The sequence below is a fragment of the Natrix helvetica genome, assembly GCF_964273705.1.
Source record: "Natrix helvetica genome assembly, chromosome: Z".
Taxonomy (NCBI): domain Eukaryota; kingdom Metazoa; phylum Chordata; class Lepidosauria; order Squamata; family Natricidae; genus Natrix; species Natrix helvetica.
In genome coordinates, this window is record NC_138554.1 from 15,587,689 (window position 1) to 15,653,774 (window position 66,086).

The 66,086-nt window shown below is 41.1% G+C and overlaps 3 protein-coding genes across 4 annotated transcripts in view; all 3 read left to right on the plus strand.

The window, feature by feature from the left end:
* LOC309381725 (vomeronasal type-2 receptor 26-like) overlaps positions 1-8,013 on the plus strand; it is a gene marked incomplete at both ends in the record, with an annotated part of 10,470 nt that extends 2,457 nt beyond the window's left edge. The window contains 4 exons of the mRNA XM_081933010.1: positions 3,149-4,006; positions 4,414-4,641; positions 5,506-5,632; positions 7,112-8,013. Of these exons, the coding sequence (XP_081789136.1) occupies positions 3,149-4,006; positions 4,414-4,641; positions 5,506-5,632; positions 7,112-8,013 (2,115 nt within the window). The remainder of the gene's footprint in view (positions 1-3,148; positions 4,007-4,413; positions 4,642-5,505; positions 5,633-7,111) is intronic.
* An 8,664-nt stretch (positions 8,014-16,677) lies between these two features.
* On the plus strand, positions 16,678-44,359 carry LOC309401088 (immunoglobulin superfamily member 1-like). 2 transcript variants are annotated; one of them, XM_081970038.1, is made up of 5 exons: positions 16,678-16,856; positions 28,951-29,265; positions 37,444-37,728; positions 39,217-39,313; positions 44,008-44,359. In XM_081970038.1, exons 1-5 carry the CDS (start codon positions 16,826-16,828, stop codon positions 44,039-44,041), a joined length of 762 nt encoding a protein of 253 aa, XP_081826164.1. In that variant the 5' UTR covers positions 16,678-16,825; the 3' UTR covers positions 44,042-44,359. The 2 variants fall into 2 exon arrangements, with proteins under 2 accessions (XP_081826164.1, XP_081826165.1); XM_081970039.1 differs by lacking the exon at positions 39,217-39,313.
* A 9,011-nt stretch (positions 44,360-53,370) lies between these two features.
* Positions 53,371-59,654, plus strand: LOC309401086 (leukotriene B4 receptor 2-like). Its single transcript, XM_081970036.1, has 2 exons — positions 53,371-53,539; positions 57,715-59,654. Coding segments are annotated over exons 1-2 (1,140 nt in total). The 5' UTR covers positions 53,371-53,537; the 3' UTR covers positions 58,853-59,654.
* Positions 59,655-66,086: the final 6,432 nt, after the last annotated feature.

Below are 66,086 nucleotides of genomic sequence, written 5' to 3' on the forward strand. Positions count from 1 at the left end.
AATAGTCATTCAGCTTTGTTTGTTGTGTATGATAACTGAAGCAAAATTATTCTATGCACAAAGGTGAAAAGATTCAACTTTACCCACAATGGAAACATTATTCATGAGGATGATAGACTTTGATTAGATGGCCAAATTGACTTATTTGATCAAAGAAAATATCTATATTTACTGCTGAGTGGAAACCCTCATAAACATTTTGTAGGAAACAGAAAATGAATTTATGATTTATGTTTTTGATGATGAGACACGTTTGATTATATAAAGAAGAGAACTATGTTGTAACCATAGAATAAGAGGTACATTTTGTGTATAATTGCTGAAAAGAAAATAGGAAGTTACTTCTTTGCATCTTTTTTTTTGTTCAAATTTTTCTGCTATTTTTAGCTTTCTCTTTGATTTTTTTTCTTTCTCTTTATCTGAGTTTACATTAGTTTTTTTAAAAAAACTAATAAAATTATATATCAGCTTTAGAATAGAATAGAATAGAATAGAATAGAATAGAATAGAATAGAATAGAATAGAATAGAATAGAATAGAATAGAATAACAGAGTTGGAAGGGACCTTGGAAGTCTTTTAGTCCAACTCCCTGCCTAGGGAGGAAACCCTATACCGTTTCAGACAAATGGCTATCCAACATCTTCTTAAAAACTTCCAGTGTTGGGGCATTCACAACTTCTGGAGGCAAGCTGTTCCACTGATTAATTGTTCTAACCATCAGGAAATTTCTCCTGAGTTCTAAGTTGCTTCTCTCCTTGATTAGTTTCCATCTGTTGCTCTTTGTCCTGCCTTCAGGTGCTTTGGAGAATAGTTTGACTCCTTCTTCTTTGTGGCAACCCCTGAGATATTGGAACACTGCCATCATGTCTCCCCTAGTCGTTCTTTCTATTAAACTAGACATACCCAGTTCCTGCAACCGTTCTTCATATACTTTAGCCACCAGTCCCCTAATCATCTTTTTTGCTCTTCTCTGTGCTCTTACTAGAGTCTCTACATTGTTTTTACATCGTGGGGACCAAAACTGAATGCAGTATTCCAAGTGTGGCCTTACCAAGGCATTATAAAGTGATATTAACACTTCACGTGATCTTGATTCTATCCCTCTGTTGATGCAGCCTAGAACTGTGTTGGCTTCTTTGTCAGCTGCTGCACACTGCTGGCTCATATTTAAATGGTTGTCCACTAGGACTCCAATATCCCCCTCACTGTTACTACTATTGAGCAAGGTACCACATATACTGTACCTGTGCATTTTGTTTTTCTTGCCTATATTTAGAACTTTACTTTTTTCACCATTGAATTCCATTTTATTAGATAGTGCCCAATGATCAAGTTTGTCAAGATCCTTCTGTATCTTAAGCCTATCTTCTGGAATGTTGGCTATTCCTGCCAGCTTGATATCATCTGCAAATTGATGATTTCCCCATTTATCTCCTCATCCAAATCATCAATGAAGATATTGAAGAGTACTGGGCCTAAAACAGAGCCTTGGGGTACTCCACTGCATACCTCCCTCCATGTAGATGCAATTCCATTGAGGACTCCACATTGAGTGCGTTTGGTCAGCCAGTTACGAATCCATTTGGTGATGATGCTGTCTAACACACATTTTTCTACTTTATCTACTAGTCGGTTATGGTCTACTTTATCAAATGCCTTACTGAAGTCCAAGTAAATTATATCAATGGCATTCCTCTGGTCCAATAATTTTATCACTTTGTTAAAGAATGCAGTACAAGAAGATCTGTTTTTGACAAATTCATGTTGGCTTTTACTGTTTATTACTTTGTTTACTTCCAGGTGTTCGCTGATTCATTGCTTTATAGTATATTTAATAAGTAGTAGTACAGGATAACATTTTATAAATTGCACTATAGCCACTTAAAGAACTTTTCAGTTCAGAAAACTTTCAGTATGCCATCCATTTCTTGAATCTTTAAATGCCAAGAAAAACTTTAATATATGAAAAAATGTGTACGTTAAAAACTGTATTTTATAGGAACAGGAGATTACTCCAGCTAGTATGTGTATTCACACAAATACACATGAATATACAAACACACAAATATGGAAAGTTTTTTTAAAGTATACTTCTCCAAATTCTGTGTCATGACCATCTTTTAAGGATTACATTTCAATTCGCCAAACGCATGGAGCACAAATCAGTAATCAAGTTGTTGTTTTTGCTACTCTTCCTAGTCCAAAAGCAGTGCAAAAAGGGTGATGATGAAGAACAATGAGAGAAATGATACTGTTAGAAATGATAAGACATAAAACATTGGCCCAAAACAGAGAAGAATTTCCATCAAATAACTCATTAATGTATAGAGTAGAACAATTGTCTTTGGACTTATTTTTATCTGATGTTAAATATTCCATTAAACTGTTTCATTATGAAATTGTAGAGCAACATATTGATACAAAAAACACTTGGTCTTGGATATTTGTGTTTATACATAACACCTGGTTATAATTGACTCTATTCTCGGCATCTATTGAAATGGACTGAGAGGGAGCGAGGGATGCAGACAGAAGATGGATAGATAGATGATAGATAGATGATAGATGATAGATAGATAGATAGATAGATAGATAGATAGATAGATAGATAGATATATGATAGATAGATGATATATAGACAGACAGACAGACAGACAGACAGACAGACAGACAGACAGACAGACAGACAGACAGATAGATAGATAGATAGATGGATAGATTCAGTAGACAGACAGACAGAGATCATAGATAGATGATAGATGATGTTCATCCATCGTATTCAAAGAGGACCCAGTCATCTAACAGATTGTGGGCTGTTCATGATGTGTCCACAGGTGGCCGGTAAGACATATATAGGCATGAAACATCCTGTCACATGTCAGGCAGACATGTGTGGACACCATTGTTGCAACTTCTGCAGCTCTGGCTTTGCAGAGTGCCCACTTCTGGGATTACAGATAGATGATATGAATAGGTGATATACTGTAGATAGGCAGACAGATAGATGGAGGATAGATAGTTCGATAGATGATAGATAATAAATTTGTAGTAGAGAGAGATGAAACAGACAGACAGAGATACCATGCAGGATTTTGTCATCTTTCCATTTCATTCCTCTTTGAAACATATGGTTCTTTTCCCCCCTAGCTCTCTTATGGTTCATTTCAACCAACAGTAAATTATGACTCTCACTTCTCTTCCTTTTACCGCATGGTTCCAAATGAAGCCCTTCAACTTTGGGGGATAGTCCAGTTACTTCTGCATTTCAAGTGGAAATGGATTGGCCTTGTCCTTATTGATGACCAAAGCGGAGAAAATTTCTTGGAGGTTTTGCAACCCATACTTTCTCAGCAGGGAATATGTACAGACTTCATAAAAAGAATTCCAAAAACCCACCCAATGTGCAGTAAAGAAGAAATTCTTGAAAAAATTCCTAGACACATCTCAGTTTTCCAAAATAGCAGAGCCAATGCAGTTGTTGTTTATGGAGAAACGGTAACCTTGTTCTGGCTAGCAAACATTTTATGGTGGAATGACATTGGGATGAGCATGCTAACTTCAGAACATAAGTTCAACGTTTCTTCGGGAAAGGTCTGGATTTCAACAGCCCAGATTGATTTTGTATCCAACAAGTTTCAAACAGATTTCGATATACAGATATTCCATGGTACCCTTTCCTTTTCAATCCACTCACAGAAAGTTTTAGCCTTTGAAGAATTTCTTCAGAAAGTAAAGCCTTCTTTGGAAAATGGAAACAGTTTCATCAATAAGTTTTGGGAAAATGCTTTCAGTTGTTCAATTTCAAACTCAACGGCAACAGATGCTTGTACTGGGGAAGAGATGCTGCAGAATCTTCCCACAACTTTCTTTGAAATGAGCATGACTGGTCACAGCTACAGCATCTACAATGCAGTTTATGCCATGGCACATGCCTTAGATATGATGTACTCATCCAACCGCAGATCTAAGGCAATATCAATATCTCAAGACATTGAACCCTGGCAGGTAACAATTCCTTCCTAACCTTACTGCTATGAACCACAGGGTTTATTAGAGAAATGTAAAAAAATATGATTAACAATCCTTTTTTTTTGTATTAAATTGTATGATATGCAGAAGATGAAGATTGACATAAAAATAACATATTGAAATAATGAATAATTAAAAAATGAAGGATTATAAGTTGAATATGGAAATAATGAAAGATCTTAATTTAAATGCCATATTTTTCAGAGTAAAACATCTCCCCTCAAAAAAAGAGGCTGAAAATTTGGGTGTGTCTTATACCCCAAACATAGATTTTGGGAAACTTTTTTTCAGCCCTAATGTGATGCAAACGAGCACAGGGTTTATTACAGAAATGTGAAAATGTTTCCTGTGTACTTTTTACAATGGTTTATTTTTCCCACAAGCTCCATTCGTTTCTTCAAAAAATCTCTTTCAACAATAGTGTTGGAGATCAAGTGACCTTGAATGAACAGGGAGAAGTTATGGATGGATTTGATCTCGTCAACTTGGTCACTTTTCCAAATGGCTCCTATGCCAAAGTGAAAGTGGGAAGACTGAATGCTAAAACCCCTTTAGAGAAAGAATTTGTGGTGACTGACAAAGGAATCCAATGGCATGGAGATTTCAAACAGGTAGCAAAAAAATAATTGTGCTGAAATAAGGGCTTGGTGGTTTGCTTGCTATCTAGCAGCTTGTTTGTTTGTTTGTTGGTTAGTTAGTTAGTTAGTTAGTCAGTTAGTTAGTTAGTTAGTTAGTTTATTATATTTGTTCATTTAATTTATATTCTGCCCAACTCATGATACATCTGAACAGGATGGATAGCTTGTTTACTTGCTTGTTAGCTTCCAGCTTATTCATTTATTTAATTATTTATAATTAAATAAATATAAAATATATTTATTTATGTATTTGTTTATTTGTTGTATTTGTTTATTTAATTTATATTCTGCCCATCTCGCTACCCATCTGAAATAGGTGGTAGCAGATTTCATATTAACAAACAAGCAAAAACATTTTTCAAATCACTCTTAAGAAATTTGAAGCAGGTGGCCACTGGAATATTTTAGGTAGCAAATTATTAGTACTGAGTGTATTTTTGGAGAGGCAGATAAATAATGAACTAAGAATTTGGGTACAAAACCTTGCAAATTCTTAGAGCCACGAGCATCCAAATTTATGTGAAAAGCTGAGCAGTTGACAGATGAAAACTGAAATAGAAAGTAGAGTACAGTAGAATGGAGTGGGGTGGAGTGGAATAGACTAGAATAAACTAGACTAGACTAGACTAGACTAGACTAGACTAGACTAGACTAGAATAGAATAGAATAGAATAGAATAGAATAGAATAGAATTCTTTAATAGCCATGTGTGGTTGGACACACAAGAAATTTGTGTCCGGTGTATAAGCTCTTTGTGTACATACAAGCAACAATTGATGCATCATGATCATAGTCATCCTAAAAATGCATTATCTCCATCCTAATGTTTTTGGACAGGTACCTCCTACTTCTCTTTGCAATGATCCATGCCAGCCTGGCTTTCACAAGGTCAAGAAGGAGTCTGAGGCCTTCTGCTGCTATGATTGTCTCCAATGTGAAGAAGAGAAGATTTCCTATCTGATGGGTACGTCTGCCCCATTTTTAAGCATATCAGAAATGAGAGTTAATGAAGTTTTATTCCAGTCATTGCTCGACTTCCTCTTCCTCATTCCATTCATGAAGACACAGAAAAATCACTCACTTTCAATTTTTTATAAATCACTTTAGAATCATCAGCAAAAGAAAAAGCATGATAATGAATTAAAGATAAAAATATTTGAGAAATAGATGATTAAATAAGTAGTTTTTTAGAGCTGCCTTGAGGGGGAGGGATATAAAACGTTGATTGTAGGAGATGACCAGGGTTGACGTGAAGTATACAAGGTACCTGAGTGTTAAATACGAACGAAAGGCTCCCTGACGTCATCTGCCCGGACACAACACTGAGGCTAATGCATCATTAGTCTCAGATACCTTGTGACCACCTTGAATTCTGTTGCTTCTTGCAGCCTACCTATTTGCTTTGCCTATTAATAGTTCAGATACTTGTAGAGAGCTTAAGTTTGTAATAAACACACACACACACAGACAGACATCTGGATACCCATGCTTCGTGATGAAAATATGTTACCGGGCAATGCAGGAGAAATCCAGTTCACTCCAATTCAATCTGTTGGGTCAGTAGTAGTTGGTGATTGAAACACATAAGGGAATATTGCTCCCACTGCTTTGAGTCTGGAAGCAGTTCCATAGGTGGAAGACATAGACATTTTGGTGAGGTACCAATATTTTAGTACTGTAAGCAGCCCAGACCACTCCTTAGTGAAGCAGTGGAACATCTGCGAATTTGAACTGAGGTAACGGAACGTGAGGCAACTGGCAGTTGGAGCAGTTATTTGCAGGTGGGGAGGGAGAATAGAACTCTTTAGCATCAGAATGTGTTAATTACCATATAAGGATTATTAATGATCTGGTGGCCATTTAAAAAAAATCTTTTCTTAGTGAGCACCTAGAAGCCAAGAGGAACATAAGTGCCAAATTTCAAGTTTGTGGGCTTTCAAGTTCTGGAGATTTTGCGATGAATGAGTGGTATTTGGCTTTTATATAGAGAGAGATAATTACATGAGCCGTGGTGGCATAGTAGTTAGAAGCCAGTATTGCAGGATACATCTACTGACTACAAGGTCTCTGCAATTTGCAGTTTGACTCTCACCAGGCTCAAGTCTGACTCAATTTCCATCCTTCCGAGGTTGGTAAGATGAGGACCTAGATTATTGGGGGCAATATGCTGACTTTGTAAACCACTTAGAGAGGGCTGTACAGCACTGTGAAGTGTTGTATAAGTGCTATTGCTATATTCATTTGAATTGCCTGAATTTCCTGATTTCCTCGGCCTTGACATTGATCATGTGACAGACAGAAGAGACCTTCTTTAAATCACCACCTTTTGACTCTTTCTTTAAGGCAGAAAGCATCTTCTTTCCCAGGATCTGATAGAACCACTTATCAAGGCTCTTGACCGCAAAGATTCTCGACTAAGACTCTTCACCTCTTTCTTTTTCAGATATGGATGACTGTATCAGTTGCCCAGAAGATCACTATGTGAAAGATGGTGAAAATGTGTGTGTTCCTAAAGTTATACATTTTCTCTCCTATAAAGAACCTTTTGGGATCACCTTGACTTCATTTACTATCTCCCTCTCATTGACTGCGTCTTTTGTGCTAGGAGTTTTTATAAAGCACCAGCACACGCCCATCGTCAAAGCCAACAACCAGAGTCTCAGCTACAGCCTGCTTGTATCCCTCATCCTCTCCTTCCTTTGTGCATTCTTCTTCTTTGACCGTCCCATACAAATGACTTGTCTTCTTCGACAAACATCCTTTGGCATCATCTTCTCAGTGGCAATTTCATGCATACTAGCAAAAACCATCATGGTGATCCTGGCTTTTTTGGCCATCCAGCCGCATTCCAAGATGAGTAAGTGGATGGGGAGAAAACTGCCAGTTTTTATTGTCTTCTCCTGTTCTCTTGTTCAAGCAGGCATTTTGGCCACCTGGCTGGGATCCTCACCACCATTCCCAGATGTTGACATGCGCACTTTAGAGGAAGAGATAGTGCTGGAATGTAATGAAGGCTCAACTGAAATGTTCTATTGTGTTCTAGGATATATGGGCTTCCTTTCCATTGTATCTTTCTTTGTGGCCTTTTTAGCCAAAAATTTACCCGATAGTTTTAATGAAGCCAAGTTCATCACATTCAGCATGTTGGTCTTCTGCAGTGTCTGGCTGTCCTTTGTTCCAACCTACATGAGCACCAAAGGAAAATACATGGTGATTGTGGAGGTCTTCTCTATCTTGGCCTCCAGCACTGGCTTGCTAAGTTGTATCTTTTTTCCCAAATGCTATGTCATTTTACTAAGACCTGATCTAAATCGCAGGGAGCAACTAATAAAGAAAAAGAAATAAATGGTGTTGTATAAGAGAATTAGAATTTCTTCCTTTAGCTCAGAGGTGTCAAACTCAAGGCCCGGAGGCCGGATCTAACATGTGGGGTGCTTAGAACAGGCTATGGGGTTATCCTGGAAACAGTGAAGGACTGGCCCACAGTTCCTCTGCTTGCAGCCCTCCTGAGCTCCATCTTTGCTGGCAGAAGGTTGCAGGAGGCCATCACAGCCACAAATGGAGCTCACAAGGGCTTTGGGTGACACTCCCAAGCTCTGTTTTCACTGGGAGAGGGTTGCAGGAGGCCATCACAACCAAAAACAGAGCTCAGGACCCTGCTTTCGCTGGCAGAGAGCATAGACCACCACAGGCGCCCCGACACAAGTGACTTTGAGCTGACCATGCTCCCCCCTGCCCTCCCCAGGTCAAAGACCACCCTAATGTGGTCCTCAATGAAATCGGGTTCGATACTCCTGCTTTTGGTGAAGACTGAACATCTTGGGGTGGATCCACAAAATAACCTTTTTCTCGTGTTTCTCACTCATGTTCAGTTTCCAAAATCTAAAGCCTGGGAAATTAGTTACTAGAGGTATGTAACGCAGAATCTGAATGCAAAGGAGCATATTTGGATAGAATTGCAGTAAGTTAAAGGAATGTTATGAAATTTGTATCAAATTGTATTTTTGGGTCACCCTACATTCAATAAAAAGGTGTGCATCAGGGAACGTTGTATGCAAAATCAATAGCAATTCTTTTTTTATGTTTATTTATGATGCATATTTTACTTTCTGTATCTTTAAGATATGCCTTTTAATATCCTCCTTGTCGCTTTTTATTTGTGAGTCCATTTATGAAGAATAAATCTATTCAGTTTTGTTAAAATACTGACCCATTTTTTCTTCCATTCTTCAAACAGAAAGTTAAGGGTAGGAAGTTGAAATCAGAGAGCAAAGAAAAAAGGACAAAATCAATTAAGAGATTGTAGGTGAGGCGTCTCCTTCACCCTAACTTTTTCTGCACCTTATGCCACTCTTACCTTCCCCAATAAACGTGTAAACCATAGAACTTAAATGTCTATGGAGATTCTCAGTCATCCAGGTCATTACAGAGAGCTGAAGAAGATTCTTGGATGAGAAAGTAAAAAGTCTTCAAAGAAAAAACAGAAAGTCCAGTTGCCTCTTCGAAAAATCATGGAACTTAAAATTGCAATCCAGAAGGAACCTACAATTTCTGTGTTACTGAAACGCCCATCTCATAGTCATTGATTACAGATGGTTTTCAATTTATGACATTTCATTTAGTGACCGTTCAAAGTTACAACAGCACTGAAAAAAAAGTGTCTTATGATCATTTTCACACTTATGACCAATGCTGCCACTCCATGATTAAGGGATCAAAATTCAAGCACTTGGCTGAATTTCTATTCATATTTAGTAACCTATTAGTAACCTTTGACTATCACTATGTGTTGTATCTTATGACTCCTTGTGTGTCCAATCCCACTTGGCCAATAAAGAATTCTATTCTATTCTATTTATGATGGTTGCAGTGTCCTGTGGTCACCTGCTCCCCTTTTGCGACCTTCTGACCTGCAAAGTCAAAGGGGAAGCCAGATTCACTTAACAACCGTGTTACTAATTTAACAACTGCAGTGATTCACTTAAAAACTATACCAAGAAAAGTTGTAAAATGGGACAAACTCAAATCAATAAGTTTCTCACTTAGCAGTATAAATTTTGGGCTCAATTGTGGTCGTAGGTTGAGGACACCTTTAATGGGAAACTTGTGCCTGTTTTTCTGACATTAATCTTTCTATCCCCTTCTCTCCCTCTGCTTGTCTCAGAGAAGGCTGTCCTTTCTCCGTCCCCTTCTCTTTCCCCATTGCCCTTTTTTTTCCTTTCCCTTCCCCCCCCCCAAAAAAAAACCTCCTCTTTTTATATCCTCTCCTTTCTCCCCCCTGCTCCTCCTTTACCCTTCGGCACAGATCCACTGGCTCCTCTCTCCAAGGCTGCACCAGTGGTGAAATCTAATTTTATGATAGTCATAAATGTGAATCAGTTGCCAAGCCTCTGAATGTAAAGCATATGACCCTGGGGATGCTGCAACTGTCATTAGTGTGAAAAATGATCATAGGTCCTTTTTTTTCAGTGCCTTTGTGACTTTGAACAGTCATTAACTATTGTAAGTCGAGGACTATCTGTACTTTATCACTTTGTTCCTTTTTTTGTCATCAAGTTTTGGACACCTTGCTAGGCGACTGGTGCTATATCCTAAAAGGGATGCAATCTGTGAAAAGCAGTTATCTAGTCCAACCCCTGCTCAAGCAGGAAACTCTATAACATTTCAGGAAAATAGTTGCTCAATCTGCTCTTTAAAACTCCAGTGTTTGGGCACCCACAATGTCTGGAGGCAAGTCATTTTACTGATTAATTGTTCTCACTATCAGAAAATTTATCCTTAGTTCTAGGTTTTTTTTTAAAGTCTGTCTTCTACTTTTTGAGGTCCACATTTATTCTGCAATGCCTAGCTTTGCAATACTTTAATTATAACACCTGAGTGGCATTCATCAGTCCTGGCTAGATTTTCATGCTTCATTTGATATCGTGTGAATCAGTAAAAAGATCCAAGCAAAATTAGTAAATTAGTAAAATAGGCTTAGGACAGGGGTGTCCAAACTTGGGAACTTTAAGACTTGTGGACTTCAACTCCCAGAAATTCTGGGAGTTGAAGTCCACAAGTCTTAAAGTTCCCAAGTTTGGACACCCCTGGCTTAGGAGGTAGACTAGAAATGCTAGAAGCAAGAGGTTGTGATGAGATACTAGTTGATACCACAAGGTGTCAGTGTTGGACTAGAAATGTACACAGAGATACACTATTTCAGTAATGAATAGTCAAACATTCCTCAGCCCATTCACTAACTTTGCTAGTAATACCACGCAGCGTCAATGTTGGACTAGAAACGTACACAGAGATACAGTATTTCTGTAGTGCATGGTCAATCATTCCTCCACCCATTCACTAACTGCTCATTCAGCCATGTCAAGATTGCTAACATGGAATCAACATCCCAAGAAATAGTTATCCTATAGGGTCAAATTATATCTAAGACACCATATCCATTTCTAGTCTTCACAGTAGGTGAAGAATGTTGAAGAACTGGAAAGAATGCAAAAAGCCAAGAGTTTGGCCTCTCAATTCTATGAATGTCAGTTAAAAGAACTTGGTAGGTTTAGCTTAAAAAAAGAAAAGACAAAGAGGAGACATGATAGCAGTCTTCCAATACAGGAATAAGACAAGCATCAATGAGTGGAAACTTTGCAGTGACAGATCGAAACTTGAACTAAGGAGGAATTACCTCAATACTTCAATACAGAATAGAGTTGGAAGGGACCTTGGAGGTCTTCTAGTCCAACCCAATGCTCAAGTAGGAGACCCTGTACCATTTCAGACAAGTGGGTCCTCCAGTCTCTTCTGAAAAGATTCCAATGATGAAGTATCCACAACTTCTGAAAGCAAACTGTTCCACTGGTTAATTGTTCTCACTGTTCGGAATTTTCTCCTTAATTCTAGGTTGCTTCTCTCCTTCATTAGTTTACATCCATTGTTTCTCATCTTGCCTTTGTCTTGTCTTGCTTTGGAAAATAAGTAGTGGCAGCCCCTTAAATATTGGAACAGTGCTATTGTGTCACCCCTAGTCCTTCTTTTCTGTAAACTACACATACATAATTCCTGCAACCCTTCTTCATATGTTTTAGTCTCCGGGCCCTTAATCATCTTAGTTGGTCTTCTCTGCACTCTTTTCAAAATCTCAACACATTGTTTATAATGTGGGGTTCATAGTTCACTCTGGTAACTATGAAGTAATGAAACAACTTCATTCCAAAACTCAAAGAAATTCCATTACTAGAAGTTTTAAAGCAAACATTGGACAACCATTTATTTCAGATGGTATGAGGGACCAGAAGACTTCCAAGGCATTTTCCAATTCTATGATTCTACTATCTTTGTTTAAAGAAACATGCTATTGCAAGAATTTAGTGGAAGGCTGGGAAATAAATGCAGGGACATGATGGCTCAGTGGCTAAGACGCTGAGCTTGTTGATCAGAAAGTTCGGCAGTTCAGCGGTTCGACTCCTTAGTACCGCATAACGGAGTGAGCTCCTGTTACTTGTCCCAGCTTCTGCCAACCTAGCAGTTTGAGAGCATGCAAAACTGCTAGTAGAAAAAATGGGGACCACCTTTGATGGGAAGGTAACAGGGTTCCATGCGCCTTTGGCGTTTAGTCATGCCAGCCACATGACCATGGAGACGTCTTCAGACAGTGCTGGCTTTTTGGCTTTGAAACGGAGATGAGCACTGGAACAACTAGCACATATGCGCAAGGGGAATCTTTACCTTTACCTAATAAATCCAAACTTTTTCAGGTTAGATCAAATAGAATCATCTCAATCTTCCCACTCTACAGGAAAAAGCGGGCAATTAAAAAAAATGGTTTGGAAGAAGGAAAGAAGAGAACTTGGAGGAAAGAGCCACAAAAAAGATGCTGAAGCAGAAGTTGAAAATAATTTGTCTTTATCATGTCTCCTAAATCTCAAAGCATAACCTTGGAAGTTCTAAAAAAGTTGAAAGCAAGTCAAGATATTGCTGAATCAATATTTCTAACCCTGGGAATTCAATAAATATAGGTCAAGAAGTTCAGGTATAACTCTCGATCAAGACTGTATGATGTATTATGTCTCTCATTATTTAAGTTAAAGAACTAAAATCTCGGAGATATTAATATTTATGTTAACTGGCTACAGTTTCTTGTTCTCTGCCCAGACTTGTATAACACTTCTTTGTATCTATTTTGGAAGCTCAAGATTGTTGCATTCCCAGAAAACATATTCCGATCTGCAAATTTACTTCTGCTTTAAACAATTCAATGGAAAATTATTTTAACAGATTGCATCTAATTTTAGCAGCATTATACAAGTTGCAGTTAGATATGTGGGTGAGATATGCAGTGTCTTGGTTACTGCATCATAATTATTTTGCATTTGTTTTTTTTCTCATATTGTGGAGAAATATTTTATCATATTTTCTTTTTGTCTTTTCTCCTTGCTAGCCCTGTTGGAAGAAATATCCATCTGGTTCAATTTCAAGTGGGGAGAAAGACACTGGAAACATGGAGGCTAAAGATGGTTTAATGGTGGACAGGACCACATGGGTTTGAAGTTCTGGGAAGCTGACCACATGGAGTGAAGAATGAGAGGTTTTTATACCCTCTCTTGGGCTTTGAATTTGAGCTTCCTGTGCATGAATGTGTATTCTATTGGCAGCTGTCAGACTCCCATGGGGCTATGCAGGAGTCATAGCTGAGGTTGTTTGAGGTAAATTTGGTTGAACCTTGCTTGGTGATGCAATGTCCCCAGGTAATTTAGCAATGCAGTGAGCTCTGCTGATAGATAATCCTATAGTGCCCTGGAGGGCCATGTCTTAATCCCATCACACTAGAGCTGAAAGTCCAATTGTCTTGTAGATTGGCTGGCCCAGTCCTGCTCATTGAGCACCAGATATCTACTGAGGGCAGGGAGCTGCTTTTTGCCTTTAAAAACATGTTTCTCCTTTTCTCATCCATGCCTTTAAAAAAAAAAATATTTCCTAGAATATTCCATTCTTCTAGGAGAGGGGTTGGTGCTAACTTTCTACAGCCAACAGATTTATTTATTTAAGGAACCAATGATCTTAGTTAGTTCAGCTTATTGTCATTGCACATGGTACAATGAAATTAAATGCCGTCTTTTATTTTTATCGTACATTATAACGATAAAAATAAAAACATACATCCTTTACATTCTATATACCATATTTTTCGGAGTATAAGACACACTGGAGTATAAGACGCACCAAGCTTTTGAAGAGGCAATTTAAAAAAAAAAAAAAAAAAACAATTTGCACTTTGCAAACTTCCCCACAACGACCCATTTTTCACGAAAATGGGCCCATTTTTTTTTTCAAAAAAAGAAAAGGGCATGAATAGCCCTCAGGAGGCTTGTAGAGTGTTCGGGGAGGACAAGCAAAAAATGGCCCATTTTTCACAAAAACAGGCTTGTTTTTTGTAAAAAAAAAAAAAAGGCATTAGGAAGCTTATAGAGTACTCCTGGGGGGGGGGAGGGCAAAATTGAGCACAAAACGGCCCATTTTTTGCTCATTTCTCCTCTCCCCAGCCCTCAGGAGCGCTGATAAAGCCTTCTTTTTTTTTTAAATAGTAATTTTTTATTGTTTTTTCTCTTTTCAACATATGTTACAATCGTTGTGTCAACCTTTTGTACATTGTCATATCGTCTTATCTATACATGTTTTTCTCTTTTCACTATATATTACAGTCATTATGTTAACATTTGTACCTTGTTATATCATCTTATCTATACATGTTTATAATATTCCGCTTCTATATTTACATACTTTTATACACAGTTCTATACATATTTATATATATTGTTTTTGGCTTAATTATTTTTCTTGTTTTCTAACCATTCATACCAATTATTCCAGATTTCATAATATTCCGATTCCTCTTTATCTTTTAATTTTAGGGTTAATTTGTCCATCTCTGCGCAGTCCAGTGTTTTTTTAATCATTAATTCATCCAGAGGAGTAGTAGTTTTTTACAGTATTGAGCGAAAGCAGTTCTAGCTATAGTTAGAAGATGTGTTAGTAAATATTGATATTTTTTTTTTCTGTATTTCCCTTTAATTATTCCCAGCAAGAAGGTTTCGGGTTTATATTTTATTTGTTCTCTCGTGGTTTCTTGCACCCATTTTCAATTTTTTCCCCAATATTTTTGTGATTCTGGGCAAGACCACCACATATGATAGAAGGTCCCTTGTTCTTTTTTACATTTCCAACAGGTCGGTTTCAAATTTGGGTATATTTTAGCCAATCTCGTTGGTGATAGGTGCCAACGATAAAACATTTTGTATATATTTTCTTTCAATGTTGCTCATCGTGTTAATTTAAACTAACATAAACTATAAATTAACACGAGAAAGCCTTCTACAGGTGCTACATGACCATTTTGGTGAAGGGGCAGTCTTTCATGAGGCAAAAAAATGTTGTATTCAGTGTAGAAGACACACCCAGATTTTCAGCCTCTTTTTGGAGGGGAAAAAGGTCTGTCTTATACTCTGAAAAATACGGTAATTGAAATTGAAAACCCAATATTGCACTATACCGTAGAATTCAATATGGTTACTGCCCTGTGATAGAAGCTGTTTTTCAGCCTATTTGTCTTTGTTTTTATTATCCTGCACTGTCTGCCAGGTGGTAATAGTTCAAAAAAAAAGGATGCCCAGGATGAGATGGATCTTTAAGAACATTTTGAACTTTCTTAAGGCAATGGGAGTTATAAAGCTCTTCCAAAGAATGGAGATCCTCTGGGCAATGACATTGACCCTCTGGAGTGCTGCGCAATTGTCAAACCACACATTGCGCAATTGGCAAACCACTCACAGATACAGTAAGTTAAAATACTCTCGATCATACAGCGGTAGAAGGTCAAAAGCAGTTTTTCATCCAGTTTCTGTTTCCTGAGAAGTCTCAGGTAGTATAATCTCTGCTGGGCCCTTTTGACCAATGCTGCAATCATCTACTTTTTCCAAAGAATCAGTGGTAGGAATGGATTGCTTTAAAACAATACAAATAAAAAATCAATCAATCAAATATACAGGAACAAAAGAACGATGGCTCAAACACACTTATAGACCCTTATAAACCGAAAAAATAAGCTTGTCAATGCATGCAGTCTTGTTTGCTGGCCGCACATGAGTTTTCCAACACTTCCTATTTCTTTTTGTGACTTGTGAAAAAACTCACAGCCACTGTTCTGTTGAATTTTCCTGATAGGGCTGATGAAACAGCTGATGATAGGGCTGATGAACAGCTGATGAAAATACCTAGGGGATATGATTCCTACAGCAAACTACAGGGTAGTTCATGGAGCTAATAATACACGGGCAAACAATTGATACAAACTGAAGGTAAACCACTTCAAACTCGATTGCAGAAAATAAGGTTTCAGCAACAGAGTGGTCAGCGCCTAGAATGCTCTACCCAACTCCGATGTTGCAGCCTCTAACCCTCACAGCTTCAACCTTAAACTGTCTACTATGGATCTCATCCCATTCTTAAGAGGTCCATAAAGGGGGCATGCATAAACGCAACAGTGTGCCTACCATCCCTGTCTTACTGTCCCCATCTATCTGTATTTACTTCCTTTGTTCATGTTCATATTCATACCTATACTTGTTTTCTTGTGCAAGTTTGATAAATAAGTAAATAAGTAAACGTCCAGGACTCTTCAGCCCACCTCGACTACCCATCACAGTGTTCTTTAGGGTGGAACTTGGTCTAACATTTGTTGTTCCGAGCTGCTCTAAAGCAGCATCTATTATATCAAACAGAAATATCATTCTTCTGCAACTTCTTCCTGTTAGTTGAGGACGGATAAGGATATTTAATAATGATAAGCATAAAAATGGATTTTTGATTAGATAAGCAATGCAAAATGCCAGATGAGATCTCTGATTTGAGCTTTCTGTTTCTTGAAACAATTTCCCATGAATCCGTGACTAAGTTTCTGTCTGGCCTTTTTTACACAGAAAGATTGTGCAACTGTCAGCTTCCCTTGATTACACTGTGGACTTCCCATAGAAGGCATTTAGACAATCTGCTCCAAAGGAGAAGGTTCATTTTAGAAGTCAAGATACTAAAGCATAGCTTTTGAAGAACAGTAATTTCTGAGAGATCTTCATTTCCAAATAAAAAATTTGGAAGAAGATTTATCTCACTCAACATGGATGCCTTTGGCCTGGTCCCTATGCTAAGTGAGTTGCCTTTCCTCAAAACTCTTCTTCTTTGCATTATTATTATTATTATTATTATTATTATTATTATTATTATTATTATTATTATTATTATTATTAATTTCTGATCTCACACCATTGTTATTAAATTGAAAACTTTGTCTTGCTAATCATTTAAAATTGCAGAGAATGATGCATCTTGGGTACCAGACTGGTATTCACTTACTTTCCCTACCGGATCGCAAATGTGAGGATGTGTGTATGCAAATGGGACCTTCCATGCATGCACTTTGATTACATGTGCGGCTTGCACGCATGTGCAAGGCTTGAAAATGTGGCTAAATAGGACAGCTTAGAGCTGGGGTGGGTGCGTAGGCCCACCCGTTATTTCCTCTACGGATTCAGGTGAATTAGTCCAAACTGGCTGAATACCTTCTCTGTTGGGTTCCCTTTAATGAGCAAAAGAAATTTAAAAGTCCTCTGCGATTTAGCTTTGAAGATTGCAAAGGTGAATTTTCTTTAGATTAAATATTGATCAACATTGGGATTTCAAGGCACCTTGCTAACAGCAGAAAGCAGATTAGTTTCTCTTTCATACCAGGGATAATGTGAAATATGTAACATGTGACATTGTATATGGTGTATCTTTAAATAAATATAATGCAGCTTCATAGGAAGGCTGTAATTCTAGGCACATTGGTCAGAGAAGAAGATGTGTTGAATTCAGCTACTGCTTTGCAGCAATGTTGATATGCATTTTCTATTATCATTTGAATTATGTATTGTCCACCACCACCATCATTGGGAAGGCTGGGTTGTTCTTAACCAATGGGCTTTTGAGCAATCCAGCCAAAAGTTTTTGTTGAAGTTGTTCCATTTATAGGATAATTAACAAACCCTCTAGTTTTCTTCCCTCCTCGTCTCTTTTTAACATATGGTGACAATTGTTATAATTGAAGTGAATCTGTACATTCCTTGGATGTATATCTAGTTTTCTTAATTACTTGCAGTACATTAATATTACTTTTTTTAAAAAAATAAACAGTTACATCACTAAGAACATATTTCTAAGTAGACGTATAAAGAACTGCTGTGAAATTCTGGTAATCTTTAATGAAAATATTTCTTACATATTTCTTATTCTTTTGCAGCTTTGCTTCATATTGTGCTCCAAGTATCCTCATCTGCAGGTAACATTTCAATTTTCCTTCCTTCCTCCCTTCCTTCCTTCCTTCCTCCCTCCCTCCCTCCCTCCCTCCCTCCCTCCCTCCCCTCATTCTATTCATCCATTGAATATACCAAAAGTGAAGGATGAATAGCTCATCCAAGAAGCTTCTTCAGTTCTGACTAGATGGGAGGGAATAGAAAGATTTATACTCCTTGCAGTCATCTGGTCATTAGTATTGCTTTTGGGAGGTATTCAGGGCACTTGGGGGTTTGTCTTTGCCCTCAGGGTCTCCTTAATTGTGAAAATGATTATGCAAACTTTTCTGAAACTGCTGAAAGGACTGTGTTGTAACTGTAGAACTTTCAGCAGTTCCAGAAAGGTTCCATACCTGTTGTGGCCCAGCAGGAGCCGTTGGAGCTGCCACCAGACTGAGAGCAAGGGTCCCTATGAGTCGGCTCTGGAGGATGTGGAGGACCCTGGGCAGGGTTCTGACTCTGAGCAGGGATCGGAGAGTCTGGTCGGCCACCAGGAGGCGCCTGAGGCATGGAGCAGCAGTGAGAGCCAAAGGAAGGGGACTCCTGATGCCATGCCTTGGAGCAGTGGGGAGGAGTCACGGGACAGTGACTCAGACATCAGCAGGGAGTTATTAGATGCTCGTTACCGCCACGCCCACAGGTGCAAGGAGCAAGTGCGCAGTTACCGGCAGTAATTACTCTCAGCTGCTGATAAGTAGACACCTCTCCAGTCTTTAAAAGGACTGATTGTGCATATGCCCTTTGCAGAAGTCAACGTAGGAACTATTGGGAAAGTTCCGTCTTGTGAGCTTGGCAGGCCGGATAGCTGCTATCGTGTCTCTGTGCCGGAGGGTTCTGAGAGCTTAGTCGTGGTGGATTGCTGCCAAGGATCTGTCTGTCTGTCTGTGCAATAAATCCTGTTGAAGTAGTTTTGGTCCGGAGTGTGTTCTGTGTTGGCGAGGGAAGAAGGGGGGTCAGAACACATACCCAGTTGCTTCTTGAAAAAGCACTTTTGGGACAACCATGACCTGGATGACTGAGAATCCCTGTAATTATCTCTCGATTAAAGGGGATTGGACAAAAGCTAGAAATTAACTCACTATTCCTCTGCCTGGTTAAGATCCAAAAACATTATACGCTTCATATCCCATGGGTGGGTTTCAATTTTTTTTTATTACCGGTTGAGTAGATGTGGCTATGTGGGAGGGGCATGTGACTGAATGGGCGTGGCCAACTTGACATCACTCACACCCACACTCACTCAGTCACATGCTGTTGTCCCCCTCCCTCCTAGCCATGCCCACCAAACCGGCGAAAATTTCTGTTTTGCCAACTGGGAGGCTGGCAAAGAAGTCACACTTTTCTCACCATTACCAAACAGTGATGCCCTCCCCCTATAGACTGATGAACAGGAGGGCAGGAAAGAAGCTGGTCTTGGGAGAGACTTTCTCTCCCCCACCAGAGAGCCTGTGCAGGAAGAAAGCAGACGGGCTGGTTTGAACATGGGCAGGCGGTTTGTGGCCGGCACCTACTTCGCTTGTTGGGGCAGGCGCAACAATATGCATGTCATAGCAGTGCCCAAGCACCCTGCATGAGTGAAGACTGTGTGGGTGGTTGAGTTCTTCTTCCCTCTCTCTCTGCCCACCTGCCTCCTGCTGCTTTTCCTCCTGCTCCTCCCCTGCATTGTCAGGTCACAAGGGCCAAAGAAATGATGGCAGGGAGTTAAACAGAGATAAGAGGATGCCCGGAGAGGCATTCCCCTTTGCCCTTGATGGTGTGGGGTGGTTGCTTTATCATGTGTCTCCTTCCCTTGCTTGGCTGCTATTGCCGGGGTGCCGCCAGAGCAAGGGAAGGAAGGAGAGGGGCCAGGGAAAAAAAGGAGGCACGCCCTTGAGATTTTTTTTGACCTGTTGCCCCTCCTTGCCAAGGCATCAAGGTATCCTACGGACATGTAACAAGAGTTTGTGTGGACAAGTAACAGCAACAACTGGTGTGTATTTCATGGATCACAATGTTTTGCAAAACTGAACCATCCAATTCCTGATGTGCAAGAGTGAAACATTAATTGCTGGTTGCTCTATCTTTATCTGCGGCATAAAGAAATAGAAACCAAGCCTTTTCAAGAACTGATTATCTGTGGGGGTTTTTTTGCATCAGTGGAAGTAAGGAATGTTTGCTTTTTCTTTTCTGTTTTAATTCAGTCACACTTGCAAAAGCTTTTTTGCAAACAGCTCCCTTCTGCTAGAGCTAGGGAGAGAGGGGGGGGGGGAATATTTGTTCATCAAAATCTTCTTGAGTTAATGATAAGAATCTTGATATGTGCAACAAATATTTATGATGATGATGATGATGTGATTAATCTTTGGTGAGATTCACAGCCTTTGGGGCTGGTTGATAGCTCAACAGCTCGAGTCCTAACCAAGGACTTAGGAACTGTTAAGGTAACGTCAGAGGATATAACTTGTTCCAAATAGGGTGTTTTTTTGTAGAGTCAGAATGTTCAAGTCAGGTAAATTTAGACTTTTAAAATAGGTATTGCTCCAAGGGCTCCAATTACAATTCGGACAACACATGAATTCTTTTTCCACAGTCACTCAACCTCAATTTGCAAGTCCCAGTATTTTGTGATTTTTTTCTTGCTGTTTATCTTCAATTTGCGCATTGCAATGTCAATGAACCATACTTTTTTCTTTTCAATTATTATGTCAGGTGTGTTGCAGGCCAAGTGCCTGTCAGTCTGGATTCTGAAGTTCCACAAGATTTTGCCTTTCTCATTCTCTAAAACCTTCTCAACCTGATGGTCCCAGTGGTTTTTGCTGTACTCAAATCCAAACTTTTTGCACAATATCCAGTGAATAATCTTAGCAACGCGGTCATGGCGTTGTAGGTAGTCAGTTTGTGAAATTTTGCTGCACCCGCTGATCAAGTGGTCGACTGTCTCATCTTTCTCATTACAGAGGTGACATTTGCTGTTGGTGGTAACATGTTGAATTTTTGCCTTCATGCAGTTTGTGGCTAAGGCTTGTTCTTGAGCTGCCAAAATAAAGTCTTCTGTTTCTTTTTTCACTACTCCTGATCTTAACCAGTTCCAAGTTAGTTTTTGGTCAGCTTTGCCTTCAATACTTTTCAAGTATTGGCCATGCATAGCTTTGCTTTTCCAATTTTCAGCTCGCTTCTCAATTACTTCTTCCTTATATTCAGCTTTAAACTTAGTTATCTTCAAAAGGCCTCCTTCATTTACTTCCTTAATCACTGGTTCTTCATTTTTCTGGATGTAATCATTCAAGCTGTGTCTTTCTCCTTCCACAGTCTGCTTTACCTGTAGGAGTCCTCGACCACCCTTTGCTCTTGGTAGATACAATCGGTCAACATCACTTTTAGGGTGCAAAGCATGATTCATTGTCATAAGCTTCCTTGTTTTTCTTTCCAAATTGTCCAACTCCATCTTGGTCCAGTCAATTATTCCTGCAAAGAATAGAATCACAGGTATAGCCCAGGTATTTATGGCTTTTATGATGTTTCCTCCACTCAGTTTGGACTTTAATATCTTTTGAATTTGTCGAATGTACTTGGCTGAGGTTAATTCCTTGACTTTATTATACACTAAGTCAGAGGCCTCTAAAATCCCCAAGTACTTGTAGCCTTCTTCTGGTTTTACTGTCTTTATCATTTCTTCATTCTCAAGTTGTATTCCATCATCTTCTATGACCTTGCCTGCTTTGGCTGTCATTGTTGCACATTTGTCAAATCCAAACTGCATACTAATATCTTGGCTAAATTCTTTTGTCCTTTCAATTAATAAATTCAGTTCAGCTTTTGTTTTACCAAACAGCTTCAAATGATCCATGTACACCAAATGTGAAATTTTCAGTCCTTTCTTTGCAAGTTCGTATCTACAGTTCACCTTCTTCAAAATGGTTGTCAGTGGTAGCATTGAGAGTATACAAAGTAGGGGTGAAAGGGAATCATCCTGGAAAATTCCTCGTTTAATTTCAACTTCACCCAGTTCTTCTCCATTAGCCATAAGCTTCGTTTTCCAGAGGTTCATTGAAGTTCCCATGAATTTTTGTATGTTGCTGCTGATGCCAAAGATTTTCAGGCATTTCTTGATCCAGCTGTGGGGAACTGAATCAAACGCTTTCTTATAGTCTATCCAAGCCATGAACAGCTTGGTTCATCTTTTCTTTGAATTCTTTGGGATTAGCTTGTCAATCAGCAGTTGGTCCTTTGTTTCTCTTGAATTTTTGCAGCATCCTTTCTGTTCTACAGGAAGCAAGTCATCTCTTTCCAAGTATCCGTAAATTTGGTTTGCAATGATACCAGTAAGGAGCTTGTATGTTGATGGCAAACAGGTGATTGGCCTATAGCCGTGATGGCGAACATATGGCACGCGTGCCAGAAGTGGCACGCAGAGCCATCACCAGTTCCTCTTCCAGGTTCAGGTGCAGCAGCCGGCTGGTCTTGATGCGCATTGGCATGCCAGAAAGCAGAAGTGGAGCCACCCGGTGCTCATGCACACGCCAGGAAAATTATCTTTTTGTTTCCAGGGTGCACATGTGTGTCAGCCATTTGGTGATCTGGTTCCTGCCACGCATGCACGTCAAAAAACCAGCAACAGGAAGAGCAGCAGCCACGCATGCCAAAAGACATGGAGAAAGGTTCCTGGCCATTACTTCTTAGTAGAGCTGTGGTCGGGGCTTCCTTCCCTCCCCAACTGAGCGGGCTTCTTGCATAGCCCCAGCCCTCCAGCCCGTGGCTCATCTGTGGTCCAAAGTGCCTGGCCGGCTGACGTGCCTTAGAAAAGCAGCGGCAGCCACAAGGGGAAAGGCAGGAGCGGCCGGCCAGCCCCTGCAGTCACTCCCACACCACCCAGAAGCAGCACTGTGACAGCTGCCGGGGGCGAGGGTGCAGCAAGGCCGGGCTTCCCTAACTCCCCAGCTGAGCGGGCTACTTACATAGCTCCTCTGATGAGGATCCACGGTCTGGAGTACCTGGCTGGCTCGGGTGCCCCAGAAGAGCAGCAGTTGCAGCCACCGCAGCTGCTCCCATGTCAGCGAGCCAGGCCCTTGGCTGCTGTTAATGTAAGTGTAAGGTGCTGGGTCCATTCCCTCCAAAATGGCTGTTATATTCCTCCCTGCACTCCGTCTCCCAGGCAGGCGGAGCAAGAACCCAGGGCCAAGCCCATCGACCACAGCCTCCATTTCCAAGAGCAGGCTGTTCAGTCTCCCCCAGTGCAGTCCGAGAGACAGCAAAGAGCCTCAGGAAGGTGGGGGAGGCTGTTTTCACTCTCCCCAAGCTCCTTGAAAGTTTCTTGAGCCTAGGGAGGGTGAAAAATGGGTCTATCGCGGGCCAAAAGGGATGGGTCACACGCATGTGCAGGGTGTGTGCACGTGCATGTGCAAGGTGGTCGCACGCACAGCATTATGGGTATGGCATGCCCACGTATTACCCCCTTGCGCTCCCCCCGCTTTTGGCACGGGAGCCCAAAAAGGTTCATCATCTCTGACCTATAGTTTCCAGGCTCCTTTCCTTTTTCTTTATCTTTTTGGATCAAAAATGTCCTTCCAGTTGTCATCCATTAATCATTGTCAGGTGTTTTTAAGATCTGGTTCATTTGGGCTGCCAATCTTTCGTGCATACTTGTAAGTGCCTTTAGCCAGAAACCATGTAGCTCATCTGGTGCAGGTGCACTCCAATTCTTCACTTTTCTTGACTGCCTTTGCACCATTTCTTTTGTTATTTTACTGCAATCTTCTTATTCTCCAAATTGTATCTTGCTTCCAGGCTGCTTTTGACCTGCTTGTTCTTTAGCTGATCTTGCCTTAAGTTCTTCAAGTTGCTCAAGTCTTCATAAAATTTTTTGATCTTCAATTCCCACCGAATGTTCCACTTAAGTTTCCCCTTCTTGCCTCTTTGGTTCCTTTGAATTTTCAAACCCAATTCTTTGGTGGTTATGAAGGCTGCAGCATACATCATCTGGTTTGTTTCAGCTAATGTAGTGATTTGAATGGTTTGCACAGCCACGTTGACCTTTTTTAGTACATTTCTCAATTCTTTCCGGTTCACTTGGTTCAGCTTTGGCAAACGTGTTCTTTCAGCATCTTCCATTTAATGCTTTATTTTCTCAGCTGATTGAGCACTGTCTGTTGGTGCTTGCTCTTCAGTGCTTCCTTGTTCTTTATCTTCATCCATTTCAGCAGCCTCTTCCTCCCTTTCTTCCTCAGTTTGCTTTTGAGTCTGCAAATCATTCTTAATGTTACTCTTCTTTGTTGGTATACTCAGACCATTAGTTGCTTTCTCTTCGATTCCTGTTAATTCTGCTGTCATGAAAAATTTGTGGCTCAGAATTACACATTGTTGGTCCATTAGCCTTTGTTCACTGATATCACAGTCCGTGTGGTTCACCTTCCAAATCTGATACATTCGTTTTTGAAATCCACGTTTTTCTGGCTCAGGCTGATAGTAAGCTCCCATAATAGAGATGTTTTCTTCCCTAGTCCAGATTTTTCACTTTTTTGCTTTTTCTTCCAGTAGCTTGTCAGCTCCATGCCCTGGTTGCCTAGCAGAGAGAGCTGAGCCCTGTAGTTCATTTTGTGCAGAATGCCCAGGAGCCATAGCATCCAATGGAACCCTTGTTAATCCGGTTGACGGTTCAGCCGGCATAAATTTCATTTTTCTCATATTCACCATGTTTGAATCGGTTGTGAAGCAAATTTTGTCTGGCCCTTCACCTAAGACCTGTCTGATATGGTTGCACCTGTTCAGCATAGCCCTTAGGATCACTAGAGCATGCAAGCCCCTCCACCACGACAAGGTAAAGTTCCTTGGAGGGGTTGTTGTTGTTGTTGTTGTTGTTGTTGTTGTTGTTGTTATTATTATTATTATTATTATTATTATTATTATTATTATTATTATTATTATTATTATTACCCCTTCCATCTTCCATTCCTGTAATTTCTGCAAATGTGCTCTTGATCTCCCTCTCATTGTATCCCTACTTGTTACCTTATAATCTTCTGAAAATTGTCTTCTATGTTCCAGGATCAATGGCACACAATCGCTATAGTTAAAAGTGGAGAAAATTTAGTTCTTTCTGATATATATATATATATATATATATATATATATATATATATATATATATATATATATATATATATATATATATATATATATATATATATATATATATATATATATCAATGTGTGACCAATAATTTCTTCCTCTTTGCTAACAACAAAGAGTTTTAATGCATGTAACAAGTGCAACTTGAATCTGGCCATTTCTTGATTATGTTAACAATATTTCCTTTATATTTCAACCCCTTCACACCGACTCAGCTCAAGCTAAAAATGTTGAAAATGTCTGTTTAGAATTAAGCTTCAATTCATGCAAAATATATATTTCAAAATGTGCAAGGAAAGCCTCATGGAGACCTTGGTGGCAAGTCCTTAAAGGACCCATGTCTTTTTACCAGCCAGATTCAGTCAAATCTGAATTGTGATGGCTGTAAGCTGAGGGCATATACCACTTCAGTATCTGATTTTTAAAATATAAACAATGCAGGGTTTCAGCAATTAGATGGTCTAGACCGGAGATGTCCAATCTTGGCAACTTTAAGACTTGTGGACTTCAACTCCCAGAATTCCCCAGGAGAGTCAACAGCCACCAGGTCTGGAGGTGGCTGATGAAGAAGAGGAGAAATAGCTGGGTCCAGTGCCTGATGCACAGATGCACAGAAGGCAGAAGAGAGGAGAGCAGTGGAAATCTATGGGCCGGTCCTTAATAATTTAATAATTTAATTTGTTAGCCGCTCCGTCTCCACAAGGGACTCGGGGCGGCGTACAATAAAAACATACATAAATGCATATAAACATACACATACACACATACACATACATATACATACACTGGAGGAGGTAACAATTAAATACATCATGATAATAATAATAAAATTAGCCATTAAAAATATCCCATAGTAAGATTACAAATTTAAAAAAGGACTGTCGGGAGGAATAGAATAAACTACGGTTGAGCCAGGCCAGATAATTGAAAAAGGTGGGTCTTGAGCTTTACACGGAAGGAGCGGAGATCGGAAGTAATCCTGATGTCAGAAGAGCCACCTGTCCCTGCCCTATTGGGTTGCTGTGCCAAACCAGACAGTGAAAGAAGTAGAAATGACAGACTCAATAATTCCTCTATATCAGCAGATCCTTCGTCACTCTGAACTTTCACTGGTGCTAGGCCATAGGTGCAAAACATAGAATAGAATAGAATAGAATAGAATAGAATAGAATAGAATAGAATAGAATAGAATAGAATAGAATATATCTTTATTACAGTCATAGACCAGCAATAGACATCACTTTTTACAATATATTTAAAAAATAGTGCATTAATAGTGGATCATAACAACCCAGTTTAAAAAAAAAACATGTTCTCAAACTGTTATGGTCACTCCCTAGTTTACATGGGTAAAAAGCTGATAACTTTGTGAATAAATATAATGTTCCAAAAATTGTTAGAAATATATCTGAAAAATTGGTACAAGTTGGCAGCTATAATTCTGTAACCAATTTTTTTCTTGTGGACATTGCAGCACCACAGAGTTTTGCCACTGCATGCGTAGTAGACGGGTTTGAATCCTGGAGGAGAAAGCCTAGATAAAAATGGTTTGCCCTCCCTGGCAATCTCTCCAGTAAGGGCAGAATATATGCTGACCTATAAACTCTGTATAACTCACAGTATAATAAAACATGTGAGATATATTCAACTTCTCCTTTACCACCTATAAATACCCGTTCTGCTATTGGTATTCTCTTATACCTGCCCTGGAGGAGTGCAAAACCTAAGATTCATCCATGATTGTGAAGGCATTATAAGATTCTTTAGGTCTTTCGTGAGCATTTTGCTGCTATTTATGTTTTTTATAGGCTTCTGAAAGCCTTAGAAAAGAATGGTGGTTGATTTAAGGAGTGGATTTATCAAAAGTCATGAAACTTTTCAGGCAGCCTTATCTCTCCCCACTGCAGCTTCACATAGAAAGTGAAAATAGAGGAGCTGCTTCAGCCAAGATATGAAACTTTTCTTCTGACTCATTCTTGAGACCTGCCCAGTCTTCTGTGTATCACAAATAGTAAGAATTTCTGACATAATAAAGGAGAGAGAAAATCCCCACTAGCAAGGATTGTCACCCGACTCGTCTCAAAAGAAAGATTGCTGATGAGTCCGAAAGTATATTCAAGTATTTTCCAATCTGGCTGCTTTTTAATTATGCAAGCTTTCCTGCTTGAATGCATGGTCTTGTTTATTAACAACCAGTGGTTTTTTTTTTCGTTTTTTGTTTGCTAAGTTTTATCTCTTGAGATACCTCAACATTTTTTAAAAGAAAAACTTAAACTGATGTGCAAGTTCGAACATTTGTAAAGGAAGGAGACGTTTTGCCTATACTCATTTTCTGACTACAATGAGACTTGGTAACTTGGTTGTCAAGCGAAGTAGAGACTAAGTGAAACTATGACTGTTGCTCATGATCTGAATTCAGCTTTCCTTTGTTCTGCAGACCTACAAAAATTGTTGCTAAATGAGGAAGTCACTAAACTACTAATACCACTCTATAAAGCCTTAGTAAGGCCACACCCAGAACACTGCATCCAGTTTTGGTCACCACACTATAAAAAAGATGTTGAGACTCTAAAAAAAAGTGCAGAGAAGAGCAACGAGGATGATTAGGGGACTGTAGACTAAAGCATATGAAGAACAGTTACATGAACTGGGCATGGCTAGTGAAGAGAAGGACCAGGGGAGATAGCAATGTTCCAATATTTGAGGGGCTGCCACAGAGAGGATGGGGTTAAGCTATTTTCCAAGTCACCTGAAGGCCAGACAAGGAATAATGGATGGAAACTGATCAAGGAAAAAATCAACCTAGAAATAAGGAGAAATTTTCTGACAATGAGAACAACCAACCAATGGAACAGAAGTTGCCTTCAGAAGTTGTGAGAGCTTCATCATTGGAAGCTTTCAAGAAGAGACTGGACTGCCACTTGTCAGAAATGGTATAGGGCAGGAGTGTCAAACTCGTGGTGTAATGTTGTCATGTGATGTATCACGACTTTTTCCCCTTTTACTAAAATGGGGTTGGATGTGGCCAGCACATGACACATCTGGCCCGCAAACCACGAATTTGACACCCATGATGTAGGATCTCCTTCTTGGGTGGGGACTTGGACTAGAAGACCTACAAGGTTCCTTCCAACTCTGTTAATCGGTTACCATGCAACTTTCCTGAATAATGCATGAAGTTTCCCAAATTTGCTTTACAAATTTACAAGATTTATAAAATAAAGGTAAAGGTTGCACTCACACATATGGGCTAGCTGTTCCCGACTCTAGAGTGGTCCTCACCTCTGTTTCAAAGCGAAAGAGCCAGTGCTGTCCAAAGACGTCTCTGTGGTCCTATGGCCAGCATGACTAAACATGCCAAAGGCACACGAAACGCTATTGCTTTCACACCAAAAGTAGTTCCTGTTTTTCTACTTGCATTTTTACAAGAGTTCAAACTGCTAGGTGGGGAAGAGCTGGGACAAGTAGCAGGAGGTCACTCCGTTACGTGGCGCTAGGGATTTGAACCACTGAACTGCCAACTTTTCTGATAGACAAGCCACCGAGCCACCACATCCCTTATAAGAGTAATAAGGGCACCCAATTCAAGTACCATATAAAGCAAGCAAATAGTAAACCCCCTCCAACCATATAAATGAAAAATCAACACTATATAAATATAAAATATATGTTGTTTAGTTGGATTGGATCTCAGTATGGCTTTTGAAGCTGACTTTGAGGTTGTCTCCACCTTTTGCTAACCCAACCATCAGCCCCCTGGAACCAGTCTCATTCTGATGTGTTTAATTGCTTTGTGTTTCATTACAGAGCCTCTAACTCGACCCATGCTTTCTGTGTGGCCTGAGTACCAGCAATATTATGAAGGAGAGACAATCAGGCTGACCTGCTCAACTTTCCACAACTTGACAATGAAGAAAAACTTGACGGTGCAAGGTTACCGATTCTTCCGAGAGGATGGGCAGCAGATCTATGAAACAGCCCCGAATGCTTACAGAGATGGCATGATGGATATTTGGGCACAAAGGAACGACACCGGAAATTACAGCTGCACTTATTGGCTGAAAGAAGCAGACAGGGAGGTTCAGTCGGACCAAAGCCACAGTACCAGCATCCAAGTTAATGGTAAATGATGTTTACAATCCTGTAGAGCACAGGGAAGCCTCTGTGAAGTCATATCTCCTATTTCCACAAAATCAGCTAAGTAATTTAAGGAGCTACAGCATTATGTCCCCAATTGTAGTCCAAGACTACTTACCGTCCTACCCATCTACCTATCTACTCTCTATCTAGTCTCTGTCTGTCTGTCTGTCTATCTATCTTTCTATCTGCTCACTATCAATCTTTCGGGAGAGGGGGCGGTCTATAAATACGAATAATAAATAAATAAATAAAAATCTATTCTCTATCTATCTTTTATCTTATCAATCAATCATCAATCATCTATCTATTCTCTATTCTCTATTTATCTATATCTATCTATCTATCTATCTATCTATCTATCATCTATCTATCTATCTATCTATCTATCTATCTATCATCTATCTATCTATCTATCTATCTATCTATCTATCTATCTATCATTTATCTTTCTATCTATATCTATCTATCTATCTATCTATCTATCATCTATCTATCTATCATCTATCTATCTATCTATCTATCTATCTATCTATCTATCTATCTATCTATCTATCTATCATCTATCTATCTGTTTTCATGGATTTTCACGGGTGTAGGTATGCTGGTCTTGTTGATTTCAGTTGTTTTCCCATGTAAGATTGAGATTGTCTTGGCAACATTTTGGTGAAGTCTCACTCACCATCTTCAGGCTGGGTTTTGGGCTTAAAGTGTGGTCAGAGCTGCCGTCTTTCTATAAATCTTGGTGGGGGTGTGTGGAATGCTGGCTTTATTTCAGTAAGTGGAATGATTGGTTGTGTGGTTGTATCATGATTGGTAGATTAGTGCTAATTGGTGCTGGTTGTGTGTCCTTTGTTGTTTCATTTTGTAATGGCCTGGGTGGTGGGTGGGCTTGTTTGTTGACTAGGGCTGGTTTCCAGATGTCTGGTAGATGGGAGGTATCATCACGTTTATTCATGTTGTGGGGGTGTTTCTCTATTTCGATAGCTTCCATAATTATTCTCTTGTTGAAGTGTTCAGTTTTGGAGATTAACCTGGTTCCTTCAAAATTAATTTCATGTCCTGCAGCTTTAAGGTGCAAACATATATATTTGTTTCCGTAGATTTTCACGGGTGTAGGTAATACAACAAGACCAAATATATATATTCATTCTCTATCATCTGTCTGTCTGTCTGTCTGTCTGTCTGTCTGTCTGTCTGTCTCTATTCTCTATCTATCTTTATCTATTTGCTATCAATTCTCTATCATCCATCCATCTACCTATCTACTTACCTACTAACCTACTTACCTATCTATCTATCATCTATCTATCCTCTATTCTCTAACTATCTATTCTCTATCTATTTGCTATCTATCTATTCTCTAGCTATCTATCATCTATCTATCTATCTATCTATCTATCTATCTATCTATCTATCTATCTATCTATCATCTATCTATCTATCATCTATCTATCTATCTATCTATCTATCTATCTATCTATCTATCATCATCTATCTGATTTGTATCCTGCCTTTATTATATAGAAATAACTCAAGGCGGCAAACATAACCAACTCCTATTGTCCCCACAATGGCAACCCTGTGATGTGGGTTGAGATGGGAGAGAGTGACTGGCTAGCTTAGCACCTCTATTTCCCAGTAGGCATAGAAGGGGTTTTGGCTCTGTGCCAACGTCTGCACCACCAAAATACCTTCATTTTGATTTTATTTCCTAGGCACTATACTTTTCTGCTCATATTGAAAAAAAATTAGAGGGAACATTGCCACCTAGCCATGCCCACCTAGCCATCCCCATATTCTTTTCAACAAAGCCTTGGGCCACAGACTTTGGGCCCTAGACAGGCAGACAGCAAGATGGGATAGAGAGTGGTGGAGAGGCTTGGTAAAAATTGAATACTAATTACCCAATTCTAGAAAAGTAGGTTCTGAATCAGTGGTGGGATTCAAAATTTTTTACTACCGGTTCTGTGGGCATGGCTAGGTGGCAATGTTCCCTCTAATTTTTTTTCAATATGAGCAGAAAAGTATAGTGTTTGAGCGGCACATTTTCATGCCTGAGCACCTGAATTTTTTTCACAGATGTCACCTAAGACAACAACGAAATCAGTATTATTTGAAACTCAAAGTTATGTTTCTTCAAGGTACCCGCTTAATTCAAAGTGTTATATAATATCAGTATCACTTAACAACGCTCCTGCTTAGCAACCAAAATGTTGGCTCAGGAACTCTGGCATTTGAAGCACGCAACTCTTAAAGCTGTCAAGTTACAAGACCCTTGCACCCCTAACCCTTTAGGGAAAAAAACCCAGGGGTCTTCAAACCTGACAGCTTTAAGATTTGTGGACTTCAACTCCCAGAATTCCTCCTCCAGTCATGTTTCAGCGACGTCATCTGCGTGGATCTGCTCCATCTTTGCTTTCTTCATTGTGGGCAGGGCTGCTGCTGAAGATGCCGACGAGTTGCCACCAGAATAACTGCTGCTACCTCCTCCTCCTCCAACAGCACCACCAGATTTGCTCCTGAGCTCAGCACCGTGTTACCCCTGCCCGCTCCTCCTCCTCCGTGCTTTTGAGGAGCCATGAGGCTTTTTTTCCCTCTGCTCCCCCCCGCCTTCCTACTGTCTCCTGCAGCCTCATGGCTCCTCAAAAGCACGGCAGAGGAGGAGGAGGGGGCAGACATAACCCAGCGCTGAGCGGAGGGGAGGCGCCACTGCCACGCGTGGAGATGCCGGCTGGAGCTTTGGCGGCTTCATCTCAGCCGCAGAGCCAGGCGGCAAATCCGGCAGTGCTGCCTGTTAGAGGAGGAGGAGGAGGTGGCAGCAGTTCTTCGGGTGGCGGTGGGGGCTTTGGGGCTTCACAACTAGCCTCAGTCGCCCCGTGCTCCTCAAAGCAAGTCTGGGGAAGTCCTTTGCAGGTGGCGCATTCTAGCTGCCTGCAAAGGACCTCCCCAGCTTCTGGAGCCTGTGGCAATAGAAGTCACTGCACGGCAGTTGAAAACTGCCGTGCAGTGTTTTCTTGCCACCTGCGCGGCCACACAGCCGCGCACCTTAGAGGGAACGTAGCTAGGTGGGTGTGGCATGGTTTGGTGGGCATGTCAAGGGAAGGTTACTGCAAAATCCCCATTCCCTCCCGATCAGCTGGGACTCGGGAGGCAGAGAATAGATGGGGGGGGGGGGGGGCAGTGGTAATTACCGGTTCTCTGAACTACTCAAAATTTGCACTACTGGTTCTCCAAAACTGGTCAGAACCTGCTGAATACCACCAATGGACTGAATGTTATTAAAACTCTAACAGTAAGAATAGTTAGAGGTAGAGTCGGCGACCAGGGAAGTGATAGGCTCTTTTCTAGAAAGAAAGCAAATATATGTGTCCCAGGATAATGTTGCAGGAATCCAGTTTGGGTTGGTTGGTTATCAGGTCCAGAGGTTTTGTCTTCTGAACTTTTGGACTCGTGCTGGAGCCCATCCTCAGGATCTTTCTCTCTCAACAGTGTGTGAACGAGAAGTTCCCTGAGGATGGGCTCCAGCACGAGTCTGAAAGCTCAAAAGATTAGCAATTGTACTTAGACATATACCATTTCATAGTGCTCTAAGCAGTTTACAGAGTCAAGAATCTGGGTCCTCATTTTACCCACCTCGGAAGGATGGAAGGCTGAGTCAACCTTGAGCTAGGTGAGATTCGAACTGCCAAATTGCAGGCAGCAGAGGTAGCCTGCAGTACTGCACTCTAGCCACTGCTCCACCTTGACTAAACCTCTAGTCTTGGTAACTGACCCAGCCTGGTTCCTGCAGGCCAGGGGTGGGTTCCTGCCAGTTCTAACCTCTTCTATAGAAGAGGTTCCACAAATCTACAGTGCTGTTTAGAACCGATTCCAGCTCCCTCCCCCATGCCCGTCCGCACATCATCAAGCTGAAGAGCGAGAGGAGGAATTCTGGGAGTTGAAGTACACAAGTCTTAAAGCTGTCAAGTTTGAATATCCCTGGAGTTTTTTTCCCCTAAAGGGTTAGGGGTGCAAAGGCCTTGTTACTTGACAGCTTTAAGATTTGCACACTTCAATGCCAGAGTTCCTGGGCCAACATGACTGGAGGAGGAATTCTGGGAGTTGAAGCCCACAAGTCTTAAAGCTGTCAAGTTTGAACACCCTTGTGAGTTTTTTTCTAAAGGGTTAGGGGTTCAAGGGTCTTGTAACTTGACAGCTTTAAGACTTGCACACTTCAATGCCAGAGTTCCTGAGCCAACATGACTGGAGGAGGAATTCTGGGAGTTGAAGTCGACAAGTCTTAAAGCTGTCAAGTTTGAACACCCCTGGGGTTTTTTTCCCTAAAGGGTTAGGGGTGCAAGGGTCTTGTAACTTGACAGCTTTAAGACTTGCATGCTTCAATGCCAGAGTTCCTGAGCCAACATTTTGGTTGCTAAGCAAGAGCGTTGTTAAGTGAGTTTCACCAAATTTTACAAGTTGACCATGCCCACCCAGCCACATGACTGACAAGCCACTCCCACTCAGTCACATAACTGGTAAGCCACTCCCACCCAGTCACATAGCCAGCAAGCCACTCCCACCCGGTCACATGCCCAGCAAGCCACTCCCACAAAGCAGGTCACACCTACAGAAGAGGTTCTAAAAATTTTTGAACCCCACCACTGCTGCAGGCGCTTCTCTGTTGTGTTTTCTCAAGCAGGAAACACACAACATGTATGGGATATTTTAATTTGGATTTCTGCACTGAGCAGTAAGTTGGGCAGAAGGCTGGGCTTTTATCTAAAGGTGTTTTTTATTATTATTATTTGTTTGTTTGTTTCTCAGTCAAACCTACCACCAAAGATCTCCTTTCCAATGACTAAGTAGCTGCAACCTTGCTGAGCTTCTAAAAGATCAGATTTTGTGTTCCAGACACAAAATTGTAGAAGGAACTTGGGGCCGTTGCATCATTTGCTGCAACAGCGTCGGAGAGGCGGTGATTCAGGGGAATAATTGGGTCACTTCATTTAAACGTTTAGCTCTTCAAAAGGGAAGTTTTCCAAAACAGTTTGTAAAGTGGTAAACGCCTAACTTCTTTCCTGAATTCAAAAACCAAGAAACATTTAATTGAGCCCAAATTGTAAACAATAAGAACATGGCTAACAGCATCCAATGGGTTAAACAACTTTGCTGCAGCATATACATTTAAAATGATAAAGAAGTTCATTTAATAAAAGGCTAGCGGAAAATTTATTTAAAATCCATTTTCTTTATATGAACCTTATCTAGCCTGGAAATACTGCAGAGAAGATAAAGGCTGACACCCCACCTCTCTCTCATTCATTCATTCGTGTGTGCGTGTGTGTGTGTGTGTCTGTGTGTCTGTGTGTGTAGTTTTTTTTCCTTAATATAAAACACAAATAAAATAAAGTTAGTGGGAAAAGGAAAAGGGAAGGGAAAGAAATGAAATGAGGGAAAGAAAAGAAAAGAAAAGAAAGAAAGAAAGAAAGAAAGAAAGAAAGAAAGAAAGAAAGAAAGAAAGAAAGAATCAGTGACTTCCAACTTCTCTAAAACAAATCTAAAACGCTGATATCAGTATTTTATGCAATAAAGATTCACTTTTTGTATTTAGCTGAAGGGAGGCCACCAGTCAACCAAAATGGAAAACAAAAGAGAAGCTGGCTACTATTGGGAACTTCTGAGTGATAAGTTTCTATATTAGCAAATAACCTACTGGTTAAAAGAAACTCTGAAAAGTCTGTCTGTCTGTCTGTCTGTCTGTCTGTCTGTCTGTCTGTCTGTTGTCTGTCTGTCTGTCTGTCAGTGTATGTATTGTATGCCAGAGAGAACCCGTGTTCTGAAAGATATAGATGTAGCACATTCTGATCACTAGATGGCAGCAAAACACTGACTTATGTCACATTGACTTATTCCCCCCCCCCCTTTTTTTAAAAAAAATTAAACTACTGTTTTCAAATTTCAGTTGCCCTTTCTTGATACTGATTCTTTCATTGTTTTTAATTCAAGGAAAGGCAACCTGGTTGGGTTTAGTACTGGGAAGGAAAACCACCAACAAATCCTGCAGCTGGGAAGGGAGATGATATTGATGATAGATGAGAAAGAGAGAGGGAAAGAGAGAGATTTTATAGGAGGGAAAGGAAAGGAAAGGAGAGGGCAAGGCAAGGCAGAGAAGAAGGGAGGAAGGAGGAAGGGAGGGGGAGGGAGGGAGGGAGGGAAGAAGGAAGGAAGGAAGATATTCTCTAACAGCTATCTCAAAGGATTGGCCATTTTAGCATTCTCATCTGGTAACTCAGTTGATAAATGTTGCAACACGCAGAGCTTCTTCCTCTTGGGGCCAACCACATTTATGGCTGGTATACTAAGCAAAACCAACCTCTTGATTTAAATTATGGCTCAATGTAATACATGAACCCCAAGTTTCTGTCTTTAGTTACAACTGGCTGCAAGATTATTTAAATAGAACCAATTCTGTTTAATTATAGCATGTTTCATACATCTGCCTTTGTGTTTGTGCATGTCAGCTCATGTTTGAGGGGCCAGGTAAATTAGCAAACGTAAGAACAGAGAGAAGGTAAATGGAATTGCTGCAGGCAGTGATAATTGTTCATAGTCATCATTCACAAAAGCCTCTATAAGGTTTTTGGTAAGGATGCCATGCTTCAAGGGAATCTTTAAGATATGACAAGAATGATTCTTTGTTGATTTCACCACAAGGGATTAACTGACTTCATTGTGGGAACCACCAATAACAGTGAATTCTAAGAGGGTTTCTGAAAGTATGTATAGTTTCTGAAGTTATAGTAAAGGTAAAGATTTTCCTCACACATATGTGCTAGTCGTTCCTGACTTTGGGGAGCGGTGCTCCTCTCTGTTTCAAAGCCAAAGAGCCAGCGTTGTCCAAAGACGTCTCCGTGGTCATGTGGCCGGCATGACTAAATGCCAAAGGCGCATAGAACGCTGTTTCCTTCCCACCAAAGGTGGTTCCTATTTTTTCTACTTGCATTTTTATGTGCTTTCGAACTGCTAGGCTGGCAGACGTTGGGGCAAGTAATGAGAGCTCACTCCGTTATACGGCGCTAGGGATTCGAACCGCCAAATTGAAGGAATAATATACCCAGGTCAAATAAGATTTTTTAATTCATATGATGTCTGATATTGAGACTAAAACGGGTATCTCATTCCTTCCTCAACCAAAGGAAAGGATATAGCAGTGTTCCAAAATTTGAGGGGATCCTATAAAGACGAAGGGTTCAATTTATTTTCCAAAGCTCCAGAATGCAAGACAAGAAATGATGGATGGAAATTAACCAAGGAAAGAAGCAACCTAGAATTAAGGAGACATTTTCTAACTATGAGAGCAATAAACCAATGGAATAGCTTCAGGGGTTGGCTTCAAAAGTTGCAGCAATAGGTTCGCTGCCCTGCTGCTGGGTGGGCGTGGTCATGGTGGGCATGGCCTAGGCGACCTCCTGCATAACGGGAAGGGGGGCAGTTTTCACCCTCCCCAAGCTCCGGAAGCTTTCCTCGAGCCTCTGGGAGGGCGAAACGGCTTCCCTCAGGCCTGTTTCCTCAGAGGCTAGAAACAGGCCTGTTTCTGGACTTCCAGAACCTCGGGTAGGCTCATTTTCCACCTCTCCCCAAGCCGCCGTGTGGGGCCCTGCACTTACCTGGCTTGATAAACGGGCCGCATGGAGAATCCTGGGAGGGGCAGGGAGGGGTAGGAGGAGGAGCCAGCCAGGGGTGGCATTTGGGGGTTCACCAAACTGGGCAGAACCCCCAGTAACCCATCTCTGAATAGCTTGCATCCAGAAGTTTTAGGTGTGCCATCCCTGGTGTCTTTTTTAAAACGAGTCTGATGGATTTTCATGCAAGTTCTAGGTTGCTTCTCTGCTTGATTAATTTCCACCCATTATTTCTTGTCTCGCGTTCTGGGGGCTTTGTAAAATAGCTTGACCCACTCGTTTTCGTAGGAGTCCCTCAAATATCGGAACACTGGACAGCCATTTGCCGGAAATGGTATAGGAAGTCTCTTGCTCGAGCTGGGGGTTGGACTAGAAGGCCTCCAAGGTCACATCCAACTCTACTATTCTATGTTCTGCGCTCATTACTTGCCCTTGAGGAGAAGCTGAAAAGCAAGCAAGAAGAAGACGGGGCTGAACATGTGCCTCTCTTTTTTTTCAGTGGCCCCACCATCTCCATCTCTGAATTACACGACTTTTGACTACAGAAAGTCCATCAGCATGGAATGCACAGCTCCACCGGAAGCTAATAAAATCAAGGAGTTTCGCTTCATGACAAACAACATGGTTGTCATGATCAGAGCTACCGTCAACAGCTCCTACACATACAACCTCACTGACGTGAGAGAAAAGAATGTGACGACCGTGAGGTGTGCCTACGTTGAGAACCTCCATGGAAGAAATGTGGTTTCCAGGAGCAGCAATCCAATCTTTGTTGACCAGCTAGGTAATGTTGTTTCTAAGGTTCCCATGTTCTTTTTTTTTTCCCTGCCAACCCGCTGCTGAATATCTATGGAGATTCTCAGTCATCCAGGTCATAGTTGTCCCAAAGGACCTTATTTCAAGAGGCAACTGGACTTTTCTGGTTTTTTCCTTGAAGACGTTTCACTCAGTGGTAGGATTCCATTTTTTTTTTACTATGGGTTCTGTGGGCGTGGCTTTGTCAACCTGATGTGGTTTTGTGGACGTGGCTTTGTGGGCGTGGCAGGGGAAGGATACTGCAAAATCCCCCATTCCCTCCCCACCCCACTAACCTGCTTTTCAGCTCTGTTCTTCTGTTCAGGGCAACAAAAGAGGATTGGCTAGGAGGCAGCGGGGGGCGGGGCCAGCCCATTTGCCGGTTCTCCAAACTACTGAAAATTTCCACTATCGGTTCTCCAGAACCTGTCAGAACTGGCTGAATTAAATTAAATTTAAATTTACTTTATTGTAATTGTATGTATATATGTTACGGTGAAAGACCGAAATCTGGTGAATGTCGACATTCACCAGTGAAAGACTGAATATTTCATTACATTGTTTTACATTCGGACCTTCACCGGTGAATGTCGACATTCACATAGTCGCTTGGTGTATGTCCGAAAATACCCTTATCCTCTCGACACCCTTACCCTAATCCCCTCACCCTAATACCTCGGCTCCTCGCTTCCTTTTAAGCGTCTTCTATTCGCGGAGTTTTCTTTTTAAAAACCTGCGATCCTTAAGAAGACGCTTAAAAGGAAGCGAGGAGCCGAGGTATTAGGGTAAGGGGATTAGGGTAAGGGTGTCGAGAGGATAAGGGTATTTTCGGACATACACCAAGCGACTATGTGAATGTCGACATTCACCGGTGAAGGTCCGAATGTAAAACAATGTAATGAAATATTCGGTCTTTCACCGGTGAATGTCGACATTCACCAGATTTCGGTCTTTCACCGTAACATATACACAGTATACCCATACAATGAAATTCACATAAGGCCAAAAGACCAGGCCCAACACACATGACAATCCCCATACACACTCCCACCCACCAAAAATTCCCCGCCCATACCACCTCTGATTTCACTTCTCATCCAAGAAGCTTCTTCAATTCTGAACAAATTCTTTTCTGAAGAAGCTTCTTGGATGAGAAGTGAAACATCTTCAAGGAAAAACAAAGAAAGTTCAACTGCCTCTTGAAAAAGCACTTTTGGGACACTCTGCTGAAGAGCTGGCCCAGAAAGAAGGTGTAAGAGGTTGCAATGAGATCAAAAACGATAGCGAGACCACAGAGCTTGCCAAAGCTGCTTTGTGATTGATGAATCAGCACTGTTTGTTAGAAAAGCAAAAAAAATAATCAGTCTAATCTGATTCTGAATAAGAACACTCGCCTGCTTATTAAAAGAAGTGAAGGATGTGGTAAGTTTGTGTTTAAAAAAAATACACATTTTTTTCTCTCTCTCTTCTGATTTAGGCATCAGATGGGTTCGATTGTTGGCTGTCGGTGGGAGTTTCTTCACTATCAATGGGCTTATCTTTTTAATCTCCTATTGCATTTCTTTAAGAAGCAGGTAAAGCAGATTGGAGGCATTGGTAGAATGATTAATCTCTTTAGAGGTTTAGTGATTTCATTTCTTCCACACCTTTGAGAAGATAAATTGACAAAGGTAGAATTTACATAGCCGGGAAGAAACAAGCATAGAAATCTCATTTTTATCTCCAGAATAGTCACCTCAAACTTCTTCAAAGTCTTCTTCCTAACCAATAAGGATTCTAGTGCCCATTATCCCAGCATAGCTAAGGAGGATGGGAGATATAGGACAACTCCCGAAGAGCCAATTTTGTCCTATTTAGGACTTAAAACAGGAGTTTTGTGACTAAGGAGGTAAATCTGACTTTTGCAAAGATTGGCATGTTCCAAAATGTTTTTTTTTAAAAAGGCCAGAGAAGATACAGGTGAAACTATAAAATAAATAAATTTGATTGAAATAAATTACCGTATTTTTCAGAGTAAAGAGGGTGAAAATCTGAGTGCATCTTATGCACTGAATGCAGCATTTTTGGCCTACCAAAACATCACCCCCTTTGCCAAAATGGACATGCCATTTTTGCTTGTTTTTGCCCAATACCATCCCCCAGGAGCACTCTACAAGCCTCCCAAAGGCTCTGAATACCCCCCTTCCCCTTTTGCAAAAAATGAAACATGTAGAGAGCTTGGGAAGCCTGCAGCTTTTTTAGAACAATTACCTCTTCAAAATCATGGTGCATCTTAAACTCTCGTGAGTCTTATAGTCCGAAAAATATAGTAAATGTGTTCCCTGAGATGACTTCCTCCATCCAGGATCGTCTCCACCAATAATTGGGAAAGGCTTTTTAGGAACTATATCCATGATTCTGTGTGTGGTCCTGAGGTCAAGTAGCCCATCAAGTTAGCCTTTAACAACCTAGGACAAGATTTTAAGGCCTACTTTTCTTATGAATAGAGGTAAATATACGTGTTCTAGGATAATGTTGCAGGATCCAATCTGGTCGATCAACAGGACCAGACATTTAGTCTTCTGAACTCTTAGACCCATGATGGCAAACCTATGGCATGCGTGCCACAGGTGGCAGGCGGAGCCATTTGTCAGGGCACGCATACCATAGGTTTGCCATCATGGGTTTCTGACTTCGGCCTTCTTTTGAGGCCATTTTTTTGCACTCTGTATGCTTCCTTGAAGGCTCTGGAGCACTAAAAACTGGCTCTATGGGCAAACCAGAACTTCAGAAACATAGTTCCAGTTTGCTCGTGGGGCTGGTTTTAGCCCTCTGGAGCCTTCAGGAGCTTTCAGGAGGCTTCCTTGAAGGCTCCGGAGGGCAAAAAAAAGACCCTACGAGCAAACTGGAAGTCAGTTTGTCCGTAGGGCTGTTTTTCATCCTCCGGAGCCTTCAGGGAAACCTTCTGAAGGTCCCTGAAGGCTTTGGAAGACTAAAAACGGCCCTATGGATGACTTCCGGTTTGCTCATAGGGTCATTTTTTGCCCTCCGGAGCCTTCACAGAAGTCTCCTGAAGGTCCCTGAAGTCTCCGGATGATAAAAAATGCCCTATGAGCTCGTAGGATAGTTTTCTGCCCTCCAGAGCCTTTAGGGAAGCCTCTGGAAGGCCCTTGAAGACTCCGGAGGGCTAAAATCAGCCCTATGAGCAAACCAGAAGTCCATTCCTGAACTTCCAGTTTCCCTGTAGGGCACTCCAGAGGCTTCAGGAAAGCTGAAGTCTCCAGCGGGCCTCCCAGGGGGCAGGGAGGCTGTTTTCGCCCTCCCCAATTTCCTATAAAGCCTCTGGAGCCTGGGGGAGGGTGAAAAAAGCACATCAAAAATGGGGGGAGCACTGGTCACGCATGCATGCATGCTGGGGTTGTGGGTGTGGCATGCCCGCTCTTGAGCCCCCTGCGCTCCCCCTACTTTTGGCATTCAAAATACAGCCATTGTAAACTCAGCTGCTTACCTTCTAAGGCAGCCCGGGTAAGTAGAACAGTGGAGGTGCAGAAATCAGCTGTGCTGCGCGAATCAGCTGAGCCACAAAGAAGGAAATATAGAACAATATAGGGTGGGGCCGGGTGGGCAGAGACAACTGTTTATCGGAACTATTGGTTTGTCCGAACAGGTCGCGGCCACCATTGATGGAGATCATCCTCAGGGAACTTATCTCTACCAAGTTCTCTGAGGTTCGGCTCAGAAGACTAAAACTCTAATCCTGGTAAACAACCAAGATTGGATCCTAATTTTCTTCTTTTGGACAGCAAAATCAGAGGTGGGATGCTGCTGGTTCACCCTAGAATGGGCGAACCAGTAGTGGCAGTAGTGGGAGGCTCTGCTCAGCCCCCCCAGATGCTTCTGTGCACGCACAGAAGCATCACGCAATCGCACGATTGTGCATGTGTGCACGAGCGAACCGATGGTAAAATAAATTACACCCCTCCATTGACCATTATGTACTTAAACTAGAAATGTGCCCTTAAAAATAATTAGTAAAGCTTTTAATTTCTGTCCTTGACAGCATGACAGAGGACAATGTTCCCATTCCCATGGTATCTAAACCCATTCAGCCACCCACTGTGTCAGATCTCTACTGTTGGCCCATTGGAAAGGCACAATAGCAAGAGACTGAGTCAAAAAAATCTGCAAAAATCTGAATGGCCACTGGTGGCAGCAAAATGTCAGAGAAAAATCATGTCTCCTTGCTGCCACCTCTAGGTTAGCCCGTGTTTTGAAGAAAAAATATATTAGTTTTAATGTAGAGAACACCACAGGTATATCCCCCAAGGAAGGGCTGATGTTCCATAAATCCTTGTGACAAATTCTTGAAAAGTCTTCATGGCGTCCTCTCTTTCTCTTTCTCCCATCACTGGCCATAAAGCAGGAGTAAGTGAGCTATTCTATCCAATCAACACTTCGGAGGTGTGTTCTTGTCCAGCCCTGCAGTGAGTTCTGTCATAGAGAGGCCATGGTTGCTCTTTGTCTCCCACTCCTTTTCTTGGATGATTAAGCTCACAACATGAGTCAGTAGTCTGGGTTTTGATATTTCTGCAGTACAACAGACTGGACACAGTTATGTTACCCTAGGCATGACCCCAGAAGTTCTGTTGCAACCTGATGATGTCCTTAATCATCAAAGGGGAGGACGGGGAGGAGAAGCAGGACACCTGTCAACAATCTGCTTCTTTGAACAAGGTTTAAAATGGGGGAATGTAGGAGATGACCAAGCTGAGCCAGAAGGCAGGGTCAAATGCATCATTAGTATGGAGTCTCTACAATCCTGTAAGAGATCTAAGTCCAGCCTCCCTTGAAGCCCATTGATATCTGGCACCAATTCATCTTGACCGTTATTAGTTCGGATTCTTGTGTATCCCAAGCATGGAATAACCTTGCAGTACAGGTAGCTCTCGACTTACGGCAGTTTATTTAGTGATCGTTCGAAGTTCCAACAGCGCTGAAAAAAGCGACTCATGACTGCTTTTCACACTATGGCCCTTGCGGCATCCCCATGGTCACATGATGAAAACATTTGGCAACAGGTTCATACGTATGACGATTGCAGTTTCCTTGGGTCGTGAAATCATATTTGCGACCTTCTGACAAGCAAAGCCAATGGGGAAGCCAGATTCACTTAACAACCGTGTCGCTGACTTTACAACTGCAGTGATTCACTTAGCAACTGTGGTGAGAAAGATCATAAAATGAGAAAAAAAACTCTCTTAACACACGGCTCACTTAGCAGCAGAAATTTTGGCCTCAGTTGTGTTCCTAAGTCAAGGATTCTACTTTGGAACTATGTCCTGACTCCTGACTTCTTGCAGTCTATTAGAGGCTTGGAGTTGAGGGCATATATCCATGATGATATATCTTCCTCCAGAAGTTGTGAATGCCCCAACACTGGAAGTCTTTAAGAAGATGTTGGATAGCCATTTGTCTGAAACGGTATAGGGTTTCCTGCCTAGGCAGGGGGTTGGATTAGAAGACCTCCAAGGTCCCTTCCAACTCTGCTATTGTATTGTATTGTATGATGAACCTATGGCATGCATGTCACAGGCAGCATGCAGAGCCCCCTCTGTGGGCATGCCAACCGTCACCCCAGCTCAGCTCCACCGCCCATGCATGCATGCTCCTGCTGGCCAGCTTGTCTTTGGGTCTCTGCCACGCATGTGCACAGGGGGAGAAGGGCGCATATGTGGGGGTGCTCACATTGCATTTTGGGGGTTTGTGTGTGTGTATGTTTCCCCCCCCCCCGGCACCCTGTTTTGGGCCTGGGAGGCCTCCTACACCAACCTGGAAGCCAAAAATGGGAGAAGGGGTTGCATGCAAGGGGATGCGATTGCATGCATGGGGTGGTGGGTTGCATGCAAGGGGGGGGGTACTCACATTGCATTTTGGGGGTTTGTGTACATGCGCGCTTTAGGCACTCGGTGCCAAAAAGTTTAGCCATCACTGGTCTATATAAAACTCCCATGTTCAGAGGTTGTATATCTTGCATAATCCACTTGCCAGAGAGTGGATAAGCAACAGAAAATGATGGCCCCCTCAAACCTGGCCTATGAGCTTTCTATACAAGAATGCTCCCCCACCCCTGCCCCATTATGTATTGTCTATGTATCTATTACGTATTGTCTGTATTTATCTAAACCAGACCGATACCTCCAAAAGCATTTCCTAGTTGTTATTTTGCTGCCTTAAATGGACTAACTCTAACCTTTGGCTATTTTTTTGTTTCTTTAAATCTATTTTTCAGATCTCTTCTTCAGAAGTCTGAAAGAACCATCTGACTGAGGTCAACCTCATAAGCTACTCTTTGGTTTGAAATGCGGTTGGATTAATGGTGCTTCAGACAACATATTAGACGCACCCTTAAGCCACCGGCAACATACAATGCATCTCTCCCTTTAATTAATTCCCCCAAATGTAATATTTCTGCAGCCCTGACTTTTTCAGCTGATATTTTCCTGCAGTTTGGCGATTCTCAAAAACATATGAAAAACCTCAGCAAGAAATTTTGACTTTTGCAAATTTGCTGTTGCAGTTGCTCTTGTTACTGTTGCTTTTTCTGCTGCTGTTTTAAATAAACCAGGGTTTTCCCGTGTCAATATCTTCCTGTTTGATTTTTTTTAAAGAAAAAAAATCTCTAGTGTGGTGAATGTGACAGAGACATAAAATACCTATCTTGGAAAAAATCCAAAATGAAATGGACAACGTGAATCTAACTGGCAGTCCACCACTTATAACCGATAGCTTTGCAACGGGTTGAAGTTATGACAAACCTCCCAGGGGTTACTTACAATGTAGATTCAAAGTTCTGTTGGTTTTCCCCCACCCCCCTCAGTCACTCCCCACCTCCCCAGGTTAAAATATTCTTTATTCTTAATATTAAAAGAGATAGGATAGAATATTTCCCCAATGGAGAAATGGAGAAACATGCTCTTAAAGGCAGAAAGCAGCCCCTGTCTTCCTACCATAGTACAACACCTTCAAGTCTTTAGGAATGGAGATTTTGTTTCCATTCAAGAAGTCTGGGCCAATCTATTCATAAACAAAATGCACAGAAGTCTGGAGCTGATAGGATTAAAAATCTACATTCCCCCACTCAAATTCTAAGGACGGGACATGACCTTGAGGACATAATAGGATTAACCTACCCCATTGAAGTAGCAAAAGGCACAAGGCTCACTACATTGCACAACCACCCTATAGAGATCCACCCACTCATTCAGCCATTTTGTCAGCCACCCCAGAAATATTGCTGCTGTCAGTGAAGTTTCTGGAAACCAAATGAACCTTCTTTCCCTGCAGTTTCCCCTCCATTTTATCTCCAGCGATTTTCTCCTGGCTTGGAACTGGACAGGATTTTTTCCCCACATCTGGATGCTGTTATCATTGTAAAGGCATACTGGTTGCTGAGTGCCCAAACTTGGTTGCATGATTGTCGGGATGCTGCATCTGTCATAAGTGCAAGGGCTGGTTATAAGTCACTTTTTTCAGTGTCGTTGCAACTACGAACAGGTGCTGAATGAATGGTTGTAAATGAAGTACTACCTGTAGTTTCCAGTTAGTGAAAATATTGTCCATTTAATCTTGGAAAACTGGCCAATCTAGAGCCAATGGACTTGAATATGTTCATTGGGGGGAATTATATGGGGTTTAGGATCAAAGTAAAACCTGGTTTTTTTTGCATCCTGTCTTCAAGCAGAAAAACAAAGAGGGCTTTGAAGAAGAGCCTTCAAAGAAAGGAGTAAATCTGGTGAGGAACTTTATAGGTGGCTTTTGGGGGGATAGTGAGGTAGTCAGTAACTCAGGAGTGAAATGCTATTGGTTTGGGCCCGTTTCCCCAAACCGGTAGTAAAAAATGCTAGTAGTCAGCTGTCACCAGTAGTCAGCTGTGCAATAATCAGCTGTGCCACACAATTCATATTTGCTAGAAATCATGCGGCACAGCTGATTGTTGCACAGTTGATCATCTTAAATTTTTAAAACTTTTTAAAACATTTTTTTTACTATCAGTTTGGATGAACCGGTAGTAAAAAAAAAAAAAGCTTTAAAAAGTGTTTTAAAAGTACCCATGATCAGCTGTGTGACAAATAGCTGTGCCACACAATTTATATTTGCTAGAAATCATGTGGCACAGCTGATTGTTGTACAGCTGATTGTCAGAACTTTTAAAAACTTTTAAAGCATTTTTTTTACTACCAGTTCAGGTGAACCGGTAGTAAAAAAAAATGCTTTAAAAGGTTTTTAAAAGTTCCCATGATCAGCCGTACGGCAATCAGCTGTGCCATGTGATTTATGTTCTCTAGAAAGCAAGAAATCCTGCTTTCTAGCGAATGTAAATTGCATCGCACAGCTGTTCCACCCTTACTGTTCTACTTACCTTTACAGACTCAGAAAACGCTTCTTAGCACCTGCGGTGCGCAAGTGCGTGAAGCGAACTAGTAGCAGACTTCAGAACATTTCATCCCTGGAGTAACCTTTTCTTGCTGGGAGGTCCCCTGCAGGATGCTAATGCTATGAAGTAGATCAGGGCTCTCCAAACTCGGCCACTTCAAGACTGGTGGACTTCAATTCCCAGAATTCCTCATACTAGCTGGAGAATTCTGGGAGTTGAAGTCCACCAATCTTAAAGTGGCCAAGTTTGGCAATCCCTGAAATGGTTTATTGGAGAAGATGAACTTTCTAATGTGGTCAAGATTGCTCCGTTTTCTCCCTTATGAGTACTGTTGGAAGAAACGGAGCAATCTGGGTTCAGTTCCAAGTGGGGAGAAAGACACTGGAAATATGGAGGCTGATTGGAAAGATGTTTTATTGATGGACAGGACCACATAGGTTATAGATCCTGGGTAGCTGAGCACATGGAGTTGAGAGAGAGAGAGAGAGAGAAAGATGTATTTATACCCTCTCTTGGGTCTTGCCCTTGAGTTTCCTGTTCCTGTGGCAAGGGCATGTATTGTATTGGTTTCTGTCAGACTCCCCTGAGGCCATGCAGGGGTCATAGCTAACTTTGTAGGTTAGCTGAGTCAAGCTTGGTGGGTGATATAATGTCCCCAGGTGATTTTGCAATGCAGTGAGCCCTGTTGCTAGATGAGTAGAGAGCTAATCCTATAATGTCCTTAGAGTCATCTCTTAATCCCATCACCCTGGAGCTGAAGTTCTAATTGTCTTGTAGATAGGCTGCCCCAGTCTTAATGTGCACCAAATATAATTTTCTACCTTTTGAATATTTCCTATGATATTTTATTCTTCTAGCACAGGGATGGGTGCTAACTTTCTACACTACCATTAAGTTAACATTTTTGTCTGAAAACCAGAAACTACAGTAGGAATCAAGGGAAATGAAATACATGTAATATTCATTCTACTTCTGAAACTTCAATTGAATTCAGGCCCAGTCTTTTAAGTCATCAAAGTTTCAACTCACTTGTGGTCAGCTCAGGCACAAACCTAACCAGTGTGGTTTTCCCCTTATAGAATTTTACAGCCCCGTATTGTTTCTTAATAAAGGGGAGAGTGCAGCCTATGGTGATCTAATAGATTAACAGAGTTGGAAGGGACCTTGTAGGTCTTCTAGTCCAATTCCCTGCCCAAGCAGGAGACCCTACACCATTTCTAACAAATGGCAGTCCAGTCTCTTCTTGAAAGCCTTCAGTGATGAAGCTCCCACAACATCCGATGGCAACTTCTGTCCCGTTGGTTGATTGCTCTCACAGTCAGAACGTTTCTCCTTATTTCTAGGTTGAATTCTTCTTGATCAGTTTCCATCCATTACTCCTTCTTCTAAATTTAGAAGAAGAGGGTCAACTCTATTTTTGGCTCAGGAAAAAAAATATTCTGTGTAAATTTACCCATTTCACTAAATGAGAATTTCTCTTTTCTTTTCTTTTCTTTTCTTTTCTTTTCTTTTCTTTTCTTTTCTTTTCTTCTCCTCCCTTCCCTTCCTGTAGAAGAATGAAATATTCTAGGAAATATTTAAAAAGGCAGAATATTATACTTCCCTGGATGAGAAAAGATGAAACATGTTCTTGAAAGCAGCTCCCCCTTTTGCTAATGACCCCAGAATGACTGGTGCCAACCTATCTACAAGACAAAAGGTTGGGCCAGCTTATCTACAACACAAAAGACAATCACCCTCAGGACATAATAGGATTAGCCCTCTACCCATCTCACCACATGGCACTTGGGAAGATTACACCACCCAGCGGGATTCAACCAAGCCTGGCACTCAAGACAACCTACAAAGTTGCCCCTGCATGGCCCCATGGGAATCTGACAACCAATCATAAGGTGACCAACCGTCCTCCTTTAGGGAGGACAGTCCTTCTTTTGTAAGTTCTGTCCTCCCTCGAAAAGTGTCCTCCTACATGTCCTCCTTTTCGATATTTGAAGACTAATCTGTTGCGCGTTATGTGACATATTTGTATTTGACATGACAATTTGTCAAGACTCGGTATAGTGCGGTATAAGACGCGATTATGAGACGCATGCGCTCCGCACGGGAGACCTTGAGAGAGAGCGTCGCGTGCAAGTGGCTTTGTTTACTTCTTACCGAAACACAACACGGCACATACGCACGCAGTAGACTCACGGCACGTCAGCAATTGAATGACTCACGGTAATTATTTCTTTCTCAGTGAATATTCAATTATACAGAGGTAAGTACAATTCACGTTTTATTAAACAGTTTTTAATGGTGTTTTTTTTACTTCATCGCAAGTATATTGAACAGATATTGAATCTTATGTTGAATTTTTATCTAAAGAAATGCTAGACATTAAAATAGACGACAATTGTCTCTTTGAAGAAATTAGAAGACTGAATGTATATTTAAATTCTGAAAAAATAATACAATGGGAAAATCAACATGTTGAAATTGATAAAAGATGGGTGGATATTTTCAGCCATTTCAAAAATGAACATATTCCATGTGAACATTTATTTATACTTGTTCAATTTACGTTGTGCTGCCCTGGAACTAATGCAGCAGTTGAAAGAGTTTTTTTCAATTGCCAATGATTTTTGGACAAGTGAGAAATCGAGATTGAATGTTGATACTCTAGCTGCAGCACTTGCCGTAAAATTCAATTTGAAGGATATTTCTTGTTCAGATATTTCCAATATATTGTTAGAAGATGATACATTGACAAAAAATATTAATTCTATGGAAAAGTACTCATTTAAATAATAATTAACAGGCATGTAAGCATAATTACAATATAAAATGTTGCAAATGTTTTTATTATGCATATATCATATTTTAGTGTATTATTGTTGCAATGAATAAAATATTTCTTTTATTTACGATATATTTTTTCCAATTTATTTGTCCTCCTTTTCATTGTAAAAAAGTTGGTCACCTTACCAATCAGAATACATTTCTTTCACAGGAACAGGAAGCAAGTTCAAAGCCCAAGAGAGGGTATAAATATATCTCACTCTCCATGCGGTCAACTACCTAGGACTTCAAACCATGTTATCCTGTCCACCATTAAACCATCTTTCCAAGCAGGCTTCATGTTTTCCAGTGTCTTTCTCCCCACTTGGAATGGAACCCAGATGGACATTTCTTCCAACACTTCACTTCCCTTTTTCTTTTTTTGACTTAGAATATTTTGATAAACTTATATACATTGTGAATTGGTAAACATGCTGGCTGGGGAATTCTTGGAGTTGAAGTCCACACATTTTGAAGTTGCCAAAGTTGAGAAACACCAGATTAAGCAAACAATGACTTAGCACAAAAGTGGGAAGCTGTTGGCAGCTAAGGCCTGCATATTGTTTTTGTGTGAGTGTGTGTGTGTTTCTTCATTGCTCCGCAGAATGGCAAAATGGGAAACCATTGCTGCATCCTACATGGAAGATGTAGGGTCTCCTCTCCTGCTTGAGGAGAGGATTTGATTAGAAGACGTTCCAAATCATGGGGTCTCTTAATACTATTGGTATTTTTTTCAAATCTGAAAAAGGAGCAAATCTGAAAGAAGCTCATAAGGCAAAAATAAAAGTTTATGCTTATAACTTTGCTTCACAAAGCAACATTCAAGAACAAGACCAAGAAAAAGATGCATATTTTAAATTTTAAAAAGTATCTAAAATCAAACAGTATATCTGAAATATCTCTATGTAAAAATGGCTCTGTGTGTATGTGTGTGTGTTCCAGCATAACTCTGGAATGCCTTCAGCAACCAAACTTGGTATACAAATGATTTACTCTCTGGAAACAAATACTGTGGGGGTAAGACACCCCTAACACCCCTCGGGGGGCTGTTTTCTTAAGATACAGCCTGTTGTACCTTAAAATGGCTTCTACCATACTGCTGTAAAATGGCTTCTGCTGTACAGTGCTGTGGACTTGCCATGGTAATGGCTTCCTAGTACTCCACAAGGGGGCTCCCTCTGGTAAGCGGGAAAATCCAACATTAGAAATTGTGGCTTTCATGGAAGGAGGGTTGGAATAAATAAATACCCGGGCAGTGCGGAGTTATCATCTAGTTTATTTTTAAAAGACAACTCTGTTTTTGTTTTTCACATAAATGGGAAACACTGTGCATAAAGTGCCCCCACTTTTAAAATTAAAAGTTCAATGATCGAAATACAGGCAGCCCTTCACATGCAACAGTTTATTTAGTGGCCGCTTGAAGTTACAATGTCTTTGTTAAAAATGACTTAGGACCCTTTTTCACACAACCATTGTAGCATCTCCATGGTCACATGATCAAACTTCAGATGCTTGGCAATGGACTCGTATTAATGACAGTTGCAGTGTCCCGGGGTCCCGTGATCCCCTTTTGCAACTTTCTAACAAGCAAAGTCCATGGGGAAGCCGAATTCACTTAACAACCGTGTTACTAATTTAACAGCTGCATTGATTCACTTAACAACTGCAGTGATTCCCTTAACAACGGTGGCAAGAAAGGTCGTAACATGGGGCGCAAATCACTTAACAAATGTCTCACGTTGTAACAGAACATTTGGGCTCAGTTATGGTCGTAAGACTACTTTTAAAGTATGAAAGTGAGGTAAAATAATCTAAAGCAGCGGTCAGCAACTAGTGGTCTGTGGACCACTAGTAGTCTGCGAGAACATTTTGGTGGTTCACAGAAAAATTATTTGCAATTTTTATATTGAACTAAGTCAGGGATCCTCAAACTCCGGCCCATGGGACGGATAAGTGCAATGAACATATTGCTTTGCTGCAGAGAGTCTCCCCCTTTGGGGTCTTTTTATGTAGGTTGGAGGGGGGCAGAAATTCCAACTTGGGGTCTGCTTTGGCCGCATTTGAACCCCTGAACCGCCGACCTTCTGATCAACAAACTCAGCATCTTAGCCACTGAGCCACCGCGTCACCTTCTTCAACATTAAGAATCACTATAAATGGGCACACATCCGAGGAATGTTTTCACTCCCACATTCAGTAGCCAGGATGGAAGATAAAGCTGCAGAGAAATTAGACAGATTAAGAAGAATGAGTCAGTTTAGTGTAACAGTTAAGGTGTCAGGCTGGAAATGGGGAGATCCTGAGTTCTAGTCCTTTGTGCTTTAAGCAGAAAGAAGCTGGGTGACCTTGGGCCAGTCACTTACTCTCCACCCTAGAAAGGAGTCAAGGGTAAACCACATCTGAAAAACATTGCCAAGAAAATTGCAGGGAGTTGTACAGACCAGTGGTCACCAACTGGTGGTCCGTGGTCCACGAGAAAATGTTGGTGGTCCTCAGAAAAATTATTTGTATTTTTTTATATTGCACTAAATCAGGGGTCCTCAAACTATGCCCACTGGGAAGCATATGTGCAATGAATATTTGTGTTGCTGCAGAGAGTCTCCTTCTTCGGGGTCTTTTTATGTGGGTTGGAGGGCAGCCTCCCTTCACCCTCCTGATATGGGGCTTTGGGCAAAGGCTGGAGAGAAGCGCCACTGATGGCAAAGAGCCGGGGGGCCTTCTTCCAGTGGGACTGTATCATGGCCTGGTACTGGTTTGTCAGGGGAAATTTCACCCTGAACTAATGAGGTCTTGGAATCGATGGCTTTTCCAAACAGCATATCATCAAGAAGCGAAAATGAAAATAAAACCCGAAAATGTGTTCTAATTAAAAACAAGCTTTATTACAAAAATAATAAATAGAAAATAAACAAATCTATCTAATTGTTACATTTTGGCAAGAACAAATGTTGCCCGTCCTCTATGAAGACGAATAGAAGATCAAAAGGAAAAAAGTCTCTGGAATGTGTGATGTATTAGAAAGCATGTGCAGTAAATCATTGTCAGATAAGAAACACTTCTCTACAGTATAACTTATAATAGAAGCTCAAGTAGACAAAATAACATAGTGACATGGTTGACCATCTCAGCCCACTCAGGCCCTAGGCACCGGTACCTTGCACTCCCGCAGGTCTTCTCTCTGCTTGGAAAGCTTATGCTCGTAGTCCTCAGTGAGGTGCTTCTGCTGAGCCTCCTTCTCGGTCAGATCCAATTTGAACTGAGCCAGCTGTTTTGCCAATTCTTTCTTGCAATGGTTGCTTAGCTCCAGCAACTGCTTCCTGTTGGGACCCTAAGGAGCCAGGCAGGGAGGCAAGGAGTGGGTGGGAGGGGAGGAGTGAGTAGAGACTGTGGAGGCGCCCCTTGACGTGAGTCAAGTCACATGACCACCTAGCCACACCAGTGGTGGGTTACGACTGGTACGTCCAGTATGGGCGTACTAGTGCCTGCTGGGAGTACCAGGTACCATTCTGGTACGGTGCTCTGGAGGGCCCGCCCGCCCACCCATGCTCCTTATCGGTATTTGATGTTTTGGGGGCTTCCACGCAGGCGCACGGAGCATATGCCGCCTGCGCGACACTCCACCAAGCAGCTGAGGCATTGCAGAGCATTGCGGGCAGTAAGTACATGTGTGCATGAACTGCACGCATTCATGTGGTGGGCACCTAGCCTTGTTGCAACAGTTGCAATGGGATCTGGAACCCACCACCACGCCCACCCAGCCGGTCATTAGGCAGATCATATTATTGGTCCACAGAAGTTAAAATTATGAATTTAGTGGCCCCTGACCCAAAAGGTTGGTGACCCTTGACCTAATGGACAGTTTTCTGAAATAAAGGACCGTCTGTATTAATAAAGGATGTAGGATCACTGTATCTGTAAGACATAAAAAAAATAGCACATCAGTAGCGGTATTGATAGTGGTATTGGAAGTAAAATAGTGCATTAAAAAAAGTTAGCAAAACTCACCCACTGTGTAAAAGCACAGGGAGGGAAAAACAGATAAAGGTTAGCCTGCATGCTTGATGGAGTTTGGTTTTTCAGCTTCCCCCAGATAAAGCTTTGTGGTTTAAGCCCCTTCCTTCTGAAGCAAGGCAAAGGGAGATCTCTGCGAAGGAAGGGATGACACAGGAAGGGATGGTTGACAGCTGAGCAGAAGGCTAACACGGAAAAGGAAAGGAAGGAAAATGAAAAGGAAAAGAAGGATACACACATGCATGCACAACTTCCAAGTTGGGACTTGTTGGAGGAAGAAACGCCAGGGGTGTGGTCTTCATTCCTCCAGCAAGTCCCAACTTGGAGGTTGCCTGAAGAATCCAGGGGTGTGAGTTCATGCCTGCAGACTGAGCCAGCCTCCCTGACACTCCCCTGCTCTTCCATTACTCAATCTCATTCCAGCTTCTAGTCTAGACAAGCAAAGGAAGAGCACTAAGAGAAGCAATGAAAAAGGATTGGTTATGAAGGCATTAATCCAGAGAAGGCAGGAGACACTGGCCCGTCTGTGAGCTGAAGTGGAGGGCTATCCCCCCATGTAGGTATTTTTTTAACTTTGGGGGGGGAGAATTGTAAGTGGTACTTGAGGCCCAGATCAAGTGGTGGTGGTGGGGGGGAGAGAGAAGGGAAGTGAGGCAGGTAAAGAAGCAGTTCCACTGTATGAAATATTTGGTGGGGGGGTTCCTTGAATCGTTCTGTTTGGAAATTTGGACATGAAAGGGATTAGCAGAAATGTATGATAAGAATCCGAGACAATATTTATGTTTGCCGGTTATGCTGCTATCCAAGCAGTCGCAATTCATCTTAATTTATAGATAATGATAATGGCAATGGAAAAGACATGCAAAGGATTAAAGCAAAATTCCACAAGGGAGGGAGGAAGGAGAAAGAGAGAGAGAGAGAGAAGGAGAAAGAAAGAAAGAAAGAAAGAAAGAAAGAAAGAAAGAAAGAAAGAAAAAGAGAGAAAAGGAAGGATGGGAGAGAGGGAGGGAGGGAGGAGGAAGGAAAGAAGGAGAAAGAGAGGGAGAGAGAGAAAAAGGAAAGAAAGAAAGAAAGGAAGGAAGGAAGGAAGGAAGGAAGGAAGGGAGGAAGGGAGGAAGGAAGGAAGAAGAAAGGAAGGAGGAGAGAGAGAGAGTCAGCCAGTTAGTTAGTCAGGAAAGAAAGAAAGAAAGAAAGAAAGAAAGAAAGAAAGAAAGAAAGAAAGAAAGAAAGAAAGAAAGAAAGAAAGAAAGAAAAAGAAAGAAAGAAAAAGAAAGAAAGTAAGAAAGAAAGATTTTTTTCCAGATTCTGGTTAGCATTATCATTTATTTGTGCATTTCAATTGAGAGACACAGAAAGGAAAGAGACCTACATTCCACTTTCTATGGAAAATTCAGGCATTAAGGAGGAAAGAATTTGAAAATGAAATAACCGGAGTTAGTAAGGACTTTCCCGCTTGATAAATGCTAGAGTGGTGGAACACCGTGCTGGATTTGGATTGCTTTGTTTCAAAAGGGATAGCAAATTCAGAAAATTGCTGGAGCTCCTTTGATAGGTGGGAACACTAAAGAGATTTCAAAAAGGAGATTCCCCACAACTTAAAAATTTTAGTCAAACAGGGAAGAAAATAGATGAAGAGAAGTAAAAAAAACCGAAAATGATGGGTGAGGTGTTTTTCCTCCCTCGTAAATGATCTTTACAGCTGTCAAATGCCAATGATTGGCAGAGAAATAAACAAGATAAAAGAGAATCCCTATTTCCTCACACAGGTACTTTAGTGCTCTCTGAGCTTGGTGATTTTCTTGCAGACGTTTCATTACCCAAACTAGGTATCATCATCAGTGTTAGTCACTATCCATGACTAGTTATCATCAACCACTATCACCAGCAGTGATGATGTTACCCAGTTTGAGCAATGAAGTGTCTGCAAGAAAATCACCAAGCTCAGAGAACACCAAGGACCCTTCATCTCAACGCCAAACTACCAATAATCTCCTTTATTAGTCACACAGAATCTGCTGAGGCAGTGAAACTCATGGCTACTGGACATGCAATAGCCATGGTTTTTAAAAAGGTAAAAAGATAAAGGAGTCTCTGCAGATTTTACTCCACTAGTCATTGCCGACTATAGGGGGGGGGTGCTATCTCAGTTTCAAGGCCATTTGTTGTGACTCACCAGCGGCCAGCGGAGCTAGCAGCAGATTAGGACAGTGAGGAGGTTGGGGAGAAACATGGGCCAGTCCTGGAGTCTGGGGAAAGCTCTGATGAGGGCTCTGTGCCGGAGGAAGAGAGGGGGTCAGAGCCATCTGACAGTTATCAACTGCCTTCAGAGCCAGAGATCACTAAAGCAGACGAACAACTGGAGCCTGTTCCCTGTGTGCACATGCGCAGAGTTGCCAGACGAAGGGAACAGCTAAAGAACAGGGGTCAACTTGGGAGTAAGGCCACAGGTGGATGGTGAATGGCCTCTCCCAGAAGAAATAAAAGAGGAGCGAAAGGGGAGTGGAGTTTGCAGGAGAAAATTAGTTCGCTTAATTGGTTCGTGACTCTCCGAGACTCCTTGCCTACGTTTTGTAGATATCAGCCTGTCAGCTCTCCAAACCAGTCTGTGACTGTAAATCCTCCCAAGAAAGACTTTGCTGTGATATGAATGAGCAGAATTCATGGTAAATTAATAAAAGGGGTTTTTGTCGGGACCAGAAGTTTGCTTCATGCTTTTGGGAAGCCTGGGTCAGAATACCATTGAGCTAGTGCTGTCTGAAGATGCTTTCTATGGGGATGTGACTAGCATGACATCACAGAGAGCTGTTACCTTCCCACTGTAGTGACATCTATTTATCTACTCGCATTTGCATGCTTTTAAAGGAATTGAGGTGAGAACAGGAGCTCACCCTAGCTTACGGTGCTCGGGTCTCAAACCTGGGCTGCCAACTTTCAAAATGATCCTAGTATCTTAACTGTTGAGCCACCAGACTGTCCCTAAAATAGTAAAAGGTATGGAGGCATATGTCTATGGAGATTCTCAGTCATCCAGGTAATGGTTGTTCCAAAGGTGCTTTTTCAAGAAGCAACTGGACTTTCTTTGTTCTTCTTTGAAGAAGTTTCACATCTTCTTGGGTGAGAAGTGAAACACCTTCAAAGAAAAACCAGAAAATCCAGTTGCATCCTGAAAAAGCACCTTTGGTATGGAGGCAAAATTCAAGAAGCAACCAGAGGTCACCTATTTGTGTAAGAAAGCCAATATGAGAGGTAGCACAATCAGAAAAGCAAACAGAAAAAGAAAAGAATATGGCCAACATGTCCCAGAGATTAGATCTTGTGAGACCACCAAAGGTACATTTCCACTTTTGCCTCATTGCAACTAGGGGACCATGTTGGCACAGTGGTTAGAATGCAGTATTGGAGGTTAATTCTTCCCACTGCCCAGAGTTCGATTCTGACCGGCTCAAGATTGACTCAATCTAAAAGAGCAAGAGATGATGGATAAGGGGGAAAGCTTAACAGAAGAGAGGTATAAATAAATATATATATATATATATATATATATATATATATATATATATATATATATATATATATATATATATATGTGTGTGTGTGTGTGTGTGTGTGTGTGTGTGTGTGTGTGTGTGTGTGTGTGTGTGTGTTGTAATTGTACTGATAAATAAATAAAGGGAGACTAGGATAGATCTATTTCGAGCTAATTAGCTCTCATCAGCTAGCCGTCATATATATATATATATATATATATATGTATGTATGTATGTATGTATGTATGTATGTATGTATGTATGTATGTATGTATGTATATATATATATATATATATATATATATATATGTTTTCGTAGATTTTCACGGGTGTAGGTATGCTGGTTTTGTTGTATTCGGGTCTTTTCCCGTGTAAGGTTGAGATTGTCTTTGCAACGTTTCGGCAGGATCACACCTGCCATCTTCAAGCTGTATATATAATGAATTAGCTCAGTAGATGGGAATGTGAAACTAGATAATTAAATAAATACTATTCATTTTGAATGTAAGTTAAACAATGTTGGGGATTTAAAATGTTAATGATTGGGAAAGGGGAATTCATGAGATATTTTCTGGGAAGAAAAAATAGGATAAATAACTGGAAAAACTGTAAAAATGGTGAAATACAGGGCGTACAGTGATGTTAACTATGTGTAAAAATTGAATAAGAAATGATGAAGAATTATGTAAAGAGAATAATACTGTTGAAATAGCAAAGCTATGGTTAAAAATGGTTGATTTGTAAAGATGAATTAATAGTAATTAGTTGAAGACAAAAAGAAAAGGGTGTTTAGTAATGATATGTAAGCCTGAATGAATTAATGGAAAAAGATAGAGGATTATGTAAAAGAGATGAATATTGATAAAAGTGGGAAGATTAGATTATAAACATGATGCATAAGATGTGACCTGGTCCACACTCTGTCCATAAGGTATGTATGATGCAATAAAACTTGTCTTAAAAAAAATTGACTCAACCTTCCATCCTTCCAGTAAAATGAGAACTGAGATTTTGGGAGGCAATATGCTGACTCTATAAACCGCTTAGAGAGGGCTGTAGAGCACTCTGTAGCAGAATATAAGTCTAACTGGTACTGCTAGTGCTAGGAAGCAGCGTGCTGAACAAAATGTACTTTTGGTGGTGGGGTGTAAGCATAATCCATCTCTTGACATCTCAGACTTCTCCATCCCTTCCTTCTTAACAGGGCGCCCCCATTCCATTCGCTGAATGCAACCACCAATGATTGCCTGTTCACATCAGGAAACAGCACCCTCGTGAGCTCCTCCACCTCCAGCATCGCTGGCATTGTGTTTCTCCTCCTGGCTGCCCTGATTGGGCTACCTGGAAACTTATTTGTGATCTGGAGCATCCTATGGAAAATGAAGCCAAGCAATCGCTCAGTCACCTGCCTTCTGGTCCTAAACCTGGCAGTAGCAGATGGAGTGGTTCTTCTCCTGACACCCTTCTTCGTCCTCTTCCTTATCTTCAAGACCTGGGTGTTTGGCTTGGCCATTTGCAAAGGGGTGTACTACCTGTGTTGCATCAACATGTTCGCTAGCATCTTCATCATCACCCTCATGAGCGCAGATCGCTGCTTGGCAGTCAACCAGCCCTATTATTCCCAAGCCATCCGGAAGAAGAACCTGGTGGTCAAGATCTTGGTAGGGATATGGACGGGGGCCATTTTGTTGTCTCTGCCAGCTTTCTTCTTCCGCCAAGTCTTGCAGGAACCGTCGAGAAAGCTTCTCATTTGTGAGCCTTGTCACTCCAGGAAGAGCCTGGCCATCTTCCACTTCACCCTGGAGACAGTGGTGGCCTTCGTGATTCCATTCACCGTTATTGTTGGCTGCTATTCCGCCATTCTTGTTCGCCTCAGGGGGGTACGGAAGAGAAGAGGGGCTCGGACTGAGAAACTGATCGTGGCCATTGTGATCTGTTTTGCTGTCCTATGGATACCCTACCACATCATCAACATGATCCAGGTGGCTTCCAATCTAACCTCAGGGAAAATGGCAGACCGACTGGGACAGGCCTGGAAAAATGGGCGAGCAGGAGCCACAGCCTTAGCCTTCTTGAGTAGCAGTATTAACCCAGTGCTCTATGTCTTTGCTGCTGGGAATCTCATTAAGACTTCGGGTGCCAATTTCATTGCTCAGTTCTTCGAGGGGGCATCCGAGGGGCTCGGACGCAGGTCTCAGTCTCAGAAAAACTTGGACAAAGACTTAATACCAGCAGCTGGAGCATCCGTGGACCTGGACCAGCAGTTATTGGGAAATTGTGATAGGGTCGACAAGGACAGAGATTGTAGGCTGAAAGATGGCACAACACATAACATTTCCTAGACTGAGTCACTACACAAGAAATTCCAAAACTGCCTTAGGCAGGACCGGTTCCTCCAGCATATGACTGTCAACACTCATTGGGTAGTTCTTCAATATTTCATGCAGAGGTTTTACGAAGTCAAGAATTGAAGCTAGGGTCATTTGCCTGCGAAATATGGATTGCAGTTCTGCTACTTGCCTGCTCTCCGTGCAAAACCGAGATTCAGAGAAAAGTGTCAGTAACATTTCTACACTACATGACATGTGCAACTATTTTTCCCCCCTCTTTTCCACCTTTCCCCTTTGTACCTAGGTTAATGGCAGTATTGTTTATTTCGTTGCTTCCTTGTTTTTTCATTGTCTCTTCTTGCCACATCCATTTGAAGAAATGCAATGCATAGATTTCAGAAGTTTTTTTTTTTTTTAATTTTCATAGCTAGGCTTTAGGCTCAGTGATGGGATCTTACCAGTTTAACAACCGTTTTGGTGATCGTGCACTTTGTATGCATACGCATAGTTTTGGGAAACAGTACCTTCCACTTTACTGCTGGGGAGGAAAACAGCTGAGGCACAACATTCTGCTCTGCCACGCAACTCAGCTAAAAAGATATAGGTGAGTTAAGCGCAGGGGCAGGTGGGCAGGTCCTCTTCATTGTTGGAGCGAACAGGCTTGCTCCCAGCTGATGGTCAAAGCTATCTGTTCACCTGGTAGAATCCCACCGCTGTTTAGGCTTGACTCTTATGAAAAGAGCAAAGACCTGTGGTTGATTTTGTGCATGTACAGGATGTTTATCTGTCAGTAAATAAATTGTTCATGAATGGTTGGATGCCAGTAGCTTACCTCCCTCCCTCCCTCTCCCCCGCCTCTCTCTCCTTAAAAATTACATACAGTTTTTTTTTTTTTTTGCAGGGAATATTTGGATGAGAAACAATAAATACAATTTTTCAAATATCTTAAAATTAAATGCAAAGGGAAAAAGGAAAAAAAAAGATTGACCGAAGCTAGTTGAATAAACTGATACACACAAGCATATAAACATGAACTTGAGTGTATGGGTTGATGATAAAAAAACAAAACCCATACTAGGCTTTTTCACCATGGAATATTTGCATTTGGTCTTCTGATAAGCTAAAAGGAATCAGGAGAATTTCTGCAGTAAATTCTTTCACTATCTGCTTGCAGGCTTAATTCCTCCAACATAGACATTTTCTAAAAGCAGAGGAAGGCATTTGGTCTTTTTTAAGATATAAAAGGAGGAGGGGGGAGGAGGAGGAGGAGGAGGAGGAGGAGAAAAAGAAGAAGAGGAAGAAGAAGAGGAAGAGGAAGAAGAAGAGGAGGAGGAGGGGTAAAAACCAAAATTAGAATCTCTCTTTACTTCAGGCAACTTCTCTCCTTATACTACAGTAGCCAGTAGGAATGCAAGAACTGAGGTTGATAATCCCCAGTTCATAAGTACGTAGAACCAACAATATTTGTCTTGGATTGTTTACAATAATAAACTGTTTATTATATACAAATGATTGCATGAGTTCCATTTATGCCCTTGTGTCCTTTTAATGACAAGCCAGTGGGAACATTTAGATAGCTGAAAGTTAGCATGCCTATCAGTGACAAATATGCTTTTCTTGCACAGGAAGGAGGTCTACATTTTTTTTAAAGTATTCAACCCATTTTCATGGGTAGGATATTTGTCTGAAAGGCCTGTTAAAAATAGGCCTAGACAAGATATTAGCAAGATCTCTTCCTTGTGTGGGTGCTTCCTGGCAGAAACACAATGTGGTTCACCTCATTGAGGGATGATGATGATGATGACGACAATGACACGGTACTTCTGAAGAATGAGTTCTTCATTTTTGGCCTTGGCCTCCTCCAACACAGAGAAATAAGTAGAGAGATCTTCACAATGTCAAGACCCAAAGTAAAATTAACTCAAATAATTGAGTTCAGGATGGTTGGGGAGTGACTGCAATGGATTTAAATTGTCACGTCTACAGGAGGGAACTGTACCTTTATGCTGAACAAAAACAAGTACTCAATGGGACTTAAATTGGATTTAAGTTGAGCTTGCAGAATATTTTTTTAATTTATATTTTTATTATTAGTACATATAAGTACATTGAACACAGTATGACCGTCCTGGCATCTGATCCGCCATAAAAAACTATATATATATATATGCCAAGACAATCTCAATCTTACATGGGAAAAGACCCGAATACAACAAGACCAGCATATTATCTATCTATCTATCTATCTATCTATCTATCTATCTATCTATCTATCTATCTATCTATCATCTATCTATCTATCTATCATCTATCTATCTATCTATATCTATCTATCTATCTATCTATCTATCTATCTATCTATCTATCTATCTATCCACAAACTCTCTCTCTCTCTCTCTCTCTCTCTCTCTCTCTCTCTCTCTCTCTCTCCTTAAACAGTGTCAGTCTTGTAAAATTATTTTTGACCATCATTCTAATACATATGTATATAGTATTCCAAGGTTTATTTAGCCTAATTTTTCCGTATTCCAACTCCAACTTTGTGTCTCTACCCATTGATAAAATCAGTTCCATATATCATAATATTCTGTCTCTCCTTTTTCTTTTATTTCTAATGTTAGTCTATCCATTTCTGCACTGACTAATATCTTCCTTGTTATCTCCTTTTCTGAAGGGGTGTTTTCACTTCTCCATTGCTGCACATACACCATCCTCACTGCGGTCAGGATATGTAGCATTAAGTATATTGTCCCTTTGCTATAGCCTTCTGTTATAATACCTAATAGTAAGGTGACCAACCGTCCTCCTTTAGGGAGGACAGTCCTTCTTTTGTAAGTTCTGTCCTCCCTCGAAAAGTGTCCTCCTACATGTCCTCCTTTTCGATATTTGAAGACTGATCTGTTGCGCATTATATGACGTTTTGTTGACATGACAATTTGTCAAGACTCGGTATAGTGCGGTATAAGACGCGATTATGAGACGCATGCGCTCCACACAGGAGACCTTGAGAGAGAGCGCCGCATGCAAGTGGCTTTGTTTACTTCTTACCGAAACACAACACGGCACATACGCACGCAGTAGACTCACGGCACATCGGCAATTGAATGACTCATGGTAATTATTTCTTTCTCAGAGAATATTCAATTATACAGAGGTAAGTACAATTCACGTTTTATTAAACAGTTTTTAATGGTGTTTTTTTTTTACTTCAGCACAAGTATATTGAACAGATATTGAATCTTGTGTTGAATTTTTATCTAAAGAAATGCTAGACATTAAAATAGATGACAATTGTCTCTTTGAAGAAATTAGAAGACTGAATGTATATTTAAATTCTGAAAAATTAATACAATGGGAAAATCAACATGTTGAAATTGATAAAAGATGGGTGGATATTTTCAGCCATTTCAAAAATGAACATATTCCATGTGAACATTTATTTATACTTGTTCAATTTACGTTGTGCTGCCCTGGAACTAATGCAGCAGTTGAAAGAGTTTTTTTCAATTGCCAATGATTTTTGGACAAGTGAGAAATCGAGATTGAATGTTGATACTCTAGCTGCAGCACTTGCCGTAAAATTCAATATGAACTTTACTTTTTACTTTACTTTTATTTAGACTTTTATACCGCCCCCTCTCCCCAACGGGACTCGGGGCGGTATACAGTCAGATAAAACACATCAATAGATAGAAAATACAAACATAAATACAAACATAAAAGAGGAGGCAATAAGAAACTGTACAAAAAGCAAAGCAGTTAAAAACCATATTTAAATAACCCTAAAAATACCCAATTAAAATATCTGCCAGGAGGTAGAATAAGCTATGAATGGGCCAGGCCGGCTAAACGGAACAGGTGAGTCTTCAGTTTTTGTCGGAAGGAGCGGAAGTCGGTGGTGGTTCTGATATCGGGGGGGAGGTCATTCCAGAGGGTTGAGCCCATCACAGAGAAGGCTCTACTCCTAGGCGCCGCCCGTTGGCATTGCTTAGTGGACGGCACCCGGAGGAGTCCTTCCCTGTGAGAGCGAATCAGTCGCAGGGAAGTGTGTGATAGGATGCGATCCCGCAAGTACCTAGGTCCTGAGCCATGGAGTGCTTTAAAGATGGTAATTAGCACCTTGAAACGCACCCGAAAGACCACAGGCAGCCAGTGCAGCTCGCGCAGGAGCGGTGTTACGTGGGAGTACCTAGTACTCCCCATAATAGCCCGCGCGGCTGCGTTCTGGACTAGCTGCAGTCTTCGAGCGCGTCCCAAGGGAAGCCCCATGTAGAGGATATGGGGCGTCCCAAGGGAAGCCCCATGAAGGATATTTCTTGTTCAGAAATTTCCAATATATTGTTAGAAGATGATACATTGACAAAAAATATTAATTCAATGGAAAAGTACTCATTTAAATAATAATTAACAGGCATGTAAGCATAATTACAATATAAAATGTTGCAAATGTTTTTATTATGCATATATCATATTTTAGTGTGTTATTGTTGCAATGAATAAAATATTTCTTTTATTTACGATATATTTTTTCCAATTTATTTGTCCTCCTTTTCATTGTAAAAAAGTTGGTCACCTTACTAATAGAAATAATTCTGGTTTGAATTCCATACGTCCAATCATTTTTTCTAGCCACATATGAATTTGTAACCAACATTTTCATGCTTTTTTTTTTTACAATACCACCATATGTGGTAGTATGTGCCTGGTGTTTGTTTGCATTTCCAACAATTTGGGGATATGTTGCTAAACATTTTAGCCAATCTTGCCAATTGTTCTACAGAAGATTCTTATCGTTTCATGACACATCAAAATGTCTGAGAGTTCAAAACTAGCAGCCTTAGTTCAGCCTTGTGAAAGTTGAAGGGTGAGGCAAACCCTGATCCTGGAAGTCTTGGCGTCATCTTGTTTGACGAAACAACAAAGGTAGGGGCAGGTAGCTCTATGAACCCAATTTGAAGTGGGGCCATCATAGCAAAGCTTTGTGCAACCCTACCTCATCCTGCCTAATTATGAAAAGAGACACTCGCAGATTTTATGAATTCATTCAGATTGCCACTCACACACAAACACAGCCTTCCTAATTTGCCAACTTGCTTAGATTTTACAGATGTCCCTCTAAAAACTCAGGAGATGTTGCTTAGACTTGTAGATTAGAGAAGGCTAATTACATGAGGTTGGAACAAAAAAAAATGTCTATCTGTTCCAAACTGGAAAGAAAAATACTGGAAATGACATGGAAGCTGATTGAAAATAAACAAATAATTGGTGAACAGAACCAACACCCACACAATGTGGATGTGCTGGGACAGCTGACAAAATGGAGTTGAGAATGGGTGGGTTTTTATACCTTCTTGATTCCTATGGTGTCATATTAGGGGTCATAGCTGGCTCTATAGGACAAATGTAAATCCTACGTGTTTGTCTGAGCTAATCTTGTTAACCTTTGGCTTGCCTAATTGTGTTGCTTATCTGGAGTCTCTATCTGATCCAGTATTTCTGAATAGATGGTGTGATTTATTCTTGCCCTCTTCTATTTTTTAAAAAAATCAATTCTCTGGTCAAGCTTAGGATCCCCCCCCCCAATTTTTTTATTTTTTTAATATAATAATTCCATCTTCAATTAAACAGGATGTCATCTGGGTACAAATATCTTTCTAACATAATAGTCAAAATTTACAACAATGTTCATTACATTAGCATTGATTCCACAATATTAAGATGATAATGTTACACTTTATAATCATAACATTTGCTTCTCTTTCTTAACATATCTTCTTTATTTTCTTTTGTTTCCTAGTTTCTAACTTCCATGCTTGTTATCTAACCATTGATAAAATAAGCCCCATGTCATTTAATATCCAGTTTGTTCCTTCTCCTCAATTGCTAGTGTTAGTCTATTCATTTCTGCACATTCTAACATTTTCCTGATCACACTCTCATCTGTTGGGATCTTGTCACTATTCCAATTTTGTGCAAATTCTAGCTTCAGTTCTTATGTGAATAATTAAACATGCATTCCCCTTACTGTAATTTTCAGGTAAAATCCCCAACAGGAATATTTCTGGTTATAAATCAATATGCTGCTTTATCATTTTTTCCAGCTATGTATGTATTTTTGACCAGTATTTTTTATTTTTTTGCTTTGAGCATGTCCACCACATATGATAATATGTGGTGGACATGCTTCCAAGTGTGGCACTTCCAGCATTTAGCTGACTTACCTTTAAACATCTTTGCCAACTTCATTGGCTCAATAGCCTAGGATTTTCTAATGGGTCCCTATCCATGTAGAAACCATATGTAAGTTATCCTGTTTCCCTGAAAATAAGACCTCCCTGGATAATAAGCTCAATCAGGCTTTTGAGCGCATGCGCTAAAATAAGCCCTCCGCAGCAGAGCCACGAGGTGACTATGCTTGCCACCTCCTGCACCTCAAAAATAATAATACCTCCCTGAAAATAAGGCCAAGTGCTTATTTTGGGGGTCAAAAGCAAACAAGACCTTGTTAGATCGGGTAATGGAAAGGCACACTCAGGCTTAGGCAACAACAGCTCTTTATTGTAACAGAACAACTATGTACAATCCAGCGAAGGTTCAATCTGACAGCAGCCCTTTTATAGGGAGCTGTCAGACCCTTTGACCAATGGGATTGAGGAACAGAGGATCTTGGTGGAAACCATTATAACAGTTGCTAATATCTAACACCCCTCCCCTCTTAGATGGAATCAACAGACTTGTGACGTAGTCATGCAGATAGGCGGGCTTTTTGGTAGCTCTTCCAGATCTTCACAGTTGAGTCGGAGGGTTTTCTTCAGACAAGTCGGACGGACCTGTTGGGTCTGCAGATTCGCCTGGTGGAAGCTCCTGGAACCTTTCACAGGCCGCGGCTGGAGCTTCTAGAGCCTGTTCGCTCGGAGCTCTCTGCGGATCAGCAACAAAAGTAGACGAGTATTCCAGTGTCTTTGGGTTTGAGTTGACTGTGGAAGGAGTAACTTTGTGCTTCTTTTGGGTAGGGCTTCAACTAACTTATAGAGGAGTTACCTCTGGCTGCCTAAAAGTGGAGTTGGAGAGGCGGCCACAGAGTTGGTCAATGTGCCTTCTCCAATTCCGACTGCCCTCAAGCTCTACGAGATAAGAGCGAGGCCCGGTGATGCCTATCACTGTGGCAGGAATCCACAGAGTTTCCCCGGTGTAGTTCTGGGTGTAAACTGAATCCCCTACACTAACATTCCGAATTTTCCTTGTG

Bases quoted from the DNA above. Each gene is read 5' to 3' on its own strand.
- LOC309401088 (XM_081970038.1), top strand. From the start codon at position 16,826: ATGGATGCCTTTGGCCTGGTCCCTATGCTAA. The intron at 29,266-37,443 runs GTAAATGATGTT...CTTTTTTTTCAG, and splicing joins TACCAGCATCCAAGTTAATG to TGGCCCCACCATCTCCATCT. The intron at 37,729-39,216 runs GTAATGTTGTTT...CTTCTGATTTAG, and splicing joins AATCTTTGTTGACCAGCTAG to GCATCAGATGGGTTCGATTG.